The sequence below is a fragment of the Patagioenas fasciata genome, chromosome 2, assembly GCF_037038585.1.
Source record: "Patagioenas fasciata isolate bPatFas1 chromosome 2, bPatFas1.hap1, whole genome shotgun sequence".
NCBI lineage: Eukaryota > Metazoa > Chordata > Aves > Columbiformes > Columbidae > Patagioenas > Patagioenas fasciata.
Genome location: NC_092521.1, coordinates 136,699,960 through 136,772,048, shown reverse-complemented (window position 1 = coordinate 136,772,048; position 72,089 = coordinate 136,699,960). Strand labels below are relative to the sequence as shown.

At 38.5% G+C, this 72,089-nt stretch overlaps 1 protein-coding gene and 1 long non-coding RNA gene across 4 annotated transcripts; one reads left to right on the top strand and one right to left on the bottom strand.

Moving 5' to 3' along the window:
* The first annotated feature begins 18,185 nt into the window (after window positions 1–18,185).
* Window positions 18,186–62,324, top strand: LOC136098767 (uncharacterized). Of its 3 annotated transcripts, none has more exons than XR_011737736.1 (7): window positions 18,186–18,448; window positions 18,667–18,742; window positions 36,833–36,958; window positions 51,313–51,411; window positions 52,582–52,670; window positions 59,625–59,714; window positions 61,582–62,324. It is a non-coding gene; the product is annotated as an uncharacterized lncRNA (long non-coding RNA). The 3 variants fall into 3 exon arrangements; XR_011737737.1 differs by lacking the exon at window positions 18,186–18,448 and adding an exon at window positions 57,077–57,149 and having other exon boundaries at window positions 18,478–18,742; XR_010650979.2 differs by lacking the exon at window positions 18,186–18,448 and having other exon boundaries at window positions 18,478–18,742.
* Window positions 62,325–63,772: 1,448 nt separating this feature from the next.
* POLR1F (RNA polymerase I subunit F) lies at window positions 63,773–67,501 on the bottom strand. Its single transcript, XM_065831525.2, has 4 exons — window positions 67,254–67,501; window positions 66,997–67,138; window positions 65,665–65,873; window positions 63,773–64,240 (listed from the first exon to the last, which is right to left on the bottom strand). Exons 1-4 carry the CDS (start codon window positions 67,469–67,471, stop codon window positions 63,844–63,846), a joined length of 966 nt encoding a protein of 321 aa, XP_065687597.1. The 5' UTR covers window positions 67,472–67,501; the 3' UTR covers window positions 63,773–63,843.
* Between the last annotated feature and the right edge of the window lie 4,588 nt (window positions 67,502–72,089).

The window sequence follows — 72,089 nt, the reverse complement described above, 5'->3', positions numbered from 1 at the left end:
ACATTAACATTGCCATGACAGGGCAGCCTTCAAGACCTGGCACTGTATTTGTCCCAGTTCTGAGATGCTTTACATTCTACCTGGGCAGTGTGAAGGGCCCATAGCTCAAATCCATGAGAAAGCACTTAGTTTTGCTTGTGTCCTGAAAGTCTTGTGTTGTCTGTCTTCATCTAAAGTTATCCAAAATACCGAAGTGAGCGATTTTACGTCCTGCCTAACTCGTATGAGACACAGATGCCCTTGCAGGCCTTGACCCTGGAAGGCACATGCTGCAGGAAAGGGATGGAAAGGAGGCAGCCAACAGATCAGATGGAGGCTGAAACAAGGTGCTGGGGTGGGCTTACTCGAGGGAAGGGGATTTTGTGCTGCCTGCCAAGATGCTTGTAGCAGGGAACTGATTCCAAAGAAGGCTGCCTCTATTCTTCAATAAGACCTACTCAAAGGAGTTTTGAAAATAAATTAGAAACACGATACTGCAGTATACAGAGCCGGTGTAAACCTTCAGTGTCAGTTGATTTTGTTGAATGCATAGTGAAAGAAAAAAGAAAAAAGGACTTGATAGTTAACATCTACTGAAAAATAAATCTTTGACAAGTAATTTGAGCCAGCATAACTTTACTCAGCAGGAAAACAGGAAAAGTCATTATTTGCCAACACAAATCTTTCAAAATCTGATAATGTTTAGGAAATAAACAGCTCAATCAACAGACTTGAAAAAGTTCAGGCAATTTCCTTTCCTGATATGATGTTGAGAAATGTCAAGAGCCACACAAGGTGCTGTGGTTGTGAAAAGACATCCCCTAGGACATCCCCATGCTCTGATTACTCTTAGAGAAACACGTTTCATGGAGACCGTGAGTGGGCATGTGCAGTGCACGTCTCCTCCACATGCAGTTAGCTGTTTGGCATCTGCATTGTTGAACCAAAGTCTTTGACTTCACCTCTGCATTTTTACATGAGATGAGGTATTTATCCTGTTGCGAAGTTCGTGCTGTAATCCATTACTTCTAATGAGTTAACTCAATTGTAAATGATATGATATAAATGATGATTGCAGTTAATTGAAAGCAGTATCCTTTACTACTGTATGAATCAGCAACAGAGGAGTCAGAAGAGATTCTGTTTCTGATTAAGTTCTGATTTTGGCCAAAGGCTTTCAGTAATTTTTGCCCTTTTTTCTTTTTTAATTTGAATTCTAGCCAACACCTGTTAGATAACAGAAAATACTAAAACCACGTTCTAAAACTCTTTAATCAGCAAATAAACTAGCAAACAGACATGAAGTCTTGAAATCACTCTCCAATCAGAGTATCTGTTACTAGGAAAGCAGAACTATTTGCTCTTGCCTCAGGCTCAGGAGGAAGAGGAAACCTCCTAGTCTTGTCTTTTTCTTGGGCATGGATGTGATCAAAGAAAGAATATTAGCCAGTTTTCTCAAGTCTTTTTGAAAGAATAAAGAAGTCCGGTTTTCAAAATATGGCATGAGATTCTTACCTTATGTATCAGCCAGGACAGATCAGAATTTAGGACTGCAAATTTTCAGGGAAGGAAGTAAAGAGAGCAGGATAAAGGACCACCTTTGTCTTCTGTGCTATTTAACATTTTGATTTTTTTTCACATCCTGATTTTGCCTGGAGTGTTTCTATAAAAGCATTCAAAACACTGGATTCGATAATCTGTATGTTTCTAGATTTTGCTGGGTGAACCCTGGCCCTGTGGCTATTGGAACCAAAAGATTAATGGAATTAGAAGTGCAAATTCCCAGTCCTCTTTGTTCTGTTAATTAAAGGTGAATTGTTGGATAGCAGGAGAACAACCTTTCAGTTATGTTGTAGCAAGTGATTTGTAGAACAAAATGTACCTTTTGTGTATAGAAAAAATGAAAGATAGCTTTGAGGTTGCATTTCTCTAGAAATAATTATGTTTATGACTTAAAAAAAACTTATACACAGATTCTGAGGGTTATCAGATGACAAAGAGTAGTACAACCTCCATTACACCAATGCTGCATATGTGAAGGAGAAATGTCAAAGCCAGAACAACATAAGATTATATACTGCAAGCTGTTAAACAGGGCCTTTTAGCATGCAATTTCAGATGAACTAATTGCACCCAACAGCCAGAGAGAAAGCAAAATAGATACCAAAGGATTCATGACAATGAAACAGGATGCAAAGATATTTGTTACTCCACTGGGTCTAGTGAAAACCTGCAGTATATCTCTGCACGATTGTTCTCAGGACCTTTTGTTATTTTGTTTTATAAATCCTGAGTGCTGTTCAGATGCAGAGGCTTTGGAGAGGGAAGCCTGCAAGTGGATAGATAATCACATGACAAAATCAGCTTTAACTTCACTTATGTTGTGCTCCATGGTATTTACAATAGCAGCAGTCTGTTTTCATGACAGCATGTTTTTGTAAATCCAAAGAGATAAACTTTCTCAGCTATTTATAAATCAAATGCTTACAATATGATCTCCTGCCAGCAACTCTGGTAGCTGTTGAACTTTGCTATGTTCAGTTTAACGAATCTGTTTGTTACTGTAGTGCCAAAGGTGAGAAAAATACACTGGAATCCTGTAGAGAAGATGCAATAGCTCCTTGTAGTTGGGACAATGATGTTGTGCCACTGTCAGAGTAAAAGGAAGTCAAACACCTCAGTCTGAACACAGCTAGGAGCCAACACTTACAGATTCTGTCGAAAATCTGCCAATAACTTGCTGTGTGGTCTTAGAAGAGAGTATCACCTTGATAAAATGAAATTAATATTACCTCTCCCTCCTTCAAGCATCTGGTGGTCCCCTATTGGACAGTATATATACTTAAGAGAACTGTAACTAGTATTTTCCCTATATTCTTAATTTTTTTTGTGGCTACTCATTGTATACAGGAAGCAAGATGGGTTTAATAAGCATTCAGGAAACATATCAAAACAAAGGAAGAAAAACAATTCCTTTACTCTTCAGGGTACCCTTGGTTTTGATGGGGCTCAGCAATTTGCTGTACTCTTCTCAAGGTAGAAAAGTCATGTTTGCCATAAGTAAATAATTTACAATAAATCTTTTCTATATTGAATAACACTTTATTTTGATTCCCACGATTTGTCTGCGTGAGCAGATCACAGATATCCTAATGAGACTGTTGGGAGCCTTTTGCTGAACAATTTACAAAATTCTTAGGCAGTTTGTAATTTCTGGGTTGTACATTTCAAACCCATTAAGCATAAACTTTAAGATCTTTTGACAGGTGTTTGTAAGAATATAAGATCAACATATTTGATCAGGCTACAGGTCTATTTAATTCAGTGGCCAGTTTATCACAAAAGTGGATAATTAATGAAGCATGTAAGAGGAGAGAAAGAATATTTGCCAGGATCTGCTGAGAGCTCCAAACAGTGGGTGGCTCAAGTACATAACTTTATGGATGACAGCAACTTTAGGAACCACACAGAAAATACTTGGCATTTTTATCCAGATCATCCAGCAAGTATCACATATAAAAGCGCATAGTAAAGTAGGCGAAAGGGAAACATATGTGTAGTGTTAAATTATAAGTACAGTGTATAACCAGAAGCTAGTCAGCAGTGATTGTTACAATAACCCTTTTCCTTGTAAAGAACTGTAAACCTTAAGTCATCCTCCCTCCCCTCCCACCCCGCAAAAAAAAAAAAACAACCCACAGATTCTAATCTTTTTAATCTCTCTTTCTTCTTTATAACAGAAAAAGATGTTGAAGTCTGAAAACCTAAGAGAAGTAAATGTAAAAAACCCCTACAGATTTATATATTCTACTGGAATCACAATGGAAATATGGTAGCCACAACAAAGAAAGAAATTTGTATTTTCAATAACATAAGCAGTGAGAGTGCAAACACATGAAGTAAATACCATTCATAAGTCAGTACCTCAGATTACACACTAAGATTGCTTTAGAAGCAGGTTGTAGCTGGATCAATACATGGACATATGTAATAAGGAAGGATAAAGCAGATTTTTTAAGTATACCCATGTTCAGCAACTTGCAACTGATCTTAGAGGGTTGGCAGAGCTCAATCTGGAGCTGGGGCCTGCCTTTTGTTAGTGCTCAAATTGTCATGAGATGTTAGGCTGAGCTGAGTTCCGAGCACTGGAAATCTCCAGTGTTCTTTGTGCTATGCTCAGATTGCTCAATGTTCCCTGGGCATCCAGCAGTCTTCTCAAAATCTTCCATCAACAAGCCACACATATCATCTCTTCAGTTCAGATGCAGAGGAAAGGGATTCTTCCTTCCCTCCAAAATACCCCTGCAGCTACTAAAAGGGTAACTGGATTTCTGAACATCATCTTCCATAGCTCAAAAGGAATGTTCATAATTCAAAAAGAATGATTGTGCCTTAGAAGACCATTTCCTATCACATATCTAAAGGTGAGGAAAAAGAGGCAGTGAGTGCCAAGGATTAAGGCACTGATATTTCTCTTTCTGAGTGCCAATCTCACTGATACTGGTATTGATAGAGTAGTTTTAAATGTAACTAGAGGATGTGGGCAAACTCCCTCCCTTAACTCTCATGCATGACAGAGTATATACTTGGTCTTTGGGCATATATGGCCTGGCTCTTCACAGCCCAGTGCAAAACCAGGGACTAGACTTTATTTGACAAAAAACTCTGCTAAAATATACAAGGACAGAGGAGTTTGCTAATGAGCTTTTTCAATATCTTTAGTGGTACAAGACTTATTTATGGGTCTCCCTTTTCTCCGTGTGCTGCCCAGGAATGCTTATGGAATTACTGAGAGTTTTCTCTAGTGTTGCAACTCTGATGAGATGAAATGCAGGAGGCCTGATGTTCAGTACTAGTTCTGCCCTCAGCCTGATGGGTGTTTCTGAACAAGCCATTTCATTTCACATTCCCTTAGTTTTCTCATTTCTAACATGAGGACAGTAATATAACACTTGCAAAGTTCCTTATGCAAACTCATAATAAAAGAAGATACTCTGAGGGTCACAGGCTTGTGTCTGGCTTTTATAAACTAAATATTGCAAGAAAGGCCAAAATGATATGATTTTAAGGAACAACAGAATTAAATGATAGACTGCTGAAATGCATGACAGATAGAAACAAAAAATCCATACCCAAGCAGAAAGGTCTGTGTAATTTAAATAATATTTTCTCTAAATGTCAAAGATTTCTGCTGTTGTTTTCCACTGGCACTGACATAATAAATGTTATCAAAATATTCTGATTGGCACACTTAATAGATCAGTAACTATGAACCATGAATCATGTCTTGGGGACAATCCATCTGTTAGTATTTCAAATTGTGAGACCAAAGCATGCCAGAAACAGATGGAAAATTATTGTAATCAGATCCTTCAAAATTGTGTTAGACTTTTTAATGAATATTTCAATGTGATATGAAATTACCTTAAGTCTGGAAAGTGTTGAGAGGCATTGCGTTACTTTAGTTCAGTTAGACACTGGTGAAACACTTTGAAGACTTTTCCCCTGTACTGAAATACCATGATTATTAACATGTAATTATAAAATCCTAAACAATGTCTGAATTATAATACCAATATGTTTATTGAAAATAGCATTTGATTGCTTGTAAGTACTTTGAAAAGTTGTAAGTGATTAGTCAAAATGGACCTATGTGCAATATTATTTCTCTACAACTGGCAAATTCATGCTACAATCCTGTCTTAGACTTCTTCAAAATATTGTAAATGTTTTTCAGACTGCAAGCTTTAGCTGTATCCAGATTACCAAGGAAACCAAACAGAAGGCACTGTGCTAGTGCCTTCTGTGGTGGCATGGGATGAGCATGGCATGCCCACCCGAGAGGGACACATGACAGACTTTTAGTTATTACGTTCTCATCGAGGAACATACAGTGTTTCTCATTACCCAGGAGTTTGGGAGAACTTCTCTGTGAGGATACACAAACATACATGTAATCCTCTCCAAACATACATGGATGCTGTGTTTCTGAGAGTTCTGAATGCAGGCTCTCATTCTTCAAATCTGTATGCTTGTCTTCCTCTTTGAGTCTCATTTGATGATGCCTACAAACCCTGAACATTTATCCTTCTAGTATGAAATAGGTAGGCATGTGTGTGTATTGTCATGAGACTGTCAAAGATTTAGTTTCATTTGACAATGTTTTATTTTCCAAAAGGGAAGAGAATGGGTTGCATATCATCGGGCAGTCTGGGTGCTGTTTAAGGAAAAATGAAATACTTTAAAACAGAAACATCAAAAGGCTTTGAAACAAAAACAGTTTCTCCTAATCTTGCATCCAGGGTATGTACTGACTTTGCAGAATCACTACAATTAATTCTAAATGATGTATGAAATGAATAATCCCTGCCTAGAGACTACAACTAGTGCATGCAATCACTGGCTGGCTGTGAAATGTGCTGTAATATTATTCTTAGACACGTCCAGAAAATACTCCAGACTATTCCCAGCATATCTAGCCATTTTAATTCTCTCTTTTTTCCACTTCTACTATTACTCCACCCTTGTGCCTTTCCCTGCACTGCAGGGCTAGTCAGTTCTCCCATTTTTCACTTTCTACAAAAAAGCAGCCATGATAGTCAACTACAACTCACAGGTGTTTCCAATGGGCTGGCTTTGCAAAGTTCTGTTGTGAAAATATCCTGAAAATACAGACAGGAATAATATTCTTTCATTCAAAGGCCCTATAAGGGTTTTAATGTAAGTGTCTAGATTGTACTAGTTTTTGCTGCAGTCCCTAATTACTTAAGAATTATGTTCCTCATGCAACACCAACTAGAGCAATGAGTCTGCAAAGAATTCTATGTACTTTACCAACACCATACAAATCAACTCCTATTAACCTCAGTGAGACTATTCACACATGTAAAATTTTGAAAAATTTAGATTTGCAGTGTGTACTTCAAGGAAGATGAAGGGAAATGGGGCCATGTGGATGACTACGTAAAATTCTTCTCATATTAAAAATCTTAATAGTTGGCTGACTCAATAGGCATGGATGGCACAAAAGGCATTCTAGGTTACCCATCAACTTTGAGAAAAAAGATGGAGAAAATTTTCACCACTCAGGTAAGAAAATAAGATATTACTACATCTATTCTCTAAACATAGAATCAAAGATCAGTATTCACTCGCAAAAACACTTTGCATTACTTATCCTGCTCAAAGCCAAGCTGATGTGAATGTTTTGTGCAGTAAAATATCAAACCATACTTTCTACTCACCAAATTAGCAAAAATTAGACTCATTCACTTTATAGACTACATATGTTTGGACTCAGAGTTTCCAAAGAAAGATTACCTCAGTTCTTCCAGGGACCCTCTAAGATGGTCAGCACTTCATTAGAATGCTAAATAAAATCAGTCAGATCAGCCTTGATGAGATCTAGCTTCGCCAAAATAAGTGTAGTAGAAATCAAAGTTTTTTACAAAAAAAAAATGTGTTTGAACAGAAACTTTGTCAGAAATGATGACTGATTTTCATCCAGGAGATAGGGAAGCATACACAGCCACTGCACACATACAGTGCTGTTCAAGAGCTATGCAGAGTTGCTGTGTGTGGTGTGCCCCACCGCCTCCGCCACTCCCAAACACAAAGTCTTCCACTTCCAAAAAGCTGTTCCTTAAATGAAGTAGGTACTTGCATCTCTGTGCCCCACATCCTAAACTGGTGACCTACCCCCTTCAGTTACAGCATATGCATACACAAATTTGGTCTTGTAAAAATTTCAAAATAACTTATTTCTATCTCAATGGAATGACAAAACCAAACAAAATCAAACCAAACAAAATAAAACAAAACAGTCAAGGCACCATAATTGTTATAGAAATTCATTTTTCAACCATGCCACCCAAGTGTCCTCCTGTACCACCACCAATGTTTAACCAAGGACTGGTGGTGTGGTTTGCACCTACATATAGGCATTAGTTTTCAAGGTGCTTTGCTGATAAAAACGTATTTTGTGGAGGAGTGTAAAGGCGTGTGTCGATAGACCATATGGTTTTCTACTGGTGTTCAAGATCTCTGAATGGATTCTTAAAATAACAACTTGACAGTGTAATAACTGTTAACCAACAGCGCAGCAAGGGAGCATGCTTAATGAAAATGTGAATATATCCACAGAGATTTCTCCTTAATCCTGTCTTGAAAATGAATTTTTAAATGAGCTTCCAAGTCATTGATAATGTTCTTAAATTTCACTCCAGTGACTCTTTTGTTCCTAAAAAAAATGGCTTCAGTTTTAGGCATGTGGAAAATACTTGCTCCTACTTGATGGTTTTAGAAAATATTGGCAATGGTTCTATATATAAAGTAATCCTTAAACAATTCTTGTTAAAAAAGAAGAAAAAAAGAAAAAGAATAACAGAAAAAAGCAGAAAACCCACCAAGTGCATAAAGAACTGCCAAGAACACTGGCTTTCCAAATAGCAGGGTTGCCTGTTTCATCAGTTGTAGTGAGGACCCTGCTTAGAGATGGATGGAACTGGAAATGCAGAAGAGCTGTGTGTGAGTTAATGCATGGCATAGTGAATGATAAATTGTACAGAACTAGGGAACACAGTCAAGGCACAGCAATGCCATAGTGCAGGCAAGAGCTGCTTTTGTGGTTAAAGAAAGGCACTGCCTTTCTGCAAAGTACAGAAACCATCCCCAAGGCTACACTTCCCCTTGCTCAATGCAAAAGAGCTGAGAGCCTGCATCAGGGCTGTTCTGAGAGCACATGCTGGAGGTAACTGAGTCCCATCTGACACAGAGAAACACAAGCGAAGAAAAAATAAACAATGCTAAGGTTTGCCGAAAACAAATCCACCTCCCTCCTAGCCAGCTCATGAACGTTGTTTTGCTTCTTTTCATTCACACTTAATGAATCAAACAATCTCCCAGGTGGTGACGGTTAATTAGGAGGTCACAGAAAAAAAGTTACCTGGATGGCAAAGGAAGCACAGATTTTCCAAGGGCAGGGACAAGGTAGAAATCGTGGTTTGTCTGTGACATGCCTGTGGCATGGGTACTCCAGTGACACTTTCAGAGATTTGGATGTGAGGAGCAGGTGGCTTCATTGCATTAAAAAACAACAACAGGAAAGTCTTTCTGTGCCAAAATCAGGTGACGCACACAAACAAGGTGGTCCTGCTCAGGCCAAAAGCAAATGATTTATCTCAGGTCTTCAGTGCAACAACAGAATAAACAGTACAGAGTGCCATGTTACTGGTGGCTTAGAAAGGAGAGTTTCTGAAAAAAAAGGGCAATACATTAATGCCAAGAGCAAAGATCAAGTGTGTATTGATGTGTCTGACCATAATTATCCATGCAAGAGTGAATAGGAGTGCCACAGAAGAGTGCAACACAGATAAAAAGGAACTATCAGTATTGTACTGAATTATGCATTACGCACACACACAAAAGGGGTAAAAATGTCACAGTTTATGGTGGTTGATTTGGTTGTTTGTTTGAGTATGTTTTTGTTTGGTTTTCTTTTTTTATTAGTTTGGTTGGGGTTTCTTTGTTTTTTTGTGTGGTGGTTTTTTTTGGGTTTTTGTTTTGTTTTGGTTTTTTTGTTTTGTTTGCTTTTGGTTTTGTTTTTTTTTTGGGGGGGGGAGGTGGGGTGTTTAATAAATAATTAAAATCTGAACTACATTTGTCTTCATTTCTAACTAAATAGTGCCTCTCTGATACCTGCAGCAACAGTGTCTTATAGGATTTAGGGCAAGGTTAATGTGATTCCTCTACCAGGTTTCTCTGTTCGACAGTGCTGTAAAGCTACAAGAAACCAGTCAAAGCAGTTTCTGAGTGGAAGTAGACATACCATGTTTGCGTTCAGTTAGGGGGATATTCACACTGCTTAATTTCAGGAATGTGGTTGCCTGCTTCGAAAGCCTGTCTCTGCTTCTGATGAGAAAGAGATGTTCTTACAGAGGCCAAATGTCCTAGAGAGATGAATCTAGGTAACTTTTTTCTCTTTCTGAAAGATCCGTTTTTCTTCATGGACTACCATGATTTTCTTAAGGACTACCAAGTCCTGTGAAGCATAGCTGGGAACTCCTATGATGCTTGGACTATTTTATTTATTTTTCTATACAAAGATGAAGAAACTGCACTCATTCAGAGAAATAACATTAAAAAAATGCTTAAGTGTTTCAATGTAGAAATATTTTATTTTAAAAGAAGTCAGCTCATCAGCCATCTTTTGGTTTCTGTTCTATTTTCTGAGTCTTGTATCTGTTTCTGCTGTTGTTTTTCATTAAATTTCTCTTTACACCTTTGTTCCCTTCTTCTTTGGCAGCCATCCCAGTATAGGACTGCCCCTGTGACATGTTGAGGTTGCTGTGAGTGTCCATTTGTGCTGGCACTGAAGTCGCACAGCACCCCTGAGACTGCACTGTTTGCAGGACAGCTGCAGTTTCATATCAGTAGACAGTCTCAGGGGTGCTGATAAGCACTCCACTTAAAAAAATGCCATGGACAATTATTTCTCTTGTTACTTGGGAGACTGACAAACCTGGATGAATTCTCTCAGGAGTATCTGTGGAGACTGAAATGGAAACTGGGAGATGACATCTCAGCTTAAGCCATGGAAACATGCTGCAGCAGGTCAGAAGTGCTGCAAGAGCCCAACTCGGGCAGACATAGATCATGTCCCGCAAGCCAGGAGGAAGCTCTCTGGCCCCTGGCCTGGCTTCATTTGCTGTTCCCCATCCTGAAAGGATGATTTTTCTCTTTTATTTCAGTGAAGGCTACATAGTTTAACAGCTTTTGATTCACCTAAAGGTCTGCGGTGTTTTAATTAGAAGTTTTCTATAAGTTGTTTTAGGAAGAGAGTACTCCATGTGATTTAAAGGTGCCAAACAGTAATGGATTAACTTAGACAATGGTTTATTAGCTACAGTCTCACTGAAAAACCTGCATCTGATGCCACCTTCCTTTAGACCCCGTTTCTCTACGATAAGGAAAAAAATCCTGTCCTGGAAATAACACTGATGCCAAGGTGTAAACATTGCCTACCTTAGCCCTGTGCCTTTAGCCTTTGGTATGTTGACAGCCAGTGATCACAGAGCTGTGTTTGAGGATGTGAAGGGAAGTAACTGGGAAAATAAAGACTTCTGTTAGTAGGCTAAAAGTTCCTATACTGGTATCTGCACCTTTAGTGGAACACTACTGAGTGGAGACATGTATCAAGAAAGTTTTGGAGCCACAGCCCTCTCTGTTTCTACTTTCATAAGTATTTACCAGATTGAATCCCTGAAATCTAAGTACTATATTTTACAGTTGACATGCAGATAGTGGAAAGAGTTTAAACCAAATGTAAAGGGGCCACTGGATTCCAATAAAAACATAGTTTTCTTTTTCAAGAGTAGACAAGCAAAGGCTTCCCATATCTAGCCTTTCTGACTGGAAACAGGACCCAGCTTTCACATTTTTGTGATCCTATGTCTGGCACATACTTCCAAGGACTGCAACATTTTTATCCCTAGGGTTGAAATATATCAGTCCCCAGAGGTGATTCAAAACAGGGCTGCCTTGGTAAGGAACTACAGGTTATTCCAGAAATTGACAGAAAGAACATCATACTTTAGCCACAATCTTCAAAACAATAATCAGTTTTATAAAACACGGTTTTCCCTTTTGAAGGCTGAATTGCCTTGGCCAGACTTATACACCAAAATGAGAGTCTAAGGTGCCTTTCTTGGCTCTGCCATTGGATCGCTCTTTGTCAAGCCATTTAAATTTTCTTTGCTTTCATCTTCTTCATTTCTGAACTCCAAAAAATAACTATTTAACGTATTTACTTGGTAAGTCACAAACAAAACTGGACAGAACATTGTGGACTAAACCTCTTCGTGTCAAAAAATGACTTGTTATTTAAACTAGTTAGAGCAGAGCTGCAGCAGCAAGGACAGTAACAGCAGCAGCTTGGATGAGATCTTCACATCCCAAAAAATATCTGAAGTCAAAGATGAAATTTCTCATATATAATAATGTGGGTCTTCTCTTGCCAGTGCCCTGTTGAAAAGAGCATCTGGATGAGAAAACACAGAGCTCAGGTGCCCACTTTATTTGATTCAAACTTCACTGACCGGTATCTCAAACCATCATTATTGTGGAGTTATTTTCTCCACAGGAGTCAGAAAAAAACCCAACATTTTTTTTCTCTGCAATATAGAATCAAATCCAATTATTTTCTGCTATTTTATATGCATGCCTTTATCAACTCATCTATGTTTTCTTTTTTTTTTTTTTTTTTAAGATTCTAGCTTGCATAACTCCTAATCACAGCTACAGAATGGTAGATATACTTTACAAAGAGTTTCTATAATGCACCAGGTTTTCAGCTAGAGAGTACAGAAAGTAAAAAACAAGGCAAATATTATAAAAGAAATCAGGAGTCAAATTCAAAAACATAGAAATCAAGCCATAAACAAAAACAGAGCCAGATACCACGAAGCCAAAAAGAATCCAAACAACATCCTTCAAAAAGTACATGTGTTTATGAATTTGGAAGGTGTGAAATAGCTGAAACCGAAATCTGAATAACATTAAACAGAACTAACTTTAAAAGCAACATCTTAATTTACTTTTGAGAAGAATATAAATACTGAAAGATACGATAAGTGGCATTTCTCTTTCTACAGATGTTAGGAGAGAGCTGCCTTGGAGTGTACCGGGTGATGAACGGGCTGTTGCTGTATCACAAATCCAGCCATCACCTGGCTCCTTAAAGCATTGCCCAGTTCAAACCGAAGCATTTCCGTGCTATCAGCCACAGCTAGGGAGAGTTTATTTTAGCACTGCTACGAAAAGAGGAAAGGTGAATAGTGGTTTCTTGGCTCCCTTTTTCGTAGAAAAGAAGTAGGTAATTTTATACCATTCAAAGCCTGGTTCGCCCCTTTATAGACAGTGGAGGATGGTGGCCACCTCATCTAAAATCATTTTGAAATTGTTCCCACCACTGGCTTGGTAACAGGGCCTGTTTCTCTTCAGTGACGTTGTGGAGAGCCTCAACTGGCAAGGCTGGACACCGAGGCCAAGGCTGGATGCTGAGGCCTGGCTGCCACAGTCGGGCAAGCTGTATCCCCTCGCACAGCCACGTTCCCCTCACGCAGCCGCGTCTCCCACTCCGCTCCTGGCAAGTGCAGACAGCTGACCAGGCCCAGAAAATGCTGGAGTCACCAAAAATGCCCTGACTGCCTACTTTGCTTAAGCTGTCAAAAGCCAGGCTGGCTTTTGCTGTCAGGAGAAGTACTGGGGAAGGGGAAAATTGCCCCACCGTTGTCAGGCACCCTGTACCCTGTGTCTTGCTTCCTATGGGGACAGGGAGAATCGAGCAGACACGCACACATGTTCAGTTCCACTTAGCCCACACTGCTCCTCAAGTTTTGTCTTCATTAAGCAGGGAAACAAGAACATTTGTATCTTACATATGGCAGCTGGACAGGGATAATTGAATTGAAATAGAATTATATTGCAGTAGGCTCACACCTATAGATAAACATTATCAATATGCAAATATCCCATATTTGCATATTACATATAAAGTATATATTATATTATATTATATTATATTATATTATATTATATTATATTATATTATATTATATTATATTATATTATATTATATTATATTATATTATATTATATTATATTGTATTGTATTGTATTGTATTGTATTGTATTGTATTGTATTGTATTGTATTATATTATATTATATTGTATTATATTATATTATATTATATTATATTATATTATATTATATTATATTATATTATATTATATTATATTATATTATATTATATTATATTATATTATATTATATTATATTATATTATATTACATTACATTACATTACATTACATTACATTATATTATATTTACGGGTTTTTTCCAAGTGAAATGTTTATTTGACAAAGGAAATTGGTTCTATGTTGATCAAAACTATCACAAATTTTTGTCGAGTGCAGTAAATAGTTTTGGCCAAAAAAGGTGGAGGTTTTTTCTTTTTATGTTACAATACTTCATTTCAGTTTATTTCAAAACAGAATGTTTTGTTTCAAAACAGTGATTTGAGATCAAAGATGCCTAAATTGAATACAAAAATACAATAAAAACAAAATGAAATTAACAGACTCTAAGCTAAAGCATTTTTTTGAGACTGAATGGAAAGGTTCATTTGACTTCAGATAAAATTCTGTGCGGGGGTAGTTGGTTTTTCAGATCAAAAAAGAAGAAACATCCATTAACTATTCACTCAGCCTTAATCTGGAGTTTTGGTTCAGCTGGTTTCTGACAGCGTAGCCAGCTGCAGAGTTTAAATCCAAACTGGAAATTCTCCATGCTTTGGGGAGTAGGAGGAGAGAAGACAGGAGGAAGCAAGGGGGAGAGAAGGTGCTGGAAAAAGCTAAAAATGACAAAGAGTAAAAGCCAAAAATAACCAGTCTGATTTAAAGGAGAATCATATCAGCACAGAATTTCCTTAACGTTACCTTATGTGGAGAGTAGAAATCACTGATAAAACTTATGTTGTCAAACACGGAATTTCAAACACAAAACCAACATGCAGTGCCTAGAAAACTAAATACAAGGGAATGATTTTTAAATAAATACAAATTAAACTAATTAAGTATAGCTACAGTGTAGTAACTACTTTGGAAAAATAATTTTCAAAGAGGTAGAGATAATTAATATAACAGTAATAAACACTTTCATGTTCTTACCTGTTGTAAACTAATACAGACATGAAAAACAAGTAGGTCATCTTAATTAGCACAATAATAATAATAATAATAATAAATGTTTTCCTTTTCAAGGCATTTCTCTGTTCTATCTCTGTTTTTTAGGAACTATTTTTTTCTGGTCCAGCAGCTGCATTGCCTATCACACTTTGTCACATCATCAGTCATACAGCTACTGAAGTCTACTCCCCCTCTGCAGAAAGGGACACTTGTGAGTTTATATTACTGCCATAAATTTTTTGGCAGTAAATTTCTTAACAAATAATCCCATATTCTCCTGCATATAGCGCACAAACTGGCTAATAAAATGATTTCTGCTTGGGGATTTGTGGAATGCCTCCATCTTCAGTCAAACATGTAGAAGAAAGTATCTTGTAAAATGTACTGGAAAGTTCATAAGTTTCAGAGTTTGCAGGGAACACTCCACCTGGTGAGAAAAGCAGATTTAAGGAAAAAAAAAAAGAAGTTCTCCAAGTTCACCAGGATCATGAGCCAAGGAAAACCTTAATTAGAGTCAATGGAGAAAATTGAGCAGCTAAGAGCTGGCCTTTTGGGGCTAGCAGCACTTGAAGAAATCAAATAATGAAATAATAAGTTGGTTGTGGTTCTGAGGTTTGCATTGTGAATATTTTAGTCCATCATTTGTGGCTGGCCTCCTGTCCCTAAGCATTTTACCTGGAGATGCTTGAGACAAAGTACAGCACAAAGCTGTAGAGCTCCTTCCTCATCTCTCTTACCTTAATTTGGGGTTACTTCTCATCGGCACTTCAATGTCTTAATAATCCTTTGGGAATGCAAACAGACTTCGAGTGGGTATAATGAGCTTTCTAAGCATGAAATGAGAATCACATCTTGTCCATGTGATACATATCCCTCCTTTATTTTTTACCACCCTTCGTATATAAATGCAGTAGCCTCTTAAGCAAGTGTTGAATTTTTCCCTCAGACTTTCTCACTGACCTGGAGTCAACTTACCATTTTTTAGGACAGATTGAATAGTGAGGAAAAATATTTTTTTTTTTTACTATTAAACATACTATGTGCATGTGCTCCTCTTTTATCCAGTTTTCTTGTATGTACATGCAACAGCAAACTCTGGATCTTACAGTGGAGAGCCATTTAAATGCTGAAAGAAATACAGTTTATAATTATATAAGCTACTTCATAGAGCACAAAAATCCTAGGTCAGCCAAAGGAGAAGCAACAACAGTACATGGCTTAGGAGGAAGTCTCATCAAATTAGGTTAATGAAGTTCCTAGAGAAGTAATGACAGTAATTGAGGGTGGAAAGATCATTATTTCTCTGTTATTCCTAGAGAAATAATAACAGCAATCAAGGATGGAAGGACAAGAAGGGAGTGGATTCACCTCACCAAATCTCATACGTCTAAAAGCTGCCAAATTTGATATCTATACGACAGTATGTAAGTCTGCTGCAAAAACCTGGTGGTTTTGCCCACAGACCATCAGCAGTAATGATGAAGAACTGAGAGCAAGGTTCTGTCAGCAGCAGCAGGAAGTCTTGAAGACAAGAAAAGCTTTGACTTGAGGTAGGGATGAGGAGGAAGCAGTTAATGAGACTTATAGAGAAAACGGGATTATACAAAAAAGATAAGTTTTAATGAATATGGTAGGAATATTTCAGGTCTACTGAAAGGGACATTTATAGCATGTGGGAAATATAAGAGGTCCATACATTTAAAAATGGAGGGGGAAATGCTGCATTATTTTCCTCACAGTGCTTAAGTGAAATTAGTAGCTGCAGCTTTGGCTCAGCAGAGCAGATACCAAACTTCTGGTCAACGAGATTACTGACGATTTGAAATGAAAAATGTTCACAAGTACCTTGCAAAACCAGGGCCTTAATAAAACCAAACACTTCTGCAGAAAGGTACAAGTTTCTTCAAAGAGCCCAGCAGCATCAGAAATGGAAGGAAAAACCACGGAAGCACCTGCCTTCGGTGCAACCAAATTTATTGCAGAAGCCAAACAAAGGCTGAGGATTTAATGCTCTCCCTTGCTCAGCTCTTCCAAGGCTTCAAATTACACTGTTATTTTTTTGCTCTATCAGCATCACAAGGACAAAAAATAGCATCATGTCATGTAAATCCAGTGTCTGTCAGGAGTGACCTTCCTCAAGTATCAGTAAGCTGAGGAGAAAAGGGAGTTGTATTATCTCTCCAGTGAGCGGTTTGCTGCAGGTCTGAGCTCCAGCGCCTGCCCAGGTCGCAGACACTGCGGGCTTGTTGCTGTCTGGTGGCGGTGGGTTGCTGAGCATTCCTCGGTGCAGCCCGAGAGTTTGTCTTGTTACCTTGGGGAATTCAGCTGTGCCAGTAAATTACAGTTTAAGGATGCCTGGCATTTAATTTAAAAAGAAATCACTCATGCAATATAAATCTCTTTCTCCAATTAGGTATATTTTCTAAATATATATATATATATATATATATTCACTCCTGGTCTTTAGAAATAGAGTATGGCTGTTTACTGGTTGAATCTTAATCTCTTTAGCTATTGGAATATGTGTTTTTAGCTGCCCAGCTACATGTAAGATCAGTTCATATATATATATATATATATATATATATATATTATCTCGGACACACACCATGTTAACAGCACATAGAATACCCACCTGCCTGAATAAAAGAGGCTCACCAAGATGTAAGTTTTCACATCTTCAATTGAAGCGGGACCCGAAATAAGTGATGTAATTTTAGAAATCCTATTTCAATGAAGTAGGGCTTTTCTCTTTTTCTGATTTTCTTTTTTCCTGTGTGAGAAAAAATGCTAATATAAATCAAAATAGAGGCTCTTTTATCTTTGATTTTTCTTCAGGATGTGCAGATGTCCAGTGTAACTCTTAAGCAAAATACAGAGAAAGTAAAAATCTACCATGTAGACAGGATACACTTCTACATACCCACATTTTAAAAATCTCTTAATAAAGGGGTTCTGCAATCTCAGTGATGAAGGTAAGATGCCTTAACTGGGCTGCTTCACTCTTCAAAATATTTGTGCGAATTTTTGGAGTATGAACATCAATAAATGTTACTCAGACTGTGATCTGTGAGGCACTTGTAGTCCATGCTACGTCAGATGTTTGCAAATGACTGCAAACAAAGTAGAACAGAATGAAAACAAAACTACATGCACAAAAGCAAACAAACAAAAAGTCGTGGAAAATAAAGGTAATAAATTAACTTGAAAAGCTTAGCATCATTTACATTTCATTGTAAATAAAAAAACATTCCAGCACAGCATGAGTAAATAGAATGGCCAGTTTATTGAAGAGGGAAAGGTGAAAGGCTTAGAAAAGTAAGAAAATGTCTGGAACTGAAGAAAAGAAATGTTAGAGCTGCCAATTTCTAGCAAAGTCATATCACCCCTGCCTGGGAAAGTGAAGACCGCCCATCCTTGAGGCAAGAGACTTCAAGGGGTCAACTCTGACTCCTTCCCTGGGTGCCTCCAAGCACATGAATGGGAGACAGGATTCTGCTGGGGTTAGCGATCTTGTACCTTCCATCCCACACAGCTGCCAGTGTGTGGCTGTGGCTGCTCGCTCTGGCGCTGCCTGGGACCGAGGTGTGTGGGGTGGTGGTGATGCCCTGCGCCCTGCCCGGGACACGGTCTGGGGCTCCAGCCCCACACCAGCTCTGCTGCACGGTCCTTGGGAGTTTTGCTCTGCGTGCCTTCCTCGGCACTCTTCAGATGAACAGCATGTAAGGAAGAGAACTGCTGCTTGCTAATAATAGCTTAAATTGTCCTTGTGGGAGTGGAGCAGTCCTATTAACTCCAGTGTAATGGAATAAGGGAATGTAGGGTCAAGCTCAAGAACAGAAAGATATTTTAATATCTCTTTCAGTATTTCCTTTTGTGTTGTGCATGCACAACAGTGGAAAATGGGCTTACTTTGTGTTTCTAATCTGTTTCTACCCAGTTTCACCCAGCTCTCATGAGCAAATCCAGTGGTCACAGAAGCAGAAATGGAATATTTCAATCCCATGTCAGCAAGTGTAAGTAACTATAATCTGTCTGTAAGACTTTTCCTTCAGAATAATCTTGCTCTTCTGTAGTCTGTAATCAATCACAGTCACAAATCTTTTACTTAATGTAGTTTTTTGGTGTTCTTTTTTTTTTTTTTTTTTTTTCCTGAGAAAAAGAATTCAGTCTTTTATTGTTTTGAATAATTGCAGGTGATAAGATGGGTAAGAGGTGAGAGAGATTGGAAAATTCTTGTTTTCTGAGATACACTTCTATAAATGCTTGTCATAGTTTGGAACAAGAAGAAAGTGATTATAAAGGAAAAGTAAGTAGAGAAAAAGCAGATTCTGTAAGAGTTCTCTCTAAATTTTTACTGTCAACAGCCATATGTTTGGAAAAGCATCTGGATGAGGAAAATTACAAAGTGTGTGTGTGTTGGTGCACGGCATTTTGTTCTGTGAATGAAGGAGAGTATGCATGTAACAGTTGAAATTTAGGTTAAAAGAACTTAATATCTTTATTTTTAAAGTACTTTCTCCTCTTCCTACACAGATGTTTTTGGCAATACACCTTCTGAAAAGCTTGGCATGAAATATTTCAATCCTCTCCCACAATCCTGAGACTAAAAATATTTAAAATAACTTTCTGGAGTATGAAAATACTCAAAGATCACTCCTCAGAAGGCAAGAATTTGTAAATGTCACTTGGTTCCTGGGGATAGAGACTGCTCCATGCACACAGCTACCTTTGATTTCTTTCTTATTGTCTGAAAACATATTCTGAGCAAATATCTAGGTATCTTTAAGGTAGCCAGAGTGAAGAATAAAAGAGAATGATGCACAGTGAACGAAAATGGCATATTTCATGTTAACAAAGAAAGATATATTTTGTTATTTATCCGTTTCTCAAGCAGGGTTGTGTTGTACCAACCAGCTGAGGAATAAGCAAGGTGATGGAGCTAAATGCTGGGGGAAAAAAAAAAAAGCTGATGGTAGAACTTGTTCCAGCAACTCTGCACTTTGATAACTCAGCTTTTGTAATCCATAAGCTTTAATAACAGCTACGGGACTTAGGTGCAGAGTATGCAAATACTGACATGTGCTTAACTTAAAGCTTTGTAAGCCAGAGGTCTCAAGTGTGCCAGATTTTACAGCCTCTGTCTCCGCTTCCCGATGACCAGTTCTGTTCCATTGAATGCTCCAAATTAATGATTGCTCTAGTTATGAATGAAACAGAGAGTCCTGACTCTGTGCTCTAGAATTCATGTTATTATTGAATCTGTCTTCAACTCTCTTCTTTTCTAAATCCGGGTGCTTTAAAGCCCTCAATTGACATATATACTCTTTGCTGAAGACAGGAGACACTTCTACATACCCACATTTTAAAAATCTCTTAATAAAGAGGTTCTGCAACCTCAGTGATGAAGGTAAGATGCCTTAACTGGGCTGCCTCACTCTTCAAAATATTTGTGCGAATATTTGGAACAAATCCTACCTTAGCCACAAGGGCTGCTCCAACGCTAATTTACCCTTCTCTCCAGTGTGCAGAGGGCAAAATTATTGCCACTTCCCAGTATTTTCCTCCTGTGAGATATATTTAAGATATGAGCAGAAATGCATGTGTTACTTTTCTATATCTTGCAGCTATGGTACTATAAAACACTGCAGGAAGTGTTAGGTTTTGTTTTCACTCAGCACCGGGAATCAGCAAAGCAAAAAGTTAGCCTGTTTAGCTGAGTGATAACATATCCTCAAAATAGGTTTTGTAATCAAAAAGTCTAAATAATGTGTCCATTATGGAAAGAAGTCACACAAAACAGTTAAGTTTAACACACCTAGCTCACATTTTGGTGAAAGATAACTTTAATTAGGGTTTGCAAAAGTCTTCCACAGTAAACATTATTTTGGCCATACAAACAAAGAACAAAGGAAGAAGTAGGGCTGCAGTGAAAAGAGGGCAATATTAAAAATATTCTAGGTGCTATCAAGTTAAATTAATTTGGTGGGACTGAGAATGTAAGGCAAAGGAGCTGAAGAAAATTGAGGGGATATAAATAGAAATGATCACATTCAAGAAAAGTTAAAATGTAGTGAGCATGAATCAACACTAACATCTGTCTCAGAATAGTGGAAGAACTCATACATGAAACTAAAAATCATGTGGCAAGAATTTTTAACAATATATGACACTTAGCAGTGGCAGTTAGCTTCCTGAATTCTCCTCTTTGACCAGGACTGAAGAAAGACAAAAACCTGGCTAGACCTGTCAGGTGGAGTTCAAGGGGGACAGAGAACTGCAGAACAAAGTATAAAAGACAAAATAATTCATGGAGACACCCAAAAGTGGTAAAAAATGCAATATGGCTTTAGTTAGGGTGATCATATTAGTCTAATCTGATAACTTTATTTGGTAAAATTACCACACTTGGCAAACAGGAAGAATTCAACCTCAGTCAAGTACTTTCTACTATGCCACTGTAGTTATTAATTCATCTGGAGAAGGGATGTTTAATACTGAAGAAGTATGGTATGTATAAAGGATTGGGAGAAAGAGAAATGAGGTCAGATTGCTCTCGAAAAGGAGGTGTTGCGCTGGTGAGAGACTGCTAGTTGAATTCCTTAAGGACTTGCCTCGGCACCAGTCGTCAACATTTCCATCAGCACAGAAGAAGTTCAGAGCGTCATAGTGGCAGAACAGAGAGCTGGAGCAATAGAATTGGGATCAGTTTCAACAGTGTAAATGGAAGGCTATATACATGGGAATTATCAGCAGAAATTTCTGCATAAACTGAAGTATACCTATGGACAAGGATATGTTTTTTGCTTCATTAACTGTTCACATCAGGACCAAGGCAATTACCAATATGAAAAATGAAAATGTCATGTCAACCATTAAGATCCTGAGCATGTTTGTGGTCCATAAATGTATCAAGGAAATAAGCATTAATGAAAGAGACAAAAGGAAGAAAAACAAATGTGTTTAAAGTGACTACAATGAAAAGTAGAATGGAAAGGACATAGCCTATGATCAAAAGTGTGAGATTTTGAAGCAGCCTTCTGGTAAGAGTAGTGGGAGTAAAACCAGCCACTAGTTTATTTTCAAACAGGACATGATCAATTTGTGAGTGAATTATATGATAAGGATGTCTGAGACTGAAGAGGACCAAATGTAGTGACCCTTCCACCAGTGTGTTTCTAGCTGCACTCTCTCTTCCAGCTTTACACTGGCAAGCTGGGAGGTTGGGAGGTTTCCTTTAATCATAGGAGTAGCTCTACTGAAGGGAGAGAGGGGAAGAAAATGGAACAGTTCTGAACCTTTTCCAAGGCTTCGGAGACATTAAAATAGAAACCTAGGAATTCATCCAAGGTTTTATGTGACCTAGTTCAGCAGTTATGGTTCCCTCCCCCAGCACACACATCTTAAAAAATACATTGCAGAACTGAAAAAAAGTAGGGAGAGGAGTGACAGCGCTGATCAAAGGTATGGAACAACTTCCAGGTGAAGAACAATTTAAATGCACTAGGACTCTCTAGCGTCTAGAGAGATACCTGAGGATGGATACATTACAGAGGTCTACAAAATCAGGCACAAAGCAGAGTGACTGCACAGGGAATGTCTGTTCGTGGACTCCCTGAGTGGAACCAGAGGATGTCAAAAGGAACCATCCAGCAGGAGTTTTGAAAAGTACAAGATGGGTGTTGTGAATCTCCCTGCCGCAGGGTGACCCAGATAAGACAGGAAAAAACCTTTAAATGGAAAGGTATCACATCTGGCTAAGTTGCTGAAGCATGATTTGCTGCAGGATGTGAAAGTATTTCTGGAAATCAGTATTACACTCTCCACTACCAACTTCTTCTTGCCTCTCCCAGAGGCAAGAAGCTGGGGTTAGATGGACTTTTGGTCTGATTTGACACACCTGAACAGTTCTGGACCATTCAGTAATTACAAAGCATGCCATGGACAAAACAGAGATAATGTTCAGGATCAACCCTGCATGCTGTGCAGTTGACAAGCACAGTTCTGGCACAATTACACAGGATGGAGATCTTGGGCCACATCTGCCTCAATATACCTTGCACACTATCTTAGAGCCAAGCACGCCCAGGCCAACTAGCTGTCTAGTAAGAAGGCAGGCAGGAGCTGTCAGATATGGTGTTTTTTGAACAATATAGCCACAGCTGCTGAATGCAAGATACATTCAACAGCTCTTGGCAAATTGTGCTGTTGGAGCACAGCTGAGAACATTTGGAGCGCATCTGCAAGAACATTTGCTGAAACACTTACACCTGGGTCCTACTGTGTTTGTAATGGTGACCCCATAAAAATGCTGTTGGCTTTGGCTTCTAGTAGCTAGTCCATATAAGCACAATTGAGGCTTTTGAGATATCCACTACTTCAGATTTACTCAATTAATAGAGAGGAGCATGCTAAGATTTATACTGCTTTCTTATCTCGTCATGGATCTTAGTGGAGTTAAACAGAACTGGAGTAAGGTAGCATTAAGCCAGACATTAAGGTTATGCTAATTGTCAGTATTAATGAATGTAATCTCCTCTCCAAATCTTCCATCCTTGCTTTGTTCCTGCTCACATGATTTGTTCTACTACATGAACTTTCAGCGCATTGTGAATAACAGGCAGGAGAAAAGTATGTCTCTGAGACTAGGCTGCAATGCCAGGAGCAGTAAGGTACACAAGCTGGCCACAGCCCATTTTTATACGAGAGTGAGACTGTGCACATGTCAGACTTCCCCACGCCTCAGCTTTTGCCAGGCAACATCGCAATGTGCAGTCCAAACATAAACGTTCCCCAGCCACCCTGTGCCCTGCTCCCAAGCGGTGCCCAGGGGTGCAGCTGGAGCCAAAACACCAAAACTTAAGCAACCTGATGCCTGTATGCCTTAAAGCTGCTTAACTTTAAATGTCCAAATTGATCAGCTAAAGCTATGACTTACTTACGTGTTTAAAGTTAAGCATGTGCTTAATTAATTTGCTGGCTAGGAGCCTAAAAGTACAGTAGTTGTTACCTGAATGCCTTACCTACTGCTGCTCTGTGAACTCCCTGCTCTTTTTTGTGGTCTGGGTCTTCTCTTCCTCCATGCACAAAACCAAAACACCCACCTCTGCAGTCAAGGTAACCCAGGCTGTCATAACTAGTCTGACAGCTTCCAAGGAGCAGGCTACCAGGAGAACTGTGTATGACCTACCACTGTCCCTGGACTGGGACATCCAAAAGCTCTCTTTGCTGCTGTAGAAATTGTAATTTCATTGACGCATCTTCCGATTCTGACCCTTGACTGTAAGCACTTCTCAATTCATGCTAATATTTTTGTTTCAAGGATTTTCCTCTCTTCTTTTTCTTTTAAATGGACTGCTTTGCTGCAGCAAAATATTCATCACTTTGTTAGAGCCACTCTCTCTAACAAGGAAAAAGAGTTCCCTCTAGCCACCAGCTTTTGTAACAGCATCTACACTGCCTCCATGCAGCACTTTCCTTTAAATGTGGGTTTATGTTTATGTAGCAGTAAAACTGTAATCTGAACATCAGAGACAAGTCTACTGAATAGTTATTAAGCTTCTAAATTATTACATTGGTTTTTCAGTGGGAAGGAAAAACAAATGTATCTGGGGGCAGAGAGAATGTCAACCTGAGATCAAAATATTAGCCATGATAAGAGACTGAAAATTTTTGGAATAATTTAGGATAAAACACTCATTCAAAAATATTTTCCAGTTGTTGGGGAAAAGCCAATATAGTCAAGTAGGTCTGGGAAAAAAATATCCTGAGATCAGAACAAGAAATAATTAGCTTGTAACAGAATTCAAAGAATCCTCATTTGAGTTCCCCAAATAAACTCAGGAACTGAAAATATTTTTATTTCATTTCTATTTGTTTTATATGTATCCCAAGGTGCTAACTTTTGGTGTTAAGTCTTGTTTAAAATCACCCTCCTCAGGCTTATTTAGTGATCAATGCACTCTTTAGTCCACTTTGAGTGTGAGGAACAAGCTAGAAAAAGCAGGTCAACATTCCATATAAAAAAGATGCTGATATATGTATGGGTTCCATCAAACCAATATGGCTATAAAAAATCTCTATCAAGTGGTAGAAGCAGACACAGTGTAGACACCTCACAAACAAACCAGTGACCATGTTCAAACACCACTCAGCTCAAGACTCTATCCATAAACCACTATCCAAGAATACTGAGGAAGTGAGGATGGAATAAGTGATATCAATATGGGAGTGTGGGAGGTAGAAGAGAGGAAAAAAATCAATTTAATTTAATATTGAAACAATAATAACAAAGTGAAGTGAAAACTAGAATAATATACAAAAGTGAAGTAGCAATCATGAAAAATTTCCTGTGAGAGCTTGAGAAAAAGACTATAGGGAAGAAAAACAGAAATGATTGGTGTAATAAGGACAGAAAAGCACAAGAGAAATAAAATTTGACATTAATTGTAGGATCGAATACGACTTATTGTAACTATGGAAAGATATACTGCGCTGTGGGTTGCAGACTGCTTTCAATATTTGCTTGATGTTTTTGAAAGTTAACTGTTATTTTATTATATCATATGGTTAAACCAAAGAAGTGAATATGAGAAAGGAGAATTAACTCTCGGGACAGTGGAAAACGTGAGTCAGTTTTTGTCATCATACTGATCTAATATTCATTTTCCATTGGAACTAGATTGTCATTAAAGAATAACAAAAATTCCACATCAGCTTTTAAGCTCTGCTAGAAACTTCATGCTGCTCAAACATGCAGGGAAGCTCTCTACCAGCCCTTCTATTCGGGTCCAATGCTCTCCCCAGTATCCAATGGTCAGCTCTTGAGGCCCTGGTGACTCTAACAGAGGCCATATAAAATTGATGGGTTTTCATTAACTTATTTTTTTTCAGAAGTTTGGGTTTTCCTTAGCAGTGATTTAGTTAGTGAAATGGAGAATTGACACAGAAAGTGCTGAGCCGTGGCACTCCGTCCCCACCAGTTGTTCTACTGCTCGGTTCCTCAGGGCAAATGGGGGAGAAATCCCTTCTCTTGCTGGTGAGATGCAGCCAGTTTTGGGGTGTTCCACAGTGCACAATAGCTCCACACAGCCTCTATGCATTACTGTGTCGACTGGCAAAGAGACTAGGAGTGATAAGTGCAGCAGGTATTGCGTGAATTCTCTATAAAATTATCTTTTTCAGTGCTCAGAAAATCTGCATCTTCGCTGAAGAAAACTAAACTGATAATTGCTGGATGCTAGGATGATATACCTGCTGCAGGATCATGTTTTATTTTTTTCAACATGTGGGGCTATCTCAGTCTTCAGTCTGGCCTAATAAGACTGTTTTCATGCTCTTAAGCTTTTTGACCATATTTGTTCAACTGGAACAAGTATTTTCCACTAAGTGTTAAACAACTTGCCTTAAAATGGATTTTATGTATCAGTCATGTTAATATACATGTGTCCTTCATAAAGGACTAAATAACCAATCACAGGTAACTGACTTCACTTGAGTATGTATTTCCTAGAAATGGCCTATGAGCAGATGATAAATTTTGAACTATTTATTAAATTCAAATTAAAATAAGCTGCTAAATGTGTGCAACTTGTGAGGAAGAAAAAAATTATAATGAAAATAAGCCATTCATTTAATGCAATCTATTTATGTATCATTGATTGTTACTAAAATGCAAATCACATCTGGCAGTAGAGTTAATACCTCTGTCTTCTCAAAGAAATGCTTGGTAGATGTAAACTAAATATTCCCTAAATCTTCTTGTGGCATAGGCTTGCTACTAAATGAAAGGCCAGCTCTACTTCATCCATGGGTGTGGATTTCTTTTTGGACAACTTTCCTTGTTTGAAATACATAGCAGACCATTGATTTTGTGAGAGTTGGCATGACCAGGGCAGAAGGCTGAAAGAATGACAGCAAAATTAAATGAGAGGAAAGTAATTAATGGGAGAAAATACCTGGCTTGCATGTTTGAACCAGCAACCAACCTACAAACGCTACTAGATTTGAGTCTAGACATTTTCTGTGGCATTAATTTTAAATGTTTTCATAAAACATTTTCTAAACAGATTACATAGGTTGCAAATGAAATCAAATTAATATTTCATTACAAGAAAGAAAACACACAAAATGAAAATGCAGGAAGTGAAATTGTTTAAAAAAAAAAAAAGTTGTCTAAATCTGTTTGACAAACTATTTTCATAGCTATTATTCCCATCACAATAATATCATTCAAGCCTCCTAAATACTGGATAAAGACTCAGTTGCCATCTATAACGTGAAAATGCAGTTAAAATTAGGCCGTCTTACATATTAGGTCTTTGATATACCCTATTTTCTGGCCAGGACAGAAGCATGTCCTTTGAAGACTACCACAGAGCTGGTCTCACTGCTGGAACACTTAACTTTTATGACCTTTACCACTAAAACTGGACAAGACTGCTGGTCTAGTTCACAAGAGAGAGCTCCAGTGTTCATTATTTTATGAAGTGAAATACAAACGATACCTTCAGATGAGCAGCAAAGTTTCAGTCATAGCAGATTCCAATAAATACCTTCCCCTTTCATGTGTAAGGTTCAAAGCTTTGCAAGTCTGGAAAGCTCGATAGAGGATGAAGAGTTAGCCAGATTCAGTTCATTAGGACACATCTTAACTGGCAGCTTGTAAAATAAACCTTCTCCCCCACTTCTTCCACCTCCTTCAAAAAACATGATGCAACCCCAACAGAAAGCTGATAACCATGCAAAAGAAAGCCTGAAATCTGCAGACAAGGATTTTACTATGTGCTAAGCCTGGAAAGTGGAAGGAAAATGACGTAGCATTGTCCCCTACACACAGAACTTCAGGACAAATCGTTCAACAGAGTAGGAAATGTATTCAAGACATCCAGATTCTCACAAAATCAGGGATAGGCAGTGGCTTATCCATCATGGAATTGCTTGTAGAGAGTTATACTGTATAAAAAGGAAGGGTTCCTGATTATATATAGCTATCTGAACCCATCCCTCCCCAAACATACACAAGAGTGCAAACATACAAAGTCCTGAGATATTTTCCTTTTTGCATTTCAGACTATTTAAAAGCAAACACCTAATTTTAACCTACAGACTTGCATCTGTTCTCTAAAGTTAGTGACACTTTTCCAGAATGAGCCAAGTGACAGTTAAATGACATAAGTCATTGTGTCTTATATAAATGTTGTTCTAAGCAAACCCAGCCTCTTGACAGGCAACAGGGGAATTCCCAGAAGAGATATCCACAAAAGCTGGGTGTTCCTTCATTCATTTCCTCGATCAAAACCAGCCCAAAATAAGATGTCCAGTACTGCATCAGCAGAGTTATTCTTATTAACAGACATACACATACATGCAAGCAGTATTTGGTGTTCAATATGTATTTAGAAATGCATGTCAATAAATGTATATTAGAGACACACAGATAAAATTCTCTGTCAGTGAATTTCCAGTTTCTAGTTTTAGCACAACATTTACAGTTGTAGATCTCCCAGGTTTTACCACGATTAGAACAGTTTATTCACTGTACAGTTTACTAGTAAATATTTCTACTGTTGATTAGTTCCCTTTGTCAAAGGTTTCCCCATAGTGTTTTTTACAGTCACAGGAATAAATCTTATGATTCTTTTCAGTGTTATGCTACAGGAAGAAAGGAAAGAAGACGGAAGTATTTTTACTGTTTCTGTAATTGTACAAATAGAGACTGCTAGTCTCCTCAAAGACACTTCTGTCTCTGTCCTGCCATTTTGTGGGGTTTTTTATGTGCAAATTTCCTTTCATTTTATAAAACATTTCTATTGTTTTCTTATTTTCAATATTCTATTACAATTTGGAAACAGTCTCTCTAGAAATGATCTTCTTCTCTAGGAGCTGTATATTTCTTCAGAATAATGACTTATAGTAAACTTTAGGATTTGACCTGCCCTGACAAAACCATGCATAATGAAAGATGAGCACTTTGGTTCTTATTGTCAAACCCACATTTAAATGTCATTCCCCTAATCCTGCAAAAATTGAAATGGAGGAGATACAGCAGTGGTGAAGTGGAACAGTTCCTACTTCTCTGTGCAAAATTTATACAAATTTGTCCAGGGCAGGGCTGAAGATGTCTGAGACTCATGAAGTATGTAGCATGTTCTAAACTCAACCCAAGGACTGAACACAAGGAGGGAAGAGTGACCTATTCCACCTCCCTGAAACAGATCTTGCACATTTAAACACCAGTATCATCTGAAAAACATGTGCAGCATGGTCCAAGGGGAAAGACAAGTGGAGGGAGGGAGAATTGGATCCTCTGGCTTTTCCCAGATATGTTCACTTTGCATCTGAAGTAGAACTGTTCCTTGCCCTAAACTGAGGAAAAGACTGGAGAAAAAAGTCCAGAAAATATCAGTTCTCATTAATGATATTGCTATCCTGATTCTAAAATTCTGACTCAGTTCAAAATCCTGCAAATAGGATCTGCACTTGAGAATGGAGTAACTCAGCTGCTCACAGGAGCTGGTTCTCTATGCTGGTATTCCCATTGCACCATTTTCCACATGTAACAGTTAGTCCTGTGTGCCTTTGTCAGAACCTGAAACTAAAGCTGCTAGAAACAAACAGAAAAGGGTGTTTTATTCTATGGAATGCCCCAGAATGACTCTCAAAAGACATGTTTTTTGGCTGTTAGGTTGGCTGCCCATCTGGTTATACTTTTCAAGAAAAATGATGATTGAATATTCCTTCTTATGTGAAACAGAATTGCTAATTCAGAAATATCAAAGTGATCTGGTTTTTGTTCTGTCACAGCCTGGTGTTCAGGTTAGTCTATTAAACTACTTCAGCACTTTATTTCACCTACTCCAACTCTGCTATTCTTTAGCCAGGTTTTTGACACAGCAGTCCTGACTCACACTCCTTGTAGTTCCCTCAAATGGCTGTAGTGCAACAATCCACTTAACTTTTAAACATTAAATTTCAGGAATAAGTTTTAACGATCTTGCCCAGCAGAAAGTGCACTTACTGAATTTGGACTCAGTCAGGATCAAAATTGGACAAAGCCTCTCCTACCCATGGATCCAGGGATGACTTTTCCTCTGGCTGCTCTGTGCTTCTGGCAGAGCTTCACTTACAGTTTCATCTTTTCCTCTTCTCATCTCTCATGCTAGACAATTGCCTGCAGTGATCCTTTTCCCCTTTAGTCCCACATGTACACATTCTCCCAATTTTCTAAGAGTTTTACTCCATCTCACTTTCTGTAATGAAATTTTGGCCCTTGTTATCACACATATGTATATGAGATCTTATATACCATGTAACAAGAGTAAAGGGAGGAAACTGAGCTACATTTACTAAGTAACACTTTGCTGTGTCAGTGATGCTACTTTAAGGAAGATGCCTGGATAAAGGTGAATTCTAAAAGTGACTGGGGAGCCAGACTTTGCCCATACATTCTGTAATAATGGCAGCCTTCTGTTTGCCACCCAGACAAAGTCTGGGAAATTCCTGCTAACTCACCATTTAGCATTATCTATCTGCTTTTTGATGATCACTGTTTTACCCTTGAGTTTTAGAAGTAATCTTGCACTGAGTGCTGATTTTGAACAATGTGATTTGGATTAAAGGTTCCTGTTCATCATCATTACAGCCTGTGAACCATGTACTCTGATAGGAGTGTTTTTGTGTATTCATTAATTCATGCTTGAGAAGCACTTTACAAACGTAAAGCAGTACATAAATGCTGATTTACTGTTTTTTCTGAACTGTGCTGTTGTTGATCATCCTGCTCAGGTTTGTTTCAGAGCTTTCTGGAGACTCCACTGGCTGTACTGTATTCTTGGCAAATCCACAGACAGGGACTTCACAGCTCAAAGGAAGCAGAGGAGAGCTGAGTAATGATGGCACAAACCTTCTGCCACTTGGACAGAGATCTTGGCAGCTCTTGGGGCCCTTGTCACCCTGAGGACGCACAAAGTGGTGTGTTTCTGGAGCGGACAGGTTCTCCCTCCTCTCCACTCTACTTAGGGAGAGCCCTGGTGCACCTCCAGCCCACCCTCACTGCACTTAGCGATCCAGGATCTCAGCAAATGGTTTCCCATCACGTTTCCAATCCTCCTGAGTGCAACAGCAAAGCAGGTTTGGCATCTTCTCCTCACAAACCTTACTGCCCTCACACATACATCACACATAGACTCAGATCATAATGTAAGTAGGATTTATTGGCATCATGTACTGCATGACTCAATCTGGGTGGTCAATGTCCATTTGCATCTTTAAAGGAAAAAATAAAAAAGGTATATTTTCAAACACAGCAGAGTTCACCAGATAAAGGAAAAGTCTCCTCCTTGTATAACATGTAGTTGTATTAGGCCATTAACTTGAGTTACCCAGCCAAACCCCAACATAGGTCCTGGACAGTGACATCTCTGAGAAATGCCGGTCTGTGCCTGCGTGTCGCATCTTTCTGCCTAAGGGAACAGCCTATCCATAACTCAGCAAAACGTCTTAAAACCAGCCTACAAACTTCACAGACATTGTCATCAAGTAAAGACTAATTTATTACAATTCTAGGAACAAAAATAAAAGCAACATCAAACTCTGTCTGAAATTTTCATTTTATTACTAGCTGCTCACACTGATCTTTTCCCAGGGTGTACCTCTCTGTCTGAGGCTGAAGCCAAATTCACACTGTCAGTGTGCTGTTATGGAGAACTGCTGCGTGGGACATCTGAGCCAACAAAGCTGAGGGAACAATTTAAGAGGCAGTACCTGTACTGCAGTGTGGAACAAACCTTTTGTTCTGATTTGGATGCTGCTTATATGTTAGCTTGTTCATTGAAAGCAAACTTAGAGGGAGGCCATTTTCATTGTGTTCCTCTGTACCTGTAATTATAGTTTTGTGTAAAACAACCATTATTTATTTATGCTTATGTCAAGACCTAAAAGAGACACTATTCTCATGTACAGTAAGAAAAGCTGTATTCCACCTAACAAAAGAGGATCTACCTGCAGCACAAATGGAGAACGGTGCCTGGAAAGGATTCTGATAACTTCACAGAAGCTGTTGCTCTTCCTTTTGGAAAATTTAGTATCATTTGTGGTTTCTAATGACACATGACTGCCTCAGCCTAACTGTGGCATACAGAAAAGGGCTCCTGTTGCCACCCAGACTACTTCAAAATATCTAACCCAAAGATTTGTTGAGAAAAGAATGAAGAACTGTTCATCAAAAAATTGTCATGCCTAACATAACCATGCTGAGCTCATTCAAACCTACCCCAGCCATGAATGAGGCTCATTCAGTTTAACAAAGAAAGGGTTTGCAGGATTCAGATTCCAAGTTTGACACAATTAATAGTGTTTGTATGTTCAAGAATGTTGTTGTTAAGAAAGAGCATATTCAAGATGTTATCATATTTCATAGCACACTTAGAGGGTGAAGAGGCACTTGACATAAGACACTCTGGTTTTCATAATCCAAATAATTTGGTTGTTTAGGAAGATTTACATTTTCCACAGCTTCTTTCCCTCCATTCTTCTACCAGTGTCATATATAACATAATTTTTATTTTCCTTCTATTCCAGTGCCTTGCTTTTGGGAGGATCTAAACAGATAGAAAAAGTTTGGTCTGAGTATCAGCAAAACTGAATAGCAGCAAAACTAAAGCATGCTTTTGCATTTAGTGGGTCTGCACTTGCATGAAACAAGACTGTAGCATTGTCATGAAATTAATAACATGAAATGAATAGCAACAATTCTGTCTGTTGCAGGCATAAAGAGGAAGAGACCAGACTGAGGAAGGTACACAAAACTAGTGCATCTTGAACTAAATCAAAAGAAAATAAAGAGGCACTGGAAAAAAATCTAAATTTAGGGAACACAGAATTTGCTAAATGTGAATTCTGCAGTCAGAGTAACTGGGGCAACTGTGACATTACCTTTTTTTTGTACACTCGCAACATTATTTTTTCCCCACATGGCTATGCAACTGTACTAGGACCACTAATGAAATATTGCACTGAATTTTGTTCTCTTCAGAACCAGAAAGCATTGACAAAAACCAGGCTCTGCTTCAGGAAAGCATATGTATTTAGATGTCCAAGTTCCACTGAAATCCACATGCTTTAATTCTAGGTCATCTAGATGTTGCCTTAAGTTGGGGACAAAAAGAACAAAAAGTACAAACTATCTGAAGGAGATATCTTTCAATAAAACGTATCTATAAATCAGTGGACATGTAAATCATGAACTTTTCATTTAGGCTGTAAAAGAGACAGAAGAGTTACCTCAATTACTGAGAAGCATATAAATGTGATTGATGGACTGGTGTAAAGGCAAGAAAAAAGCAAGATCAGTATCGAGACAGCTTCAGAGTACAGGAAACAGCCTGTCCACTCTAGCTCTCATGCTATGTTTACATGCTGCCTGTTCGTGCTACAAAACATATAGAACAAGAAAATACTGCATGAAAGAACAATTAGTTAGATATATAAAATGCATACTAGAAGGGAAACCTGTCCTTAATCAATTAACCTGGAAGGGATGTTCACTCTGCAGCCTTTATGGTAATGTGATTCCTCTGCTTCTCAAGTGGCATACCTTCTGCCCGAGGCCCTCAAGGAGAACAAGGCAGTATGTGGATCTTCTAGGGAAAAAGAGCTAGTCCCAAATTAACATGAATGAAACTTTTGGTATGCAAATAGCTCGTAGCAGATACAAAAATAACTGGAAGGAGCTGAGGCAGATGCAGAGCCCTAGACCTGGAGAAGAAAAGAATCAGGTTGCATTGGGCAACAAACACGTACACAGCACATTAGCCTTCCAGGTGGTAGACCTGACTTGTGCTTTTGCTGTTTCTCAACATTTAACACTGAACAGCAACAACAAAAACCCAAGTCTTCCTTAAGAAGGAGTTCCTTTCAGCTGGTTATTAATTAGAGATGCAACTGTTGGATCTCCTGGCCCTCTGCTGTGCTGCTCACAGTGAAAAGTACAAAGTGAGAGCCTGCTGTGTGGGTAAACTGATGACTCACTTTTAGTACCAGGTTGAGCCAGGACCTTGAAGGCTGCCAAGTTAACTCTACAGGGATCCCCACTTCAGCCCACTCACATTTCCTAATAACAGGGCTGCATTTCAGCAGGCTGTGCTTAAGCAAGGCACTTTGATTTGTAAACAGAGGCAGTCTAGGAAATAATGTACCAGTGTGGTTAGCTGTATAATGCCATAAGACAACAAGATATAATGGCAGCACTGCTATTAAATGGTCAGAGGGTATTGCTCAAATTTGAATGTGACAGCAATTAATAAGAGATAACTTTTAATGGTAATTTAAAATTCCACCCGCGCCCTCTGTAGTCCCTGGAGAGGTATTACTGCCCCTCTTTGCATCAGATAAAGAGGAAAAGACTGCTGGTAAATGTATGCCTACAGAAGCACACATTTTAACAAGTTTTAATTTATAGTTAGAAGACCAAAAAGTATTTTATACAAAATAGACTACATGTTCCTGTGTTTTGACATAAGGGCTTAAAACATCATGCTTGCTGGAATACTTCTGTGGGTTCTTTAGACATTTATTTGAAGTCCCCTAGTCTCAGCCTGGTGAAATTTAGGATGTGCAGAAACATGCCAGAGTACTGACTCACTCCTGGCAGATTTGTATCTCATTCTATCCTGGCATAAACTACAACTCATGTGCTGTTGCCACGCAGATCAAAAGATGCATGTTTATTGTCCTGGCCACATGACTGAAAATATATTGCTGTGTAAGCTCTCCGTTAGGCTTCCTGCTTGAGGACAAACCTCCTTCTGTTCAGACATACAAAGGTTTTCTTAAAAGAGACGTCTGTTTGGTTATAAGACTCCACTGCCAAACTGATTGCAAATCCAGTAGTGTATTCTGAAATGTTAAACAACTCTGTGAAAGAGGTTTAGCTCCCTACCCACCCTTCTTACCCGCTTCATCCACTGGGGTAAGGCTTCAACTTTTTTTTTTTTTTGTGGCAAACAGCCTTCAACACGCTGTACACTTGGCACACTTTCAGGATTATGGTTTTGTGACTGCCTGGTATACACGGGATAATGTGCAGGAGGTATAACTCCTGTGGTAGGAAATGAGTGCTTTTTCCCTCTCACTAAATCACTTTCGCTTCTACTGGGCAGTCACAGAAAGCAAAGAGAAAAGCCTAGCCAAGGGATATTTCAAAATCTAAAACCAGGCAAATGAAAGGAAAAATCCCCAGATAAATAATGCCATTTCACCCACCTAATCTCCTCCAGCCAAGGTTATGGGGGAGTAAGAATTCATCACAATCTTGGTCCATTTTTCCTTAGTCTGGGTGCAACAGGCTGTCAACCCTTAGGTCTTTGCTGGGATTGCACACCAGAATATCCTGTGGTCCTTAGCTGACAGGCAGATAACTTCTCTCTACATTAAGGAGCTGCTAGGTTTGGGATATGCCTTGGGTAATTATATAAACCATTATTTTTCTCCTTTTGTCTCTAGTGCTGCAATATCACATAAGACTTTTTCAAACTTTATTCATAGTTCAAGCAGAGAACTGATTTTAAATCTCGTATACTTCTCTGTCCATGAGCTAGTTCTGAGGCTCAGGCCACCCCAGGGGGGATGTTCTGGTGCTCCTGGATGCTCAGTTCCTGGCACTCACTCAGACTCTTGGGTTTTATGTACAGCCCATCAAAATGGTGTGGTTTCCTGATGACGAGAAATTCAATATTTGCAATTGAGAAAGAATTACATGTAGGAGTAGCTAGCTAAATCTTGCCATTGCTACCAAGTAAAACATTAATTAAGTAAAACCTCTGTTTAACACACCCTTGTACACAACATAAAAATTTGAAGTAAAAACTATTTTTAACTATTCTTGAGATTCTCTTTGCCTTCTGGGCTCCACAGATCTCAGCTGGCAGTAACACAGACACAAAGCACTTAATATACATGATCTACGATCACTTTTGACTAACATTTCAAGAATGGCTTTCCATTAATATGTATCAGTTTATAAATTTATAAAAATAGGAAATCTATTAATGGAGCTCTTTTTAATAGTACACATAATGTCTTTATTTTCAAACCAAGGCTCTTTTTTGATCATTTGCAAATGCTGCCTACATAGAAAAGATGCATTAAAATGTGAATGCTAGTCCAGCTGCCTTAACTGTCAAAATATTTAGTGCATAGAAGAGAGCTTTTTGACTGGTGTAAACTACAGTAATTATGCTGCAGTAAGAGAGACACCAGTGAGGATTTAGTGCTGTGTGCAGTCATGAACACAAATGCACTCTCACATCTTTCAGCGGTTACATAGCAACGTTACCCATATATACCTGAAACACAGCTTTGTGAGATGTGAGGCTCTCAGGAAAAAACTGGTTTTCTTGGGATTTCACCAACTATTGTTTAATCAGTATTTATTATAAAAGGATGTGTATGTACAGGAGCAGAGGAGAAGGAGACAAAACTAGTAGAAATACGAAAAAAGAAGAAGATAGCAACAAAAGATTTCTAACTGTACCAGGTGTAGGAGCTCTTAGATGGATTGATGACATTATACATCTATGCATGCCTAAGCCAGTTATTTTGGCATGTAATCATCAGCTAGCAACCTGTTTGGAAGGAGGAGAAACAGCCATCCATTGTTTCAAAAGAAACAATATTAAACAATTATGTACGTCACTGTGGCATTCACAGTTCCTCAGTGCCTGGGTGGCTGATGATTCATCCTTCATGTCCCGAGTTATGTTTCAGATTGGAGGATCTTCTAAATTGTAATTTTTGTGTGAATAATCTCTAAAAATATATCTTTGCCTCTGATACAAGCCAAAACTCTGAGAACTGCGATAGGATTGTAGTGCAGGAAGTGCAGAATTCATCCCAAAGTTTATAAACGCAGTTACAAAAAATGCCACACTTTGTTTCCCTATATATGTATGTTCGGCATTATATCCACCATGCTGAAGGCTGTGCAAAAGTAGTCATTTAATTATAATGGGCCATCACACTTTTTGGCAGTACTAACTGCAACTGACCTTTGTATTCTCAATACATTAAAAACTGGTTCCCTGAAATGTGTTCATTTTTCGTTGCAGGAATATTTTTCTACTGCTACAGAGGCAGACTGAGAAGCCATGGATACAGCTTGCTCTTTCTGGTTTGATGAGAAAATACCAAAGCTAAGCCATCCACAGTTTTCATAACAATTAAACCTGGCACAGGTGCAGTATCATTCTTTTCTTGCTATTGGGACTAATCCTGTTGGTATTGATGTGACTGTTTCTCATTTCAGTATTTTGCACTTGTAATCTTCTCAGAAGACAGCTTAGGGCATCGATTTTTTTGTTATGTTTTGTTTTTTCCAGCAGTTTCCTAAACCAGGCACATGTTAAAAAATGCCCATGAGCCTTCTGTGGTTGCAGATGGCTCAGGACATTCAGGACGGTAATTAGAGTCAGAGATGTACACAAAAGAGCCTGTGGATGAGAAGTGGGAATGAGATGTACTGTATCATTTTCATTTGTTTCATGGAAGTCACAGGGATAAAGTTACCAACTTCTGTAACGCCCATGTGAACATGGAGGCTCCATCGTGCATTGTGAGCACATGAGACCACAAGAACGGGGAAAGAAGCTTTTCTGTCCTACTCTGTTGGAAGACAGAAGCTTTTAACAGTTGTGGGGTTTTTTTGGTCCCCACCCCTGGTGAAAACCAAAACAAACCCCCTTTTCCCTTCAAATTAGCCAGGAGTCTCAGAGTCTGGGAACTCATCTGGGATGTGTAAGTAAGAAATGCAAGTTCCTAATAGCTTACTATCAAGACCTTTCTGCAATAGATGATTCTCTGGAACCAGAACTTCCCTACAGGAGCTAAGGGAATTTATCGTATCATCTTCTTTTCTGTGAAAGTTGGGTATTCCGATGTCAGGGAATTTTCCACCAGCCACTTGGCCAGAGTGAAAGGACACTGATGCACTGACATCAGGGGATTCAAATTGCTTTTATCTGCTGTGAACTCAGGACTAGTTGGGAGGTTTCAGTAAGGTCCTCCATAATTTAGAATTCCATTTACTTTTTTTCCACAAAAAATTGCAAGTTTGAAGTTCCAGCTGCTGGACTGGTTTAAAAATTCAGCTTCATTTGACAGCCTGCTTTATAATTGCAATAGTAACATGTAGGAGACCTATTCTGGGCTCTAAAAGATTAAACAAGATGAGGCCTGCCAGACCTCTGCAGAAACCCATGTGGCAATAAGAAGAGCAGATTCAGCAGATCTCTCTCTCCTTTCTGTATCCCTAGTTCAGCAAAATAAGTGTATATATGAGCACTTCAAACAGTAATTTGTGGATACTGAATGGCAAAGATTATAGATTTGTTTGAAAATTTTAGAAGGAGTATAGTTGCTTTGAAATTAAAAAAATATATAAACTGTATAACAAGGAGAAAGCCTAATATCTTGTTATATCATTAAAGCAGTCATTTGTACTATTTGCCAAAAGTTCAAAAGAACTGGAGTCCCACAGGATTAAAAAAAGACTTCTTACAGGAATTTTTGTACTAATTTTCTTGCTTTTCAGCCTAGACCATGGCAGAGCAGCAGGGACTCCTTGAAATCTTTGAAAGGCTTTACTAATTGTCTTAATTTATATATAAGATGCTCAGGTACTTTGGTAATGAGCAGTAGGTAGGTTAGGAGTGTAATAGCAACTCCATTTTTCTTACAAGCATTTCTGATTTGACACCACTCCATTAATTAAAAAAAAGTTATTAGCAGCTGATAACAGACCTGATACTGGAATATATCAGTGCGTATGACATTCATGTCCCAGTTGTTGTGCTTATACGGAACAGTTCATGAATGCTGATGCCTGTTACCTCTAAAATCAGATAATTCCTTTGTTATTTCATAACTTCTGTGATAAGGATTTGGGGACTCAGTAGGACCTCACCGATTTCTACAGTGTAGTGCTTCATCTTTCCCGAATTTTTAGGCCAGAAGAATGAGTTTCAGAGAGCACACACACTTCTGTTTGCAGGTCTCAACATCAGATTGCTAATCTAATTAACATCCTTAACATTTTATACAATACATTGACTCAGCTGTTCTTGGAGCCCTGTGGCACCTGGTTATGTTACTTTTCAACACTGCTGTAAATCAAAAGAGAAAGGCTAAGGTCACTGTGTTTGCTGTATCCTTCAGCTTGGGACTCTGATGGCTTTACCAACTGTACATTGATGTTGTTTTTACAACTTGCTGAAAAATACTTCATCTCTTGGTCCAAGACTTTCATTTGTATCCTCGCCTAACACACAAGGTAGCCTCTAGCTCAAATGCAATATGCACAAATTTAAAAACAAAACAAACAAAAAAAAAAATCAGGAAAAGTAGTTGCAAAGGATGAAGTGCACAGCAAAGATTTAACATAATCAGCAGGAAAAACAGAAACAAACAAACAAACATAGTTCTTTGGTGCTTTGCTTTTAAGGTTTCTGTTCCAGCTGGGCATGATTCCTATTTTTATAGAGAGAATTATTGACATATTCTCTGAGAGGAAAGTAAAAACTTGGACAACATTTTCAAGAGTTCTGCTGAGGGAGTGGCCCAACAAAACAAAACAATGGATAAACACTGGATCAAAATGTTATTGGCTTGAACTGAGAGAGGGCAGTGGCAAAGCTGGAGGAGAGAGCCTAGCTTTGTGTCCTGCCAGGTCCAGGGCAGGTTCAGCCATTGTGACAGATGTCTGTGTTAGCATCGCCCAACTGGATGGAACCATTTTTCTGCTCAGGACCGGGATGCAGTGATTCCCTTGCGGGACCAGAGATGTACCAATACATGAACCTCTCACATGGAGTTTTGGGCAGGTCTGGGTAATGATGCCTGCTGTATTTTAAACAATAGCTTTTGTTTTACTGAGTAAGTGTACGGGAAGCATCAGCTCCCAATTGTGCAAATTATGTCACAATGCAATTTCTAAACTAATAAAACAAATTACAGTGAAAAATGGTTATCATCTACAGTAGATACTGCAGATTCCCAAATAGTGGAACTTTAATAATTTATGTCACTACAAGTTACATTGATTTCACCTGTCTTACTTTTGCTCTGCCTTTCACATGCTGTTAAAAACATTCTGCTGAATTTTAAGAAAAAACAATAGCGTAGTCAGGAGTCAATGTAAGGCAAAAGTGTTGATAAAATTTACCCAAGTATTCTACGTAGGGAGTGAGATTTTTCCTAGGAAGTTTTCACTTAATTGTAGACAAGACTGTTATGGTTGGCAAAACCTAAGGAGATATGAAATCAAGGGAGTCTGATGTGTTCTGTGAGTTTGGACACACCGATGAGCTTTCTTCCACTGATACAATTCTGCATAACAAGTAGTAAATCTAATAATGAAATGGAATATATTTGGTCATCCCTACTTTTTTTTTTTTTTTTTTCCCCCCAAATATATTAATCTATAAAATACAGCGGCTGTATCTGGTACCTGTTGTGCAAATTTTTTACTATCTCTGTTTTTAAGGTATGTGTCTGGAAGTAATCCTTATACTTGGGCTCGTATGTTTGCTCATACTGTCCCATTGTCCCTACTTCAAGTTGCATGCAGACTTTGCAGGGTGAATACATTATTTTATTTATTTCTAAATTAACTAATATTTATCCCTTTCCTCAAATGAATCACTTACTACAGATATTATTTCTGAACTAAAGGACCTAAATCCAGGCCTCATCCAATATTCTACACGTTTGGGTATTTCAGCCTTTTTCAAGACTCACAAAGTATTCTTGAATTTTGAATCAAGAGAGCAACGTAGGACTCATAAATGCAGCGGATCTGGGTTGGAGATAACTCTACAAAGCTTCTGCAGCCATAATGTATGCAGGGATCATTTTATCTTCTGAATTTGAAAAGCATCCAACACTGTGTGAGTGCAATTCTGATTTGGATGCAGGAATGTACTGTAACGTACTTTTCTGTTTCTGTGTTTGTTTGGTTTTGGGTTTTGTTTGTTTGTGGTCTTTGTTTGGTTTTTGTTTTGTTTTTTCCCTTAGTATGTAAATGGATTTTCCTAAGTGTAAAATCTAGTTCAATACTTTTCAGTCAACTTGACTACCTTGAGGGTTTTTGTTACTTAAACTGACATATTTGATAATTCTTGGGCATCTGTTTTCTGTTAGCCTAGCTAGTTATTCCCTTCTAATTTTCATAAAGCCTATGAAACTGTAAAAGGACATCAGATATTATTTTTCTATTCCCCTGTGTCCAAACAAATTATAATTTAATGAATAACGTGCAGGTTTTAATCAGACTGGTTAAGAAGCGAGGATTGGCTTTTACAGCTGTGGTAAACACGGCCTAGCGCCACCCAGTGGGTTTGGTTAAAAAGATGTAATTTCAGCACATCCCACGTTTCCAAACATCTCCATAAAACTTTCCATGGTCAGCTCTGACTCCAAGCCCAGCATAGATATAGCTGTGGAATGGCTGGGATTTACCACAGCCTCCTCCTAATCTCTGGAGGATTTCTGCTTAACTGTCTAAACAGATCACCATGTTCAATTATGAAGCAGCTCTAAGGCTGCAGGCAGTACCAGGAGGTGACAGGATGGCACTGGCTGCTCCCCCAGCAAAGCTCATGGGACCCTCGGTGGCCACAGCTGAGCTCTGTCCCAGCAGCCAGCAGGCTGGGGTCTCCTCCAAGAGCTCTGATGGAAAACCACAGCTTAGCCCTTTGGAATTGTGACGGATTACAATCAACCTGGAAGAGTGAAAGACAGGACAGAAAAAGTCAGTTGAGCTATCAGGATAAGCACCTCAAACCTCTGTCGTGGCTGCTGGTTTCAGAATAATGGCCCACCTGAAATACGCACTCCTAAGTTTCTCCTCCAGTTTCTGGAAGTGATGGTTATTTCAGAAGAAATCAATAAATGTCGATGTGCATGAAATATGGGACAGATCAAATAAAGGTATTTCAGTATTAAAAGCTATTAATTTTGTGCAACATACATTAGAATTACAACATTATTAAATTCCATTAAGCTAAAATGATATATTTAACTCAGACTTCAGAGTGCTAATTTCATAGTCCCCTCCAAGCTGTTCCTGCAAAGGTGTTAGGGGTAATTAGCTGCCATTTTCTCAGTAATTCGGAATCTGCAATTAATCAAAATGCAGGGCCTGAGTGATTGTAGAAAACAGTAACACTTAGTTTATTATGTAGCACATTCTCATTCTGGTTGTTCTATGATGGGATCAGCTACACTTTTCCCCCAGAATTTATTATGCTTACCCTTCAACCAATTAGTTTTTCTCACTTTAACTTAAAACCTGGTGAGTTTGTTATATATATGCATAAGGTTGCTTGTCAGTTATATTGGGCAGAGACCTGCAGGACTGCATGTGTTTAAGCAATTGTGAACCTGGTATTGTCCAGAAAAAACTTTGCTTTCTTAAAGAAATGGTTTTTTCTTTAAAAAATGGGAATGGAAAAATGAGAGCAATGGTAAAACTCAGCTTGCCACAGCTACAAGTGCCTGGCATGGAGGAACACCGAGAAGTGGCTGATGTCACACTGCTCAGGATCAAGTTGTGGAGTCCAGGTCTACAGTTGCTTGATCGTGGTACATGGATACAGCCACACTTCCAGATCATGCAGGCTGTACAAAAGTAATCACTACCAAGGCATTATGACAATCATGAAGCCGAGACCTTTGATTTTCATATTCCAAAACAATCTTAGAGGTAGCATTTTCACTGAGGTTCTCATGTAATTTTAGAAGTAAATCCTGGTGCTTTGTTACATGTTGATTTTACAGCTAGTCTCACGGGGAAGGAGATTTTAAAATTATAGCCAGTTAAGTGGATAGTTTGCTGAATGCTACTGGTGTGGATAATAGTAGCAGGCCTCCAAGATGGCCGGATGGGATAGTCGTAATTTGCTTAGTACATTTTTGCTTCCTAGCCATTTAAACCTGCATCTGGAAACCCTTCTCTAATTTCACAGCTGCAGTGCACAAACACACATTGGGGTGCAGTGGAGTTTAATAGGTATTAAAAAAATATAGAAATTGAAGCAAACCAAACTTTGATGACTACCAATGCAAAGTCATAAGAAGGACAATACTGAAAGACTCTGCTGTTCCTAAGTGTGTTGGTAGAAGTTAATGTCCCAGTTTGATAGGATTAATGCTGACTGAACAGCATGTTAAACACCCACAGCACTACAACTACTTTGACCAGGACATTTATTTAACACAATTATAATTTAACAACTTCTGCTGCTGGAGTCTTCTTCCTAGCCTGTGTTACTAACCCCGTCTCTCTGGGTACTCTAAAAAACAGGCCTTTATGCTTGAAAATAGCTCTTGGGTGGAGCCTGTGATCTTATTCTGCCACTGTCAGAAGAGGTATCTTGTGCAAGTGTATTCAGAAGTGCTGCTTTAGGCTGTTTTTTTTCCACTATTTTTGATTTACAAGGTGCTGATTAACACATTGTGCAAACATATAGAATAATCCTTTTTGGTTAATTTCTATGATACTGTTGCTGGTGCTGCCCTCTACTGAGAGCAAAGCCCACTCTCAGCTAAAGAATGGGGTTTGTTTGGCTCCTACCAGTTCCTGCTTTCTCTTACTGATCTGTAGTGAACAAAAGACACTTTTTGATGAGGTCATGATCTAGGTCAAGAGTAGCCTTGATCATAGTGGCATGACACAGTGTACTGATGGGTGGGAGAGCTGAATAGGTCTACAAAGTGCAGGTTTTGGGCACAAAGCAGTCCTCCCATCAGCTAACGCCAAAGAATGGGAGGCAGAGGATATTCATTTTGCAGATGGCAATCACTAAACAGCATGGGGATACAGAACAGAAAGTGAGAGGATCAAAACAAAACCCCTGACTTAAAATAAGTGCTGTTTTAAAGATACACTATATTCCTTTTTGACTCATGTATCCTATTTGGATTGGGATAATCCTAATGACCTCTCAAAGTATTTGAGAGCACTGGATTTGGCACAAATTTGGCAAGATAAACTGCATGCTTATTTCCGAGGGAGCCTAAAGAGAGGTGATATTGAAAGAAGTGACACGAAATTGAGATTTTACAGCATTTTAGGTAGATGTTAGCTATACACGAGAAGTGGCAGTATTACTCAAGTGATCATTGCAGTGATGTAGTCGAAAAATGACAAGTGGTATTTCAGTCTATCTTGTGTGGCACCACACAGTCTTATTACTTTGTTTTCTTGAAAAAACAGTGCCAACATATATTTCTGTGTCTTGGTTTCAAAAATATAAAATTATATAGAAAGAGAAGAAAAAAGGATCTTGTATTTCTTTTAGGCTGAAAGAGAAACGCACAGGAAAGTGAAGTAATAGAGAAATTTAGAGAAAAGGAAAACTTAGGAACAGATGTCACTGTTTATTTTTATTTCTTTCCCCGCCCCCCCTACGATCATAATAAATTCTCTCTTATTGCAATGATCAGGGAAGAAGAGGATTACAGCAAGGTTGGGCAGAAGCATCAGATAAAACAGAATATAACCCCACTTAAATCCTCTTCAACATTACTCCAAGATGCAATTAAAGCTACTGTATGAATCTGGTGCTTTAAATGAGTGAGGCTGCCAGAGTAGTGAACTGTCTTCAGACACAATTTAGGAAAAAATCTGAGATGGTTTTCTATCTGTTCCTTGAATTGGTTTTTATATTCTGCTGTGGATGAACTAGATCATCCACATATTTGGCTATCTTATATTGGGTAAAACATGAATAATAGGAAAGGCAAGCAAAGATTCAGCGATGTCAAAAGAGAAGGTCATGTCAAAAAAACAGGGCCGCTCCACATAGTTCTATGCTACTGACAATGTAAAAGACATTTATATTGTTGAAGAGAAGGCTAGTTTGTCTGAACTGTTCATGACACTTTAAATTACTAATGCTGAATAAATAATTTAGTCCGCCACATTTTTCACTGTTCATCTTGTTTGCCTGCTTTTTTCATATGTGAACTTGGAAAATCAAACCAGACAATTTTACAGCAGATTTTTAGCTCTTTGTTCCAAGCGTGCTTGTCAAGTTCCAGAGTTTAGAATAAGATCCAAATCCACTGCTCATTTTAATGCACCCCTAAAGAATTCTAGGTTAAATAAAAGTATTACCAGTCACCTTAATGTTATTTTCTAATACAAGAATAGAGATCAAGTAGACAGCATAAAGTAAAAATCCTAGCAACAAGCCTCTGTGTTTTCATGAACATGAATATAACAAATTGTTTTCAAACTTCAGTAACACTAACTTCTGTGATAAATACATAGGTGTATTAGAATTTTCCACTTTGGAAATGCTCCTGTGTCAGAACACAAATAAAATGTGGTTTGGTTTGAGGGGATTATTTTTTTTGTTTTGTTTGGCATTTTTTGTTGGTGGTTTATTTATTATTTATTATTATTATTTATAGTCAGGCAAGTCATGCTATTTATCTGTCCCATAGAGGAAAACCATAACACAGTTTCAACAAGGTTTAACTGAGTAGAGACTCTCAGGTCATGGGAAGTCAACAAGGTCTCAATAAATTGATCCTGATGAACTAAAACCAAAATTATTGAAGAATTTCCACCTAGTCTGAATCACTTGGAAAACCTTAAACATGGCCAAAACATGTGTGTATTGTCATAAGTCATGCAAATTCATCTTTTAAGAGGAATTGCAAAGTTTTCTTTTAATATATGAATTATTACTTCTCACAAAAACATATGACGAATGACATTTTACCTTATCTTCCTATAAAACCATACAAAGCTTTTTGCTAGGCTAGTAAGCATTAGCAAAAATTTCAATATTAGTTTTGTATTGTGGGAAACTATCTCCTGGGATATAAATACAGTAGCATGATGTAAAGCTTTACCATTTTAAGGTTCTTTAAGATTCTGCACATGTTGCCATTTTGATAGAATGTGTACATTCTTTCTGCACTCAAAAGTTTTTTGTATTACACTTTGTTCTATTAAAAAAATGACACATGAAACTGTATTTAGGATTAAGATATGACTACTTCATTACATAATTCTCGTACTTTAGGGAATGATTTCCTTAAAAAATGGTTTGAGCTGAAACTTGTCATACAAAGCTCTCGTTTGGGAAAGGCTGGGATGAGGAATGGCTTTTCAAAGTTTTATGTAAATCAGTCTTGTCATTTTAAAATTCTTTTTACAGAAGAGCACAACACCCATTCTAGTACCATTTCTAGTTCTCTTAATATTTGCTGAGTCTTAAATAGAAATAAGTTATTTTTCTCTTGTTTTCACAGCCTTTCCTTGTCAGTTTAAATGATTGTTTTGTCTTAAATAGAAAGTTTACCAAGTCTCAAATCCTACTTAGTACTTGTTTTGCTTCTCTCAAAGCATGTGCAGTGATGGATGTTTTAAGTTAATTTAGTGCTGTGAAAGGTGCCAAACTGTCAGACATGGAAACTAAAATAGTCTATTTGTGCTGAGAATGTTTATTTTATGTTATTGTTAAAATTGCAGTTGGAGGCTTCTCCAGCTTTGTGCAGCCATGAAAACCTGTAACATTGGCGGACAAGGGAGCTGGTGAAAGGGATGAGGCTGTAAATGGAAGCATGCTGGCTGATCTGTGCAATGGAAAAGATGACCTGGCAGAGAGCACTGTATTTTAAGTACTTATAGGACACTCATCTCCCCCTCATCAGCCTATCCAAAATTTTTCTGAAGGCAAAGGAAATCACACTGGGATAAAGCAGTGTTTGATAGAGACTCAATGACAATATACAACAAAAATATCATCAATGTAATTTCCCATGAGATTTCTTAACTAGAAAGTATATCCAGTTGCTCTTCTGCAAATCTAATTGTTCAGCTAATTTCCCATAGTCGCAAAGGCAAAATAGTAGGACATGCATTTTCTCTGTTTAGGAGTAACAACTTCAGTTCATTCTTACCAGTCCAGTAAAAGGTACATCCTCCCTTCTTCTGTCTCCTTATGATTTTTTTTTTTTTAAGGTTGGTAAGGAATTCATCTATGTCTTCTAAAAAATATACATCCAAAATGACTAGTAACTAACAGATCAGCATATATACATCTAAGACAAAAGATGGACATATTTCTTGGGCTGCGAAATTGGGCTGTTATTCCATTTTTGACTGTATCTTGTTATTGTTTTGCATTACAAATAGTGCAGTACAGAAAGAGCAGACTCTTGTTCCTAGGGCAAGTACCTACATTCTCAGGTACAACCACTATAATTATATGAGTTAGGGATTATGTCCCAATGTACCTTAAGACCACTGTTTCTTAGTTTTCATCAAATTTATATTCTCTCACCAGAAGCATTTTGCTAGTAACAAATCCATAAAAATGATTCAAAGCCTTCTGGGTGTCTTTTGTTGTTGTCGTTTTTGGTTGGTTGGTTGGTTGGTTGGTTTTTGTTTGTTTTGTTTTTTTTTTTTCAGATTTTGTATCTGCTACAGTCTGTGTTAGCACAGGAATATGGCTATAACAGTCTTGCATGTGAAGCTGTACATCAGGCACATTTTAACAGATTTATGTCATCAACCCCCACACAGCATTAATCATTCTTGAAGGTCATTTTTAGCTATCAAAGTAAGTGCCTTAGTAAAATTGCCAAGGCATTTCAAGCCAGGCCAGTTGCAAGTTTTCAGGTGCTGGCAAAAAAAAAACCAAAAAAACAAAAAAAACAACTGAGGAATTCACTAAACAAGTTTCTTGGCAAAGTGTCCGTGAAGGTCTGTGATGGGAGAGTAAGCATTCATCAGCATAGATGCAAGCTGTCTCTGTTATGGAAACCAGGGCACATTTAAAAGAAAAATAAACAGATTTATCAGTCTGGTTACAATTTAATGAAGTACAAGGTTGAAAGGTTTCCCCTGTCTGATTCAGACCCTGACAAGATAAACTAGACATGGTGGAGGCTGAATGTGTCCCTTCTGTCAGGTGCCATAAGTATGAAAAACCAGGTATGCTTCACACACAGTCTCCAAATAAATCTCAGACAAAGTTTATGTTCTTTCATTTTGTTTTCCATATTTCATCATCACTGAAGCCAAACAATCAATGACATAAGATTTGGGGATGTTTATTACCACATCAAATGGCTGAAGTCTGCAAGTATGGAAAAACACATCAAATTGTTGGTTTTATGGGAGCTCATGCTGACATTTTGTAAAAAATATTTCAGTTATAATCATTTGGGAACTCCTATGTTTGCTTTACATTTTGGTGAACCCAGTGATAAGAAGATGCTGTTTTTCTGGGTCAAATTCAGTTACAAAGGTTGTGCAGGCACAAGAGGCAACCTGAAGGACAGTCAAAATATACTAGCATTTTATAATACCAGCATATGGGTACCAAATACCTGCTATGGAACAAATTCAAGAGCTAATCAAAGCTCACAGTGTTTCTACATGAAGTTTACGATTATTTTTCATGTAAATAAAGCTTTCAGGTATTATTATTTACATGTTCTTTGAATGGAAATGTTACAAATGAGGATGTCTGCAATTAAATCCTTTATCTTCTACCTCCTTTCTACATTTTGGTCCCAGAAGTCCTTTTGTTTAAAAGAGACTCAAAATGTCACATTAAAAATAACTTTCGAGATTGCAGTGGCCTCCTAAATGACATATATGGGCAAAGATAGAGACTAATATGAGAGAGGTCAGCACACCATATGATCCCCTGCCTTCCACAGCATCTGGTATCCCACAAGTGTTGTTAAGCTTCTTCCTGAATTTAACTCAATAGTAATGTAAGTCACTACCATACCTAGAGCTTTGTAGGTATTCACAACTTTATTTCTCCAGATCCTAAGAAAGATAGGAAAAAAAAAAAGAAGTGATAGAAAATAATGAATAAACCTCAAAGCACATAGCAGGGAATGGAATTAAAACACAAAACTGACACAACAAGGATATAACAAATCAAGCTTTAAGGAAAAAATGTTGAAGGTGAAAGTATTTAATGTCAGGTTTTTTCCTAGGTTGAGTTCTTTGTATTCATCTGTTTTTCTTTCCTTACTCTGTACTCCTCTGAGACAATGCATACAACTGAGCCCTTGAGCATTTGCCTCACTTTTATAGAAAACAGAACTTTGATGCAGTATGGAATAATTACTGAGGGGAGAAATTATTGAAACTAATTATCAAAGATACACTTATTGAGAATAAAATTTTATCCACATCTTCAGCATATAAGGCAGTTGCACGACAGGGAAGGAATCTGCTCTATATGGTTTCACCCCCTCCACCTGGCCTGCGTTCTTGTATGGTCATGCATGGGGGAGCCCAGTGTGCTGGCAACTAAGAGGTACAGGGGAGCAGAGCAGTGTGAAGATATAAAAGGATAAATGTTCAGTTCCATCCAAAATGCTAGTTACTGAGCCAGAAATTTGTCCAGTAGATGAACTTTGCTCACTATAATCTCATTATAATATCAAAACACACTGCCTCCTGCACACCCACTATTCACTTTCAAGCATGCTCCGTTAAGTTTTTACCTTAAAAGTTGAAGCGAGAGTTTTTACACCAATCAATAACAAAGGTATATATGACTAGAATCACTCAAACTCTGCCTAAATGTAAAAAATAGTATAAAATTCCCTAACAGCAGGGAAAAGTTAGGGAAGACACCATCACTGAGAAGTCAAGGGAGTAGCATAATAAGACTTCTGGGACTGGTCAGTGGGCTGTGCCTATCTTCTCCAGCCAAAGTGACACTTTTGGTTAAGATTTGTGCACTTATACCAGGTTATACCAGGACACTTAGACTTCAAGCTTGTATTTACAATCACGTTAGTAGTGCTATACAGTTATCTAAGAATTTATATATATTTGGTCCCAATATTTATTTCTTGCAACTAATGTGTGTTTTTTACAACTAAATTGTATTTTGCAACTAAAGAGTGTTTTTGCAGACAGTGCATTCTTTCAATGGCATTCTAAAAGAGCTTGTACTTGTTGCTTTAATAAAGATCATTATTTGTGGATCCAGTTGTGAGAATTTTTCACTGAATGCACTCAGACGTATAGTATATATTATATTATTCATGAATCTGTGCAAGTGTGTAAGTTCAATGGTCGTGACTGCCCCTGAACTATCAGTGAATCCATAAATCGTGTGAATTCAACACAACGCTGGACCAGCTGTTGAGCACAGTCCGACTTAACAGTGCCGATTTGAGGTCTTTTGATGTAATTGGGCATCACTCAGGAGTTACACTCAGCTGTCTCTAGCCTTCAGTGAAATACTGAGGACTAGCTAGAATGTGAGGGAAATTGACTTCTGCTAAATTAACTCTTTTAATACAACGTGTGCTTCCTAACCTCACAGCAGGATGGGTGGGTTTCTCAGAAAGCTTGTCAAGATGCTCAAACTGCCTTAGGGACAAGGCCATGAGCTGCACAGGAGCCTGCTATGGGCTCCCAGGTTCACAGTCACCTTTACTGGCACCTGCCCTATTGAAGAATGCTCATATAGAATATTGGTTTTGACCTCAAAATTTGCTATTTAGGTTCTTGTGGTCTCAGACAGCATCATTGTTATTCACGGATGATCAGTTACAAGGACTGGAAAATGTAAAACCCAATTTTCTTGTGTAAATACATTTGTTAATTACAAAATCACAGAATGGTTGGGGTTGGAAGGGACCTCTGGAGATCACCTAATCCAAACCACCTGCTAAAGCAGGTTGATCTAAAACACCATAAATTCAGCAAAGTGGACAGGCTTCTCTTACCAAAAAAGTTGGTATTTATAACTAGAGGAAAAAAATGGAGGATTTAGAAGAGACATTGTCTTGATTATGCATAAAGACAAAAAAATGTTTAAGCCTAAAAAAGCAATTAAAATAACCTGGTTTCCATGAGCTTTATTTTGACCTTTGGTAACTGATTGAACACCTTAAGTCTATTTTCTAAGATTAAAATTCAGTACGGTGAAGAAGACAGTAATGAAGGAATCAAGAAGAGGCAACCTGATGTTCACAGATAAAAATGAACAATAGAAATGTACCTGCTGAGATTCTGAGGTTGTATTCAGTAGCCCCACTACTCTACAGTAAAAATTCTATTGACTTGATCAAGACTAGACTTTCAACCTTGGCTTTTAAAAGGGAGAAATAATTTTAAAGGAATAGCAGAGGCATCATGCCAAGTACACATTAAATCCAGATGGGGATTCCCATTTAACTTCTGCTTCAGCTGCAGAAACCAGGCATTTGTGACTAGAAAAGTAAAGCAACACTGTGATTCTTTAAAGACTGCAAGGAATAGGATTAATTTGTTGGGGTTATGTTGAGAAAAATAGAGTGACAGAAAGAGCACCTAGTGAATGGGACAAAAAATTTGATTTGGAAATGGTGCTAATTTCTGAAGCACAGACAAACCAACAAATAGAAAGCTGAGAAACAGTTCTAGAAGAAAGCCTTATAACATACTGTGCTCTGAACAGCAATTTTAAAACTGAATAAGAGGAGAAAACAAGTATAACAGGTGTCACTGTCAAATCCTCCTAAAGCTAACATTCACTGTCTCACAAAGGTGGAGCACGGTCCAAGCTGTGGTCTCCTTGCACCCAGGATGCTTGCATGTGTGCTACCCTCTGACTTACCCTGAAAGCCTGCCCTTGATCTGGTCCAGGTAAGAACCTTCCCTGAAATACTCAAAATTTTCAAAAGTTAGTTTTGCCTTATCCAAATCCCATCTCAGGAGTAGCTGCTAATGACCAGAACATGATGAAATATCATTTCATATTACTGAGACATATATGTTTAGCATGCTATGAAGAAGGACATCAAAGGGCCAGCTCCCCTCCCAATTCATGACAGTTTCTCTTTTTGTTTGTTTGTTTTTAATTATTCCAGAATTTTAATTAATCCAGAATATACTCAAGTCTTGGGTAGAGTACATTCCTTCAGCTACAATCATGTTTTGAATTGAGATGGAGCTGACATATACACTTCTAGCCCTTGGAGAGGAAAGCTGGGGTACCAGCTGGATGGGGCAGCAGCACACTCCAACAGTCCCTTTATCCTCCACGGTGGGATCCAGCTGGTGGAGCACGTGGCAGAGCTGCTGGCATGGCCATAAATTACCTACAGTGTGTGTGACTGTGATTAGCTGTTTGACTTCTCGTTAAGCAACACTTAAAATATCTGTAGGCACACAGTAAGCAGTTTGGAATTGCTGATTGCACTCTGATTTATGAGGGGTGGTGAAGAGTGATGAAGAGAGACGTGAGTTTCGTTACTCTCCCTGCAGTTTGGAAATCGGTAGCAAAACTTACCTCACAAGGAAACTAGATAAGACTTTAGTTGTCACCCCACAAAACATACATTTGGGTTTTGCATTTTATTTATTTATTTTTTAAAGTAACTAATGCACTATTTTGCTTACTAGTTTCAGCTTGAAAGGAGAGTATCAATATAGGGGAAAAAGGTTCTTTAGACAGCTTTTATTTACTATCCAGCCTAAGCAAAACCAATACTGATAAGTGTAAGATCAAAATAAAATTCAGATTCATGAGATTTCCAGACCAAACAAGGTTCAATGCGCTTGGAAGAAGTTCAGCTATAGATCTGCATTTTGGTCATGTGCCCCTTCATAAGTTCTAAACTGTCAGACACTTGCTCATCATTTCTTTCTCAAATGATGTTTCCAGATCAACAGACTTGTCCTTCCCTGGGATCGGTCATTTCCTAAGTCTTGCCTTTTAGAATGCAACCCTTTTTCTGTCTGTTTTATGACAACGAGTAACACTCTGTGTTCCAGCTCCATATGAATCTTCTGAGAATGTTATTTATTTTACAGTATTGGCACAGCAAGACACTTTCCTTTCCTTTTGACGAGGGCCCCTGGAGACAGCTGACACACTACTAGCATCCTGCCAAAATAATACTGTAAGACGCTCAGTTTAAATCAGCATAAAATATTAAAATGACACCATTACTTTTTCTTCTGAAACTGATAAGATTTATTGTTATGTTACATTATGTTATGTTCTCTGTTATGTTATGCTATAGAGCAGAATGACATCAAAGTTTTACTCTCCTGTAGTCTCCTAACTGTCTTAGTTTCAGGCCTTTGGTAGACATTCCGCTATTCCCCTGCTTGCCCTTGCTGTCCATACTACACAAATTGCACAGGCACGCATAACTAAGAATTTACCTTACTTGTCTCTTACACAATATTTTCGTTCTGATCTGACAAACGGTCTGTTAATTTTATATGGAAATCATGTGGATACTACTCTCCTTCTACATTGTGTGCTTTTCCAAACACAAAGTCATCCAACTCAGGCAAAGGGGAAAAGAAGTTGTTTGGACTAAATTTTGTACCCAAAAATAAATCAACACTGCCAATTTGCTAGCACTAAAGACAATTTAAAGGAAGAGGAAGACCATTTAATTTTTTTTTCAAAAGATATTGTTGCTGTTTCAAGAATAAGAGCAGATTAAATAGTTCAGTAGCAAAAGGCACTTTTTAGTAAGACTAAGAGAATGAAAGTCTTTAAGCACAAACGGCATCTACCAAAGAAAAGCTTCTGTTTTCTAGAGTTTTAATAAGCATGAACAATGGTCCTACATAGACTTTTTCTTGATAGTGTTCTACCCTAATTTTAATATCACATTCCACTAGAAAGCAGCATGACATCTTCCATAGTACAGTGCACAGTTCCATTATTTCCCATTAGCTGACATTCATAACAGATTATTCAATGCTGCCTGTAAAGTTATGAAATAATACTTTTGTATTTGAGATCTTAGAGAATCCCCTTAATTCAACTCTCTTAGTAACCTTAAAAATCATGCAGTTCCCAAACTAAGTCAATAGATACTTTTAATGACTAAGTCTGAAGCAATCTGAGCCAGATCTAGTGCTACACACCCACTCCAGAGCACACACCTACCACAAACATACTTGCATTTTCTACCTCCAATACCCACATGCATGCCAGAGTCTTACAGATGTTTTTGAGTCCTCACGTGGAAAAGGATGCAAGCCCTGAAATCTCTTCAGAAACAAATCCCCCCCAAAGACAGATCCCCACAACCATTCCATAAGCAGAACCTATTTTGTTCTCAAAAATTAATTAATTATGAGAGGTAAAGAGTTTGTTGCCCACCATTTCTGCAAGATTCTAACAGTTACGTTGCTTACATGTAAAACACATGGATTTATGCTCAGGTATAGAGGGAACATCACTCAATATGCTAAGCAGGATTAAGACACCTTTTAACCTTCCCAGTGAAGCTTTATAGAGATGCACTTAAGATGCCCTTATCCAGAATAAGAAAAAGCATAATTGAGCACATTACTCTAGTTCAGTGCAGCCAAATGGGTTATGGCCTCAACTGCCAGGACAGTTTCTGTATTTTGTGTTGTGGCCAGAATAGTGCACAGGGCTAAATGTGTAATTTGATGTCACCCTTTTAACATATAATTCAAATGTGCCTGAAGGTGGCATTGCCACCACACAGCAGCCTCTGTGGGTTGGTCATACAGAGATAAATTCCCCCACCTCCAATTTGCTTTTTAAAATCCTAATTCCAGGTGTTGCATCATCCATGAAGACTTGACATGACTGATACTGAGCTTTTGCTGATTAACAGTGGCCTTATGTGAAAACTAAAATGCCTTGATGAGCTGAAGACTAACATGAACTTCTCAGCCTCTTCCTCACATATGAGTAGAGTAAAGAAGAATAAATTAGTACCAAGAGATGATACAACAATCTCAGAAAAAAACAGGTGTAAATAAACACAAAATAATTACATGCTGTAAAAACAAAAAAACACCTGAGTGCAGCAAAGACAAAACCAAGTTGTTTTCTCAACATCAGAGGTAGGGATGCCTCCCTTCCCATCTCACAATGCTAGTTCTGCTTGAAGCTTTTCCCACTGCCATGGAGTCCGCCAAGGGGGTTAGGGCTCACCAAAACTGAACTTGGGTCACTTTTTCTTCAAACAGGGAAACTAATAAAATTTCTCTCCTCTGTCCATTTCTGTTTGATTTCCATGAAACTTGTAGGAATTCAGTATTTCAGTTAAGTAGACAGAAGTCTGCAAATGGGCCAATAACTAAAAATTTACTAAGAAAGGACAAAGAAAAGCACCTACAGATCAATGTATTTACACAAGCTTCTGTTCACAGCATGGTCACATAAGCCTCTTTTCCTATACAATCAAATTAAGGAAAGAATCTGAAATATGAACAGTGAAAAGCTGGATGAATACATGAATTAACTGCACTTTGAGATATATGAAAACTAAAAAATAAACTAAACTACCATGGTCACAGCAACTAGGGTAGATTTGAAGGTTTTGAGGCTGAAATACAGAGCACATACAAATTCTGTTTGTCTCTTCCAGTCTTATTTCAGTCAGTTCTCTAGCCTTCTCAGTTGTGGTTGTTATTATAATTTGCTCTGCTATACTATTATCTAGATTTAAAAAAATGCAGCTTTGTATATTAGCTCTTTTTCCACCTGGACAAACAAGTTTTCTTTACCATCAACTGTAATACAGAAGTACTTGCTATGTCACAAAGGAAGGAATGAAATGAGTCTGCAGGCTCTCACTGACATTATTAATTTAAGAGTCATTATGAATGTAGTCCAAGGCTGGAACAGCAGCAATCAAAACATGCAACAAAGTGCAGAATTGTCCTTCGTCATTCAGAACCTTTTATGTTTTTGACAAGGGACTTTGTAATTGCTCCAGTAGCAGCATAGCACTAATAGAAGTAACACACTGAAGCTAAAATGTTCACCAAAAACTTCCTCTCATCAAATACCACTTCACAGAAGTTTTGAGGTCTTCAGATGACACATGTGGGGAAAAAGTCCTACAGAAAAGGCACTGCTCCACCGTGTGGCATTGCACAAGAACAAGCAGAGCCCTTCTGCAAGCCAGACTTGGTTCCTAGCCCTACATTGAGTTAATATATAAATTCATAGTGGATCAGAGTAGTTTTCTTGGAATCATATTCTTACAATGTAATTCAGATACTCAGAATGGAATACTTCTCTATTTGAAATTACTATCTGATGTTTTAAATACGTCACACTTCCAAAACCTAGAGCACCATTTTGAATGGACTGAAAACGTTTGGTGGAGAGAGAAATGTCTTTAAAGAGAAGACTTCAAGTTTTCTTCTATTCTTAGGAAAGACTTGGAAATCGCTAAAATTTCCTTACACTGAAATTTTAGCCTTTGTACTCTGGGTTTATGAAGAAACTCCAGGATTTTTGCTTTTTTTTTGTTGTTGTTGTTTTGTTTTGTTTTGTTTTGTTTTGTTGTTGCTGTTCGGTTGGGTTTTTGTTGCTGTTTTGTTGTTGTTTTTAATCCTTCTCTCCTAGTCAGTTTTCCATAAAATTAATTGAATTTTCTTAGACTGTTTTCCGAAGTATGGTCCAGTAAAGAAACAAAAGAAGTCTAACCATAAATAATCACAATATTAACAATAAACTAAACAAAAACTGAAGTATCAGAACACTCTGAACACAAGTTTTCCTAACCACTTGAAATACCATTTAAATAATAGTTTTTGCTCGGAAGTAAGAAAAAAAAAAAAACAAACCACCAAACTAAAAATACTAAAATAATGAAATTATATATTTTTTTTCCTTGTTACATTTCTCATTATATAATTAGAAGTGTTCATTAGAAAAATGCTGGGAGAAATAATCCTTCACCAAGTTTTCACATATCTTTATGATATGAAGAAGCACTGATCATATTCACAGTCCCATGCTGGTGATGTTTAAGCATCTTGCTGCATTGCAACCTGAACGTGTTTAGGCCTGTATCCTACCTCAACCCCAGTAAGAAATCTTAGAGTAAGACATGGCAGGGATATTCAGTTTAGTTCTTCACATCCACAGCTACTATTTGGCTGAAAGCTGGCAATGTGTTCCTTCTTCCTTCATGGAACAGAGCCCTCTCTTATTGCTGTTGTTGGTATTTGACTTCAATTCAGTTTGTCAACATCTTTTAACTACCTTTTCTTTCAAATGCAATTCAGAAACTAAATGCCTGTCTCACAAATACAGTAATTACTTCTCTATTTTTAAGATTTGTTCATAAAATGAGAAAATAGCCTTTAGGGAATTTGTTTGCCCTGGGAAAAGACATTTTCTGCACTTAATAGGAAGACATAACGTTATTTGCAACAGCTTGTCCTCATATTCATCATCATAATGTTGCAGAACCACAGATTTACAGGATAAATACAAATCAGGAATGAATAAAATTATGCTCGCCTCTATTCTGGGATCATTTCTGACAACGCTTTTGCAAACCAGGCACTGAAGTGAGATGGAAATAGCTACAATACAAATTAGTACAAAACTAATCTGTGAGCATCGGCCTATTTTGGTAAGTACTTTATAAAAAGACTACTCAAGTAAAAATACAAGTTTACAAATGCACTTTTTAATACATGCAAACTTTTTGCTTCTTCAGAAACCTTACAACTATTCATAATATCATTCACTTGGCCCGAAGAAAATAAGAGCTCAAGTTTAACTAATGTCTATCATAAATGAAAAGATGAATTTTGGAATTATACATATGAAATAGGAATTATCCTCTTTCTGAGAAAATTAGGAAAACACGGGATTGAGTAATAACAGACATAAAATAGGTTGCTTACGCTAAGCTCAGTTTAACATCGAGAAAATAATATCAAAACAACTTATCAGCGTATCTCATTCATCAGTGCAGACTGTTCCATGTATTTACTTTAGTCTCATATACGGAATTTATTTAAAAGGCAGTGGTCCTTAACTGCTTCTCTGTGTAGAATGTAGATACCCCATAATCAAAGGTGTGCCCCTCTTCACAAAGCCATAAGCTAATGTTGACAGGCTCCATGAAGAAAGTACAAATACTGCACCATCTGTGCACTTTTGTTGTTGGGTTTTTGGTTAGTTTTGTTTTTTTTTCAGCTGGGTAGCAAATAGCTGCCCTGCTAAGAAAGTGCTTCAAAACGTTGGTCATCTTTGAGTACATGGAGAGCCAGCCAAATCTCTGGAGAAAAAATGAGTCTTCAAGCACAAAGATAATAAACTGGCATTGTCTCGAAAGAGGGTCTCGTGTCACTGGTTTGTTATCTGAAACAAAAAAGGAGCTGATGCAAAAATTTAGTAGAGCTCCAAACCTACATCTTCTTTCTCCTGATGTTAAGATTAATGATTACCGATGCAGCATAGTTTTGCCTTTCTTTTTAGTCCAGGTTTTAAATGTTGGTTTGATTGATGCATACAGAACTTTTAGTTTATCCATACACTCACACTTTTTTTATGAGAAAACAAAAGCACAGACCGTGTTTTCATACACAGTAGCAGACAAGCCTCAACAGTCAACTTTACCTAGGCCAACTCTCCTTGAAAACAAGATGACTCTTGCTTCAGTCAGCTTCATGAATGAGTGGGAGTTATTCCACACTAGTTTCCACAAAATGCTTTCAATGAAATCTGGGACTGTACTTGCACAGCCTGCATTCCACTAACTGCTGCACTCCCGAGTCTTCAGCAGAAGCTGTGTGTGCTGCACATGCACATGTTGTAATGAGGTCTTGCCTGCTGATCATGGCATTGCAGATAGAACTGCAATATTATTTCTGAATGCAACCTTAATTGTAATTCAAGTCAAGGTATTTGTCAAAGATCTGCTGCTTTCCAAACTTCCAGTGGATCAACAACATCTAATGTGAGCTTTTAAGCAACACAGTACTGACAGACCGGCTCTTACGAGAGCTTCCTAAACACACAGTTCTCCTCAATCCATTTGTGCAGCACAATGAAATCCTGCTCATGAACAGGACATCATATTCTTCGAGAAGTTCCCATACACCAAAGGTAGCAGTGAAAGAGGAAAGAGCACAGGGACTAAGGAGCAAGGAAGCTTTGAAGTGCAATAGCCAGTCATATCTTGGTACCTGCATTCTTAATAAGTATTGTATAGCTTCAGAGACAAAAGGTTACACCTCAACCTTCTAGTCATACAAAATATACAAAAATAATCTATAGAAGAGGAAGGAGAGACATGGATTTGACAGATGGACCACTTAACAGATAAGAAATTGGCTGGATGCTTATTCCCAAAGACTTGTGGTCAATGGCTTGACATCCAAGTGGAGACCAGTGACAAGTGGTGCTCCTCAGGAATTGGTATTGGCACTCGCGCTGTTTAACATCTTTGTCGGCAACATGGACAATGGTATTGGGTGCACCCTTGGCAACTTTGTCAACACCACCAAACTGCGTGGTACAGTCAACACACTGGGGGATGTCATCCAGAGGGACCTTGACAGGTTGGTCCACGCAAACCTCACAAAGTTCAACAATGCCAAGTGCAAGGTCCTGCATATGGGTCAGGTCAATCCTAAGCACAAATAGAGGCTGGGTGGAGGATGGATTGAGAGCAGCTCTGAGGAGAAGGACTTGGGCACATCTGTTTGGGAAAGAGGAGGAGATCATCTGTGTATTCAATGTCTTGAGACAGGCATCCTTAAAGTAGGAAAACTAAAGCTCATTCCTTTTTATCAATTTCTACTCTTTGCCTGGGACAGCTGGCTTCAGGGGAACTTGAAGCCATTGCCAGGCTGCAATTGCTCCTAATTGCTTAACATCATGTCAGCTGAGTGGTTTGCTACAAGACTTCCATCTGAATATAATCCAGCTCAAACGTAGTTATGCGTAAAGTTATGATAAAGGACACAAAAATCATGATCTGTGTCTGTAAAAGACTTATCTACTGATAGTGTTGGAGAAGTGTGAAGCTTGATTTTTAGTCTTATTTTTGTCCATGTGAATCCAAAAGATAAAAGTATCTTCTCTCTATCAACAGGCTAAGTCTACTGGATAGTGAAGTTCTTCAGGTTTTATTGAAATTACAGCATTTCTGCAAGCTAAATAGCAGAAGAGATTCAGCATTATGGTAAGAAAAATATACGCCTTATTAGAATGAAACTATTTCAGTTCTTTCATAGCCAACCCTAATAATCCTGAGAGCATCAGTTCACATAACCTCTTCATAGGTATCTGGGAAAAAAATACAACTCCAGCAGTTTGGGTACGTAACTACCCTCATGCCTTTTACAGCAAAGGTCTGTACTGTCTGAGGGCTATCAAATGTTGGGAAGCTTCCAAAGACAAACTGTTTATTAGGAGGCAAATCTGATCAAGGCTCACATTTTCCAAAAGGCAGCTAGCTTACTTAGCCCCTTTTAAAAACCCTCTCCCCAGAGCTCATCCACTGGGCTGTTTGGGCTGCATATTTTAAGCAGCAGAAAACTGCCAAGTCAAAAGTACATAATTTGTTCTTAAGAAAAGCAAGGAAGAGACAAAGAGCAAAAGTTAACACTCCAGATCACTGCAAGCTTCAGAGAGTACAAAACAATTGCTTTAAAGAGAGCTAAAAATACTGTCTTCTAAGAGTTCTTGCTCTTCTGCCAAAGGCATGCAATACACTGAGAAACATGTTTGCAGAATCAAAATATTTATAATACTGTGAAGAAACAGTCCCTGCTTTAGAAACTTATTATAGCTGGTTAAGTTGGAACTGCATTTTTCATAATACAGACAAAGGATTATCAGCCACAGACAGAAGTGAATATTGGCTTTGTTTCCAACTTAGTTAATGTTAAAACAGGAAAAATACCCATATGGTTTCTCTAGATCACTTGATAGTAACCATGGTGTAACTATCAATAGGACAAAACAGAATTTTGCCTTCTAACCTTCTCTTTGCTATGAGACATAAGTGAGTTGTACTAGAATGCACTCTGCAAAAAAGGAACAGAAAGACCATGCAAACAAATAAAAAGTCACCTGGCCTCACTGGAAGCTTTACAAACATTTGTTCTCTGTACTCAAAAATCTCAGCTCAACTCAAAATTCAATATAAATCTTCATTTGTAGTCCAGGGGAACACAGAAAGCCAAACATTTGCAACGATCAAACTTCATAGAAACTTTTATGGAAAGTGTCAAGTTCAGCTTCTTTCCATTTTTAATTTCAAGTGTCAGAAAATCCTTATATTTTTTATGGGAAAAAAAAACAAACAAACAAAGAGAAGCAATTTAAAGTCATGAATAGAGTGACAATTCACTTTTGAAAATCCAAGTTTTCTTGCCATATTTAGCTAATGCTGAAACAGTGTCTACAGCAACATCAACAGTACAGCTGTGAGGCTGCCAATACTGGCTCCAACTGTGAAGAGCACTTTTTTTTTTAAGTCTTTTCTTCACTTTCCTCATTTTCAAAGACACAAAATAGCAGAAAACAGTCAAGTGCTTTGTACAATTGTCAGGCAAAGGAATCTACTATTTTGTAGCATAGTTGCCATTTGCATATTAAACTAGCAATAATTTAATATAACATGTTATAGTATTTGCAACGTTGGAGCAACAACTTGTTCAGCAATCCTGAATTGACAGATCCTGCATTTAATTTATTTTTTAATTGCTCTCTTCTGTTGTAAGCCAAGAAAGAAAACAAAAAATTATCCAAGAGGGTGCCAACCACACTTGTGTGCCAAAAAAATTCTGCCCTTCAATAAGACACAAATCTGAGATGGATTACATTAGGCTTTCAGAAAAGTTGCTTAATACTCTCAAAAAGCCTGTTTGCATAGTTTGTTAAATTACACTAGGAAATTCTCTTTCAGTAAGAGAATGATAAAACAGCAAAAGTGGAAAGAGAACACTGAAAGTGCTGAAAGCATTTATACTACGTATGTTACTTGATTCATTAGTTGCAACATCAGTTCTTCCCTCCCGAATGTCTCCCTTCTCTCCACACAGATGAAAACCTGGAAGAGAGCAAGACCAACTCTCAGTGCTACAAGCTGGTTCTATGAACTGGTGGAGCCTGGCTCATGCTGTTGTCACCAACAGTGGGTGTGCTGGAGATGTGTTTCTCTCCACTATAAGGGAAAGTGAGCTACAATAATTTTTAAGGACTAACAGATGACTGAGAGTCTTTGGTTCATCTGCAACAGCAGCTGCCTCCATCCTTCTGTTCCCATAGGCATCAACAAAACATACCTGCATTTGCCATCCTCCTCTCTGATATATCTTCCATACCTACCCATCTAACTTATTTTCTTCCCCCTACATCAATCCATTAAAAATAATTAAAAAAAAATAAATGAGCTAACAGATAATTTCTGGCTGTAAATTATGTCCCAACCTTCAGCTTCTCCTGTGCATTTAAATTTAAGCACATTTGGGTGGGAGTTTTTGTGTTACTCTCTGCAACACTTAACACACCAGAATATTGCCCTCAGTTGACCTTGTACCGTGGTGTAACAAATGGATTACAAACACTGCCTGACTTCTCAGGTTGTGTCACAGTAAAGTGGACAGAGACGGCATCCATGAAATTGCATGTAGCTCAAGTGCCAGCATTGTCACATGTAGAAACACAACCGGGACAATTCATCTTCATTTTGGGACTGTCCAGAAACTCATTTCAAGATCAAGTATACTGAAGAGCAAACAGAAACACATATACTGAAGTTTCTGATGCCCTTCAACACCTATTTAAGCTCACATCATAGGTCTTCAAGAACTTTTGGTTTTTTATGGTGTTATAATAACTTCAAAATGCCTGTGATGTACTGCCATACCATCAAGCCCACAAGACAAAAACTTAGATTTGTCCTGTTAAGTTTGGAGCTTTAAAGATACATAAAAAGCATTAATATAGCACAAAGTGAGCCCTAAAACAAGTATTGCCACACTTTCAGTTCAGCACATGTTCAATGTGTACAGATATGTCATTAGAGACTGTACATAAATCTAGTAAAGTGAGCTAACAGCATCAGCATAATCACTAGAGCAAGATGTTTTGTCACCTAAGGACAGGTAGATGGAATACAAAATTTCCACATACATGCTGTTTACTTACAAGGTTTCCAAAGAGTTGGTTGGATCTTCTTGTAACAGATAAATCAATACCAAAGTAGCTATTGCCTCCTACCTTGGCTGAAGACTTAGCCTACACCACATCACACCACAGTTCTTCCCAGAACTCTTCACAATAGAACACTGCTGCAAACAAAAACACTGATATTCAAAAAAATATCATACATGTACATCAGGAAAATTAGCTCTTAATAAAGGCACATTTGTTAACATTTGACTGTTATTGTCCAATTGTCAGAACTTTCCACTAACATTATTTCCTAGTTTAGAAAATACTAGCAGTAGGTACCCGCTATTCTAGAGAGCAGTGTTTGAAAGTTACAATTAGCACACGAAGTTGGGAGTTGCACTTCAGCTTTTACAAAAACCAAAATAAAACAAAACAGCGAAGTCAATGAGCCTGATGCACAAAAATCAACTTCATCAAAGTACGACCCATTACCAAGTGCTTTATCAGCCTGTTTCAGCGGTTCTAACCCACAAGTGGTAGTTCATCACAACATATTACATTAATCTTCTGCTTTCTCTGAATCATCTGATCATACTGGTTTTCCCAAAGTACCACAGAAGGTGTTTTGAAAGATCCAAGACACTTGACTCCGCTTAACCTTTAAGGAAGGCTGCAGAATCTCGTTCACAGGCATTCATGGCCCCTCACTATAATTAAAAAAAAAAAAAAAAATCTCTTCTCAGCCTCTGGGAATTCAGGTGCATTTCCCAGAACCCCAAAGGTAAGCCTAATCTACTCTTATAAAATAAAGACATTGAGCAGCAAAGATGGAATTACAGTAGCAAATATCATATCTAGCTACTGGTTCATGTATTGAACTGGGAAGCAGATAATGAAGTGATGTGTGTGTTGCTGTAATAATGCTACAGAAATGATGCATGTGTTCCTGTAATTATGCTCCACTGTTCTGCTGTGCCTTATTTCCAGAAAACAAAACAGACAAGATACTGCTTCTAACCCATTTTTTCTGTCACTTCTTTAAAAGCTGCCAATGCATATATGCCCATAAACATCCTCCCACCTAGCAGAGCAGATTGTTTAGTAAAGAAATATATATTTGCATTTTGAAAACAGGCTTTTATTGAAGCTTATAAAAAATGTCTGAAATCTTATTCAGGAAAGGCACTTCAGACTTCAGCCCTTTTCTTTTTAGCTCTAGGTTCTTGTGACAGCTGAGATAATTCACTTTCTTCAACTTCATTGCAATGCTTTCTTTTCTTTTTCTTTGACTTTTTATGATCACTTTGGTAACCACTGGAGTCACTGGTAGGCAATACGTGTCCTTGTTCTTCTTCCTTATGTTTTTTCTTTTTTTTCTTCTTCTTAACATCACATAATCCATTCGCAGCATCAACACTTTGCCCTTCTGCATTTCCCCCCACAGTGTTATCCATCTCAGCTAGAGGCTCCTCTGTGACATTATCTTCCTGAGAATCATTTAGCCCATTTTCTTGGTGGTCAAGCTTTTGAATTTCATCTGCATTTGTACTGTCAGTGATGGTCTCAGTTTGTTTGGGTCGCAAGCTGTAAAACAATACACAAAATAAGCTGAAGTAGAGATATCGAAATGTACATCACAGTGAAATGTCAAAACTTGCTAAAACACAGTATTTATACTAAGTAGATAAAAGATAAGCATTTCCTAAAAACAACAAATGAAGAACATGATACTCTATTTACAGAAAATCATAAAGCCAGTTTAATGCTTAGGGTAATTCCTGTTACCCACCTAGCTTCCTTCTTACCACAGAATCAATGTTCTCTTCCAAATTTTAGCCTATAAAATGCTGTACAGACCATTTTGATATTTCCTCTTTTCTTGAACTCCTTCATCCACTAGTTCATAACTACTCATTGTGTAGTAAAGCTTTTTTTTTTTAAGTTATTCACAAACATGCACAGCCAACTGCCTGTTAAATCATACAGGAGACAAACGGCTGGTTTCACGAAGCAACTACTTTGCTGAAGTCTATTCAGCAGAGACAGGTGTTCCCAGAAAAGTGTAAAAAAAAAAAAAACCAAAAACAAAAAACCAAAACCACAAAGAAACTCAGACAAAATAAAGAAAAAGAGCAACCCAGCAGGTACCTTGCAACTGAGAGCACTGGAGAAAATGTCTACGAAGACAAATATTGAAAGAATTAGGTTAAAAACCACAGAGGAGATGTCCCCAGAAACACTCAGGACAAAATCATTAAGTTTCATCATAAATTCACTGAAAAAATCCAAAGCATCCTTTCAGATTAAAAAAGAAAAAACAAGCAAAAAATGCTATGATTTTGCCAGTAGTAGTCATATAGTACATACAATTAAACACATAACCACATTGGTTTAAAAAACTTGCTCAGCAAATGACAGTTTAAAAAAAAACCCTGAATCAACTCTTCTAAAGACATCACTACTGAGATTTTCAGCAAGGTGCTCTAAAAATTTGCAGGGCCATAAGGAGGAAGGTGATGCATTTTCTTATATCACCTTTGATATTCCTATGCTTCAGCAAGCAATTTAAACATCCTCATATAACTATCTGTGGTTATGTAATGTGTGCGCGCACACGTGTGTGTGCATAAACACTAATGTAAACATTGTGTTTAGGAACTGGAGCGTTTTCACTCAAAAAGTCTATGTACATCCATAAACACAGCTACTCCAGACATTTGGGGTGCTATTTTGAACATGTATTATTTATGCAATCAACAGTTCACTGGTCAGCACATTCAGATTGTAAAAACTCAACCTCCCCCCCACTTTTATTTTTCCAGAAAGAGCTTCCATGCAGATCCTTTAACACTAGAAAGTTTAGTTTAAAATCACTAACATGGCCTACATATAGACATGGGTCTGTGTAAAAATAAGAAAGCCTTAAGATAAAGATGTTAATTCAAATAATTTAGCTTGTAACAAAACCATTAAAACAGTTTAAAATATTCTCTATTAGGGCACAATACCTGCTTTTAGTGAGTTCTCCTCGAATGAAGAACACCCCAGCAGCATCAGATTCTAAATGCAATACTCGAAATTTCAGTTCATCCCCTATTTTCAGCCCCAGCTCTTGCCACTGTATAATCGACATTTGTTCAGGTTTAGGGATAGAAGCATTGAAGCATCCATGTATCAGGCAGCCAATGTGACTAGGGGCCACTTTATTAACTACACCCTAGAAAAGAAAAAGAATGTCCTATGAAGCTATAGTAAAGATCATTCCTTTAAATGCACTTGATATATATTTAGTTTCCTTATACGGACACTTTTTGACAGGAGTTTATGCCCAAGTTACAAAACCAGTTTATCTATCAAATAAGCTGTCTTCTTCATGAAAATCAAAACTATTTCTATATACTCTCAAGACACTTCCCCCAGAATACACCTGAACCTGTGTTTGCAACAGAAAGTCAAAACATGAGATTCAACCACAATCAGCACATGAATAAAACAGGTCTTTCCTCACACTACAGCCATGGACTTTGCTTTAAAGCCATTTAAAGTCTGATTTTCTTGCCTATAACTGCCTTCATTCTGACACAGCACTAATTAGCAGCTAAAGATACAGATGATACATAAACAGATTTAAAGTACTCTATTGGGTGGATTTCTGACACATCTGCATGTCAAACATAATTCACCTTTGTCTTCCCCAAGGATGAATGAAAAACACTGAGAGTTTTTCCATTCCTAGCAAGTAGACACATTCGTTTCTTAATCAAATGTATGAAGACACAAGTTATGCTGCAAAACATATGGCACCATAATGAATGTAAGCCAATTCTCAACTAATTTTTTCACAAGAACCGATGCACAGGTATTAACAAGCTCAAAGCTGCTCTGCAAGCCATACATTTCCTTTTACCGGAAGGCAGGCATCAACGTGACATACTGCTCTTGTACTTGAAGGAAAAAAAACTCATGAGCACATCCTAAACATGCCTGCCAATATTAAATAAGAACAAACACGCCCGTTTGAGTATTATCTGCTCTACAGAAAGAAGCATTGTTATAAATTATATACAAAATTATGATTTAGTATTTAATGATAGGAAATCACAAAATATTATGTTACATATGAATTTAACAAACATAGGGACAGACAATACAGATACATGAAAATAAAAACTATTACTACAAACTGCTACTAGACTACTGTAAACTATTCTAATAAACTACTAATATAAACTAAAATACAACTCCACTGAAGCCCGAGACCTCTGCTGAGGATAAAGATAAGCCAAGCTTTGATTGCTTAATAAAAAAATACCCTTTGAGACGTCAAGGCGTTTACATACCACCAGTTTTTTCCCTTTCTTGGGGCTGAAGATGACGAAGTCCGCCTCGATGTTCAGGTGGACGAACCCTTGGTCGTCGTAAATGTCCCCGAGCTCGCCCAACACCTTGATGTTGTCGTAGGCCACCGGCACGCCCTGGAAGCTGGAAGAAGCGGGGGCACCGTTAGCTGCGGGGGCACCCTTACTTGCGAGGTCGGGGTCAGCCCCCGGGCGGGCTGAGACCTGCGCCCCGCGCCCAGCCCGTTCCCCGCCCGCACCTCTCCGAGTAGCGCAGGAGCTCGGTGTCCAGCTGGGCGCGGATGCCGCTGCGCTTGCGGCCCAGGTAGCGCGGCGCCAGCGCCACGTGCCTGCGGTGAGGCGCCACCACCAGGCACGAGTAGCGGCGGCCCACCAGGCCGCGAGCCACGGCGAACGAGGGGATCCCGGCAGTGGGCAGCGCCGGGGCCGGCGGCGGCGGCTGCCCCTGCACGGCCATGCTGCGGACGGGCGGCGGCGGGGACGCGCGGGCGGCGCACGCCGCGGCGCGCCGCGATGGCGTCACGCACCGTGCGATGGCAGCGGCCCGGCCGTGGGGAGTGACGCAGTTCCGAGTCCCGGCAGCTCGGGGCAGGGCGAAGGGGAGGGATCCCCCGAGCAACCGCGGAGCCCGGTACCGAGAGCCAGTGCAGGGCTGCGGCCCCGCGGTTCCTGCCGGCCGGATGTTGCTTTCTCCCATTCCCTGCCACCGCCCTGGCCTGTGGTGGCACCCAGGAGCACAAGTGTATCTCCCTAATTCATCCGAACGGCCTCAGTCACACCATTTAGTGCCTTTTCATGTTATATCTCAACCATAAGCATCGTTTATTTTCACCTTTCAACTGATTTTACATCTGATGTTCCCCCTATCGCATCCAATTGCCCGTGAACCTAAACCAAACACTTAGAAGTTTAAACAAAAGTCTGGTTTACAGTGTCATTTTGAAATTTAATTGGTGATTTGAATGAAAGACACGACATTAAATTAACTTTAAATGTTGTTCTTCATATATGGCAATTCTAAGAATACAGAATTTGTTTTCTGTTGCTAGAGCCTGTGTCTGATTTTTGCTTGTAACGAGAAAATCATAAAACTTCTATGAACGACGTACTAAAAGACAGAAGGAGAATCCCAGAATCACAGAACGGTTGGGGTTGGAAGGGACCTCTGGAGACCATCTAGTCCAACCCACCTGCTGAAGCAGGTTCACCTAGACTAGATTGCACAGGAATGTGTCCAGGCGGGTTTTGAATGTCTCCAGAGAAGGAGACTCCACAACCCCTTTGGGCAGCCTGTTCCAGTGCTCTGGCACCCTCAGAGTAAAGAAGTTCCTCCTCATATTCAGATGAAACCTCATATGCTTCATTCTGTGTCCATTGCCCCTCATCCTATTGTTGGGCAGCACTGAAAGGAGTCTGGTCCCATCCTCTTGGCAACGACCCTTGAGATGTTTATAAATATTGATAAGATCCCCTCTCTGCCTTCTCTTCTCCAGGCTGAACAGACCCAGCTCCCTCAGTCTTTCCTCGTAAGAAAGGTGCTCTAGGCTCCTAATCATCTTTGTAGCCTCCCACTGGACTCCCTCCAGTAATTCCTTCTGCTTCTTAAACTGGGGAGCCCAGAACTGGATGCAGTACTCCAGATGTTGCCTCACCAGGGCAGAGCAGAGGGGGAGGAGAACCTCCCTCGACCTGCTGGTCACACTTTTCTTAATGCACCCCAGGATACCATTGGCTTTCTTGGCCACAAGGGCACATTGTTGACTCGTGGTCAACCTGTTGTCAACCAGAACTCCCAAGTCCTTCTCTGCAGTGCTGCTTTCCAGCAGGTCCACCCCCAACCTGTACTGGTGCCTGGGGTTATTCCTCCCCAGGTGCAGGGCCCTACACTTGACCTTGTTAAACTTCATCAGATTCTTTTCTGCCCAGTTCTCCAGCCTGTCCAGGTCTCACTGAATGTAAGTTAAAACTTACAAAAGTCATAAAAAGTGATGCAAGTGCGCTGTACACTGCCATGAGCTACAAACTGAGCCACAGTAATAGCAAAAAAACCAACAAACAAAACCAACAAAAACAAACATCCAACAACAACAACCACACAAAAAATCCCAAACAAACAAAACCAAACCAAAACAAAAACCTCCAAACTTCTTGTCCTATTGTAACCAATGGTATTTGTGGCTGATCAGTAACGATCTTGCCCAGAAAAGTCTGTCAGGCTTTGTATAAGCACGAAGTTGCTCAGTAGTGCCTTAAGATTTAATTTTAACCTGATTTAACTGGACTTATGCAAAACATGGAAAAGATATTCTTTCTTTGATTTAAACCTCATTTATACCAGCTTAACTTGTTTTAGTGAAGGCACACTTTCAAACTGATTGAATCCATGTGGGGAGTTATAAAAATAAATTTTTGATATATCAACTTTATTAAAGGTGTTAATATTTCTTTATGCTGTAGAGGCCTCAGAAACACTGTTGTTCTATAAAAACAAGCCTTCCATCAGATAACAAAAATCCTTGAACTCCCTATAAAAGGTTAAGTGATGCAAAAGCCTTTGAAACTACTCAAATACTATGTCACCAGGTTTTCTTTGACTGAACATGCTGTGAAGACAGAACATTGTTAGTTTTCACAGGTAAAACAAACAGTATAATTTGCAGTACTTTACTGCATGTTAAGTTGGATTAATGTGAAAGAACTGACATAAAAATGGCTTTCAGCTGTCAGACTGAACTTGCAAAATTGAAAGAGAAAATGAAATACTTAAATCTGTATTCTCTTGTGGCTTTAATCCTCCAAGGTATTTAATGTCTGTTGAAATTAATTGTATGCTATGCACTCTCAGCATTCTGGAAGAAATATCTGTATTTTTTATTTCATCTATTCAGATCATATTTAATCCTTGAAATGTGCTTTCAATCTCTGTTAAAGACCTTATACAATAACTGCACCCACTTCTATTCCTAAATGAAATATATGTTTTATAACTCTTATTTATGAGTGGATTTAGTTTGCCATGAGAACATATAATGCACTAAGGACTACAGTCAATTTTATCCAGGATAATAAAAACCCAGCTCTGCTTCTTAAATAAAATCTCAGAATAGGATGGAAAGGCAGTAGGAACAAAAATGTGGACTTTTGTCTTTCTCCCTGTGGGCAAGTTGGACAAGATGGTGCCAGAAGGGCTCCCTCTCCTGATCCTGTAGCAATCTGGAGTTATCCCCACAGACTTCTGTCCCCAGAAAACTCCTCACTCCTGTGTATCATGCTCAGCCTACAGAAAGTCTCACTCTGACAGGCTGCAATTTTTTTTTCTTTGTATCAAGCACTCTAACCTAAAAACTTACAGCAAAATAATAACATCTTACAGCCTACAGATACTGTATGGGGCCTACAGAGGGCTGGGCTAAATCCTATACTACATGGACAAGGCTGGTTTTTAAAGAGAGTTCTGTTTTAACAGCCGTGCTACCACTTGGCCTGGTAGCCAAGAATTGCTCCCCAAGGCAAATGATGCTGTGGCCTTGAGTAGGTATTTTACTTGAGATCACTTTCTAATTGAATCTCCATTTATTCCTGCTACTGTGCTTTGGTTTTCATTGCAAAGTGCTCTTGGGACTGCCAGATTTCCTTTCAGGCTAAAGTCATCTGGAGAATGAAGTTTAAATCCTGATGGTCATTAAGTCCATGAGGTCAGGCCAGAGCTAATTCAAAATAGTCTCCTTGAAACTCTTTTTAGTTACCTGGTCCCAGCACCACCTGTTTTTCCCTGTGACTCCACACCTGTCAAGTGCTTGCTGATGCAACATAGCCTATCTGGACCAAAAGCAGCATTGTCTTGCAGTCTCCTAGAGGCTTCAGACCCGTCATATGATTTGGGATTTCATTGCCTGATTGTAAAAGATGTCCTGATGAAACAAAGGAATCTCAATCTAACTGCCACCTCCTCCAGTCACAGTTCAGTTCTTAAAACTACCTAGATCACAGGTGTCAAACTCATTTTTACTGGGGGCCACACCAGCCTCGCGGTTGCCTTCAAAGGGACAAAAGTGATTTTAGAACTGTACAAATATAGGAGTAGTTACATTTATACAGTCCTAAAGTCACATTTAGCCCTTTGAAGGCAACCGCGAGGCTGGTGTGGCCCCCAGTAAAAATGAGTTTGACACCTGTGGCCTAGACCATAGCACTTAAATCTTGATAGCCCCACTTTAATTTCTTATCTTCTTTTTCTTCCATAGTTGTGTATCTTCTTTTCACTTCTTGATGTTAGCTTTCAATTTAAAAACAGTCTGGGTCAACTGGCCTTTTAGCAGCACTTCAGTGAGCCTATGTGCAAAAAGGCAGCTAAAATCAATGTCTAAACCAGCACAGCGTTGGTATGTTTGCCAAGTCTCACAGTGGCTGATAAAACTGTTCTGATCCTGTTTTTCTCTAGCGGTCAGGTTGCCAGTAACAATCAGGACCAAACCCAAAAGCTGCTTTTTCAATCACTGCCATTCTTTTCCTTTCTGTTTTATCTGTGTTTGTCTTGTTTTCTCTTTATGGGAGAAGGCCAGACTCCAGTAAGGCAATTCATTAGCAGCTACATATCCAGCACCTCTCAGCTGGTCTTTTATTCCCATACAGTCATTGCCATCTTCAGTCTAGGTTTCTGAATTGACATCATATGTTGGGTAGAAGCCTCGTCCAACTGCCCATTCATGCTCTCTTGTGGCAGCTGCAGCTCATTCATTCAGAGGGCAGCCTCCATCTAGCATTAAAATCCTGGAAGCCTTAGCTGCAATGGAATACACTGCATCTTGTGCAGAGTGGAAGAGTACCTGTGACACTGTGTTGGAGTAGAAGATGCATTCCCTTTTAGGGCTGTGTGTTCGAAGGACTCAGTCCATTTTGAAACCGAATCCATGCCAGGCTCCTCATTACACAACTCATCCGCTATTGAAAAAAAAAAAAAAAGAAAAGAAAAAAAAGGAGAGAGAAAGAACTAAAGAAACACCTCATAGTTACAAAGAAAGGATGCATAGAGTAGAAAACTCATGCTCAGAATTTCTTGTCAAATATGTGAGCTG

Excerpts from the sequence above, each read along its gene's own strand:
- POLR1F (XM_065831525.2), bottom strand. The coding sequence starts at position 67,471 with ATGGCCGTGCAGGGGCAGCCGCCGCCGCCGGCCCCGGCGCTGCCCACT. Across the intron at positions 67,139-67,253 it reads CTCCTGCGCTACTCGGAGAG|CTTCCAGGGCGTGCCGGTGG; the intron begins GTGCGGGCGGGG and ends CGCTTCTTCCAG. Across the intron at positions 64,241-65,664 it reads GGAGAACTCACTAAAAGCAG|CTTGCGACCCAAACAAACTG; the intron begins GTATTGTGCCCT and ends ATTGTTTTACAG.